General features: G+C 41.6%; 1 protein-coding gene across 1 annotated transcript; it reads left to right on the plus strand.

The window, feature by feature from the left end:
• The first annotated feature begins 3554 nt into the window (after positions 1-3554).
• On the plus strand, positions 3555-59123 carry SI (sucrase-isomaltase). The gene is made up of 47 exons (XM_026061302.1): positions 3555-3678; positions 5194-5267; positions 9627-9747; positions 9835-9944; positions 11196-11347; positions 14773-14944; positions 17115-17214; positions 17571-17683; positions 18266-18391; positions 19117-19248; positions 19420-19539; positions 21018-21131; positions 23131-23215; positions 24586-24703; positions 25703-25874; positions 26752-26868; positions 27422-27576; positions 28170-28254; positions 29370-29426; positions 30048-30172; positions 30574-30662; positions 34439-34488; positions 35553-35723; positions 36619-36768; positions 38442-38651; positions 39634-39788; positions 40082-40250; positions 41286-41382; positions 41474-41586; positions 41679-41804; positions 42162-42290; positions 42410-42517; positions 42802-42864; positions 43116-43250; positions 44643-44727; positions 45672-45810; positions 49140-49273; positions 49613-49647; positions 49744-49860; positions 51163-51311; positions 51763-51847; positions 51952-52008; positions 52724-52848; positions 53277-53365; positions 54837-54886; positions 57938-58108; positions 59061-59123. Exons 1-47 carry the CDS (start codon positions 3555-3557, stop codon positions 59121-59123), a joined length of 5436 nt encoding a protein of 1811 aa, XP_025917087.1.
• Positions 59124-72089: the final 12966 nt, after the last annotated feature.

The raw sequence follows: 72089 nt of genomic DNA on the forward strand, positions 1-72089 counted from the left end.
CCATTCCTCTTGCTGATTGTCGGAAAAGAATTGGCTCTTAATTCCCGGAAACCAGATCAGGACTCAGCAGAGGCCATGTTGTTCAGGCTTTCGATTTAATTGAGCTCCCGGTTGTCTTTGCAGTCTCTCGGTGTCCCCGAGTGCAGCATTGTCCATTCCTGCTTCTTCTAGTTCAATATCGCATCTCGACCCGAAAGCACTGCTGTTGAGATCCTTTGTAGACTAATGAAAATACACTCAGCGAGGAAACCTGCTGGTTAACCCTCTTGTGAGACCTTTTTGTTTTGTATTTTTAGCCTCTCCAGTTGCATGGAAAATGTTCATTAGGTGATTGATAACACAAGAGCGTAGCGCTGCGAGTTCAGGAAAGCACTTTAGCAAATGGTTATATTGACGGCGGTATGATTGCCGGCGCGCTCATATGCTTTGCTGCATTGAGTATTTTGCAGAATCAGCTCAGTGAAAATATAAATCTTGGAAAATAGATATGCATGAAAAAAAATCCAGGCATCCTCAACCACCGACACCTTCATAATCCCCATGAAACTGTTGTGTCTCAGGATGCAGCCATAAAGCAGTGTATTTAGCAATATTGAGAGGGGGATGTTAGTGTTACATTTCCAGAGCTTGCTTGCACGCCTATGCAAATGCCTAATGCTGTTGCAATGAAATGGAGAGGGTGAGATCATCAAATATCGGGTTTCATTTCCAAAACAGAGTCCTTGAGAGTGGTGACATTCAGCTGTATAGAGATGGATGGTCGCAGGAGAGCCACGGAGCTATATATGTATGATTGATTTTCTTTCCTTTAAGAGTTGACTGGGGAAAAAAGAACCATTCTCTTCGTGCTCAGAGAGGAGTGGGAGGTGAGATATTTGGGAAGTTGAGTAAATTTGTGAACAATTCAACAAATACAAGTGGCACTTCCCAGCCATCTCTGAATTGTTGCAACAGAACTTGTACAGACTTTTTTTTAACAGTATGGATTGAAGGTTTTCCTTCAGAAAATAAAGATTTAATTTTAAGGTTAGATTTATTATGAGGAAAATGCAAAACCCAATTACTTTTCATATTATGAGAAACAGGCCCCTGTAAAACCTCCTCCATACTAATCTTTTATATTTTTCTTATGCCTTTGACATTTATTGCTAGAATCTTATGAGATCTGCACATACTGATATTAAAATTAATAACTTATACTTAAGTCCTAAAAAAGTTGTAATCATCATGCGTTTGATTCCCTCTTACAACTATTTTAATAGCTCTGTTCCACATTTGGGAGCATTTAATGATTTCTTTGGTGGTTAAAGCGGGAAGGAGAGACAACGGACACGGAGATTCCACAAAGCTTCTGTTAACAACGATACGGAAAAAGAGCAGAATAAAAACGTTTAGCTGTGCAGTGCGGGCCAAACGAATTGCAACGGCGTTGCTGCTTTTCTCTTGCTTACAGAACCCGATGTGTGATACTGAACCAAAATATTATTTATTAACTAGCCATTCCTGGGCTGCAATAACCATAGCAACTCTATTTAGCTCAAAGTGTCTTTGCAATCCGCCTGTAATTATGGCTGTACTTGCCATTGGTAGATTAGCTAACAACCGATGCAACGAGCTGATAAGCGCACAGGATAAAGCATGGGTTTTGAAGTTGAGCCTTACAACTAGGAGCCGCGGATGAAGGACACCAAGGGGCTTTAAGGTATGTAATGTCGTTTGTTGCATCCGAATTTTACCTCGCCGCTGAGTATATGTCACACAGGAGAATTTACAGTTCTAAATCCTGGTCTTCAGAGTCTCAGTACTTGGGGAGACTTTGAGAATCAAAGAACTGAAATTTTCTGTTATGGTTGTTTTGGGGCTTGCTTTGACAACAGAAACTTTGGTAATATTCTAGTTTTCCCAGAAATGAATGTTACTCTTTAGGGATCCCGGTGAACGTGTATTCAGCGTTGGCGGGAACTCCAGGGAGGAACAGCTGGAGCATCGTTTCCCCATTGCAAAGAGCAGTGTTTAAAGTGCATGCTTTTCAGTACAACACTGCGGTTGCAGATTTTAAGCACAGTATTCCCTGGGGGAGTAACAATAGTCGTAATGTTAAAAAGGGGCTACAAATCTTGATATTAATGAGGAAATATGAATAGTATTATGTTATTTATCAAAGTTTCTTTATTAATCACCATACTGAGGAGTGCTTTTGCCTAAGTACTAGCTTTACTCCTCTGGGGTCTGTTGATTTTTTTATTATTATTGCTTTTACTCTGCAACCATTCATTCATTGACTCCTGTGGCCGTGGGATTTCGAAAAACAAAGCTTTTTCAAAGGTGTTTTTCCCTTTTTGGATTATCACCACAACATGTAAGAGTGTTTTGATATGCCAGCGTAACGTGTACAGATTCCCACTTTTTCTTATTTTAACTAAACAGCAGTAAGTTAGCTGTGTCTAAGGCTGTTTCACGAGGTTAAGTGTTCTTAACCGAATGAAAAACGCAGTTATTGCTGCCGGTATATATTGATCTGGACGCCGGAGTTTACTTTTAATTAGTTTTACCGCCGGTGCGCAGTTAAACATTAACGGTGCCGTGCTGTTCGTCGCCCGAGAGCGAGCGGCCCAAGCGGCGGAGCGGGGCGCGCTCGCCGGGACGGCCCCGCTCCCGCTCCTGCATCCCCGCGGCTGCTCCGGCAGGAGCTCCGGGCACAGACGTCCCTACCAACGGGGTACCGAAAGCCCAGGCATGCGTGCCAAGGCGTTACCGGGAGCGCTAAAAGTGGCCGTGGGGCGTATTTCTTAGGTCCGTGCCGATGGAGCGCGCCTCGCTCCGCGCTGCCTCGAAGACGAGCAGAACCGGAATGCAGAAGTTCAGCCACAATAAGGGGAAAAAACATGAGTTTCACACGGCATTTTAAGGCACCGACTTACTCTGCCTTGTCTTAGCTGTGCTTTAACCCGCTGTCAGCGCGCTACTGCTGCTGTCAGCGTGGTTACTTCTGCCCTCGCTGAACTGCGGTGCTGAACTGCGCTCGCGCCGTTTGCTCCTGCTTTGCGAATGAGTGACTCGCCCTGTCACCCGCGCCGGGCCCTTCCCAAGCGTCACGAGCGCGACGTGCTCTCAGCGTCTGCTGCAGGGTCTTGTCAAATCTCTCCTTTTTTTTTTTTTTTTTTAAATAAATCAACATCCTCCTTTATAAAACAGGAGTTAGGTTTTGTTTGTCCTGAAGAAGGAAAGAAAGCTTGCAAAAATCAAAAAAATGAGAGATTTGCTTCTTTTCAGTTTCAGTAAAATGTAAGAATCGCCATAATTAAACTTGGATGGGAAATTTTTTGTGTATGTCTAAAATAAGTTTGCAGGGAGCAAAATAAATGTCTCAGTGATTGCCCAGATGTTTAATAACGCAGTCATTTATGCTATGGGAATTATTCTGAATACGAGAATTATCATCCTTAAGGAGCTGTTTCATTTCAAAGCCTGGATTCGGGGGTATGGTTGAAAGCACAAATCATTTGTCGGGTTTCCAAAAGCGCCGGCGGTGCCCGCCGCCTCTCTGTGCCTAGATGGGGAAGAGGAAGTTCAGCAGCCTGGAAGTCACGCTCATCGTCCTCTTCTGCCTGCTGGTCGTCGTGGCCTGCGTCCTCATCGCCCTGTTAGCCACCGGGCAGCCGGGAGTCAAAACGACCCGTAAGTCCTGACGGCGCCCGCGCGCCAGCCCTCGGCTCCGGCGGCTCGCGGCGGCCCGATGAAATAGCCAGGACTCGCTCCTGCCGCTGCCGGGATCGGGCTTCGCAGCGACCTTGATGTTCAGGAGAAAAAGTGCATAAGCGTTTCTCCGCTGCCCTTTGCAAAACCGGGGGTTTTATCGCGGCTACCGGTGTCGCTATTCTATTTTTGCCATTAACCAAGGATGAGCCGTAGTCACTCCTTCTTACAGATAACGTGAATGGTGTTATCTGGTATAAACATAAGAAATAAACAGAGTGATTCATAATTCAGGGTCATAAAAAACTTCTATCCCTTCCTCCCAAGCCTGCGCTTCTCTTCGTTTCAGTCTGTTTTCGAAACGTAGAGCTGGTATGATTTCAGTATTTTTGACTATAAGGCATGGCTGAAAGAAAGAGAAGGAAGGAGGGAAAGTATTCGGAAATAGCCATATTGCATGGAAAAAAACCCTGTAGACATAAAAACTGGCAACATTTCCTGCTAATGTATTGGTATATTAGAAACCGTTTCTCTTATAGTGATGCTAATACAGAGCATCCTGCTTTACATCCCATTTTCTATGAGTAACCATTTGCATATGGAGATTGGAGCAAACAGCTCGCAGGTGAAAATGGCAGTAAAATCAAAAAAAAACCCTGTTAATACCAAACAAGCACTTTGATGTATTAGCAGAACTGCTCATGCGGGCTAAGATCTGCGTATTTGCTGCCTGTTCCAATCTCAGCACGAGTGCGAGTGTGGCTGAGCAAAAGGCGGATGTGCCTATATTGCTTAAAATGCGAACGGACGAGTGCCTGTATGTGTGTGTGTGTCTCAGCCTGCGATAGGATTTCTAAGCGTCATAGTTGTCATTCCAAAGATATGTTCCCAACTATGCGTAAAATAATTTTCCGTGTTGGGAGAAACAGCCCTCAGGTATGCTTTGGTCAGCTGAAGCTGCCAGGACGTCGCCTTAAATTTGATCCCACAAACCGGAAATATAATGGAGCATCTTGTTGGCCTTCGAGTGCTTTTATCTAATGCTCCAGTTCAAGCGCCGGTGGGTGAACAGTATTTCAGGAGAAGGGACACAGATAAGAGCAATAGCACAATACCATATAAGAAAGAGAAAGAGCTTCCAGTTTTCATTTGGCATATGTACTTTACAGGAAGTAATGTAATTTGAGTTAGAGGACTTATTTAAAAGTGGGTTCTTGCATATCTTCAAAAATAAAATTAAAAGCGTCACCCATACGCTTAAAAACTGAAAAGTGAAGCTCTCCTATCATTATCTGGAATAGTTATGTGCAGTTTTTTAAAGGTAAGAGAAATCACAGTAGCAATAGTTTAGGCTCATTTGAATTGGTATTAATGGTTACACAGTTTCAAGACTGTGAGAAACAGGCTGCAGAAATAGTTAATGACTTAAAAGATAATCAGGATATTCCTGTAATTTGGGAATACTGATGCTAACCCATGAATTTATTTCCCCAACAGAATTTACTCCACAGTGTCCAGCCATAGAGTCGTCAGAGAGGATTGACTGCATCCCGGATCAAGTAGCAACAAAGGTCTGGAAACAGAGAGGAAATTAGAAAATAGGCATTATCCCATAAAAGCCTTGTATTTAATTACAAAAACTTAACCTGTCCTTACTAGATCAGTGTTTTCTTAACCTGTTTTTGATCTGTGAATGCCTGAACACTTTGCAGTGAAGTATAGCCCCGTTATTACCCGTTTCAGCCCGTTGACAGGAGGTTTGATTTTTCCAGCCACTGTAGCAGGTTGCTGTCAAAGGTTGAAGGCCACCGCCAGAATCCAGCCCATCAATCTCTCCTTGAGACCAGTGGGAACGACATTAGGCCCACATCAGGCAGATTGAAAAAATCACTCCTTATTTTTAACAACTTTGCAGAAACATCTTTTTTGTGGGATGGCATTAACGTTTATAATAAGGCATATTTTAGAATTAGCACGTCAGGATGCACTTTACCAAGCTGCACAAGATTTTTCGACTATAATAGACATTGTCACAGTCTCCTTTCAGAAGCAATTTCAATCTCAGTCTCTTTCTTGCTCGGCTGACGTTTGGCTTCTGATGGAGTGCAGAATTTAGAAATGACCTTGCTTAAGAAGCTGTGAGTTACTTACGTTTTCCAGTGGAAAGAACTATCCTAATTTTTCAAAGCTCTCACATCAGTTCAGAACATTTGTATAGTGGTTGTTATTGAAACATTATTATCGTTATTATTTTTCATCTTTAAAAATACGTTCTCATTTTCTGATGGAAGCTGATGGGTGCCTAGCATCTTTCCTTGATTTCGGGGGGAAGTTTAGCAGGAAAAAACAGTGACTCTATCATGGTGCGTGGTGCTTACATCATTCACAGAGCTACAAAAATGATTAACCAGCTGTCTCGTTCTCTGAGCGGATCCCCCGGCTAATTGCAGAACTGGTGGTTGTTAGTGCTACAGTCGTGCTGCAGGTTGTGTTATGCTATGTAGTTTAATAAAAACCTGCAGGTGAAGATATTATTGGAGGCTGAACCTCTTCTCTTTCCTTGGAAGGAGCTGGCTCCTTCGCTGGTCCCTGAAACCTCCGAGCCTTGCCCAGCTGGAGCCCCCGGGACCAGCCCGGCTCCATGCCGTGCGAAAGCTTGGTTTTGGGGGTCTCGCCTTCCCAGCTTTGCTCCTTTCCCCCCCCCCGCCATGCAATTTTGCTTGCACGTCTGAGAAAGTGGGAACCGACCTGTGCCGGGGATACAGGAGACCGCGGTTTAGAGCGTGGCCGTGCATCACCTGCCTGGAGCGAAAACCGCTCTGGAGGAGGCAATGCTGCTCGTGCCTTCACCTTTTGCATCCCAGATTAATGGCCTGTGTGCGTCTACTGCTGCCCAGCGCCGGCTGGGAAAAACAGCGGCGGGGGCTATTCAAAAATGAGATATTTTGGCACGCTTTCATTCCGCAATGTGTTTTCAAACTCTTTTCATTTTGGTGTGGATTGGACAGTGAGGGCTAAAAAAATGATTCTTGAACCTGTTCTTTCCCTAGTGAACGCTGGGGAGCTGAATTCACGGGATTCCCGAGATCAATATTGCCTTTAATCAGTGCCCCGATGAGCTCTGCTAGCTGCATGCCTGACATAGCCCAGAATCCCACCCGTTTTGGCACTCATTCCCTTGCAGATTTTCTCCTGCAAACATTTTGGTTGTCTGTCTTTAGGCTTGTTTTTAGTACTGCCAGAGGCAGAGCTGTAAAACACCAGATACCTACTCAGGAAAGAAGATAACTCTTCTGTAGTGGTTTCCATAACAGGCTTGCAGGATAAACAACAGTTGGGAAAATTATGATTTACCTAAGCTCTTATAGTAGGTAGGTTAGCATTTGTCTTGATTTTTTTATTCATCCAAGACATCCTAAAAAAAGCCAAAAAATGAGCTTTTATAAGTAGGATTGCACAGGGTAGAAGTATGGAAAGAAAATAAATATTTATTAACCATTCACAGGATTGCCGAAGATAGAAACTCTGAGAGAAAGCAGATATTTATTAACTACTCCCTACAGTGGCAAACTACAGCGAACTTTGATTAGACAAGAGGAACATGCCAATAAGAAATGAGCCACCATGACTAGTGCTAGGGTTGTTCAGCATTGCTCTGATACCTCTGAAGCTTATTTTTTTTTTCTTTTTTTCAGCAATACTCTGCTTGCACAGGCTAGTGTGTTTGGTTTGCATAAAAGAAGTAATGTGGTTAAGCCCATAGATGAGCTATTCTTTTAACTCTGGGCGCCAAGGTCAATGTTCAGAAGCTGTCTCACAGCGTACGCTGTCATAAACTGCTTCCTTGTATCCGACACTATCTCTAATCATGCCTTGACTTTCTCTCCCCGACTTTATTGGGTATTGGTATCTATTACGCTGTTGTTATAGCCCAGAGGCTGTGGCCAGCTTTCATCTTTACTTATGTTAAATGATAGCTTTTATAGTGGCCTCTCCAGTACTCTTTGGATGAACTCTGCTCCTTCCTTGGCATTTGGTGTGAAGGGTCTCGCACCCTACGCACGTACGTCCTTCTGCAGCAAGCTTAATGCTTCATGAAACTATGCTGCTGTGGCTCGCAAGTCTGCTAGAAACAGACCTAACTAGAAAAATATCACTGCATTGTAAAGTAACTGCTGAAAAATATTCATGGAGTGTTCACTAGAAGTAGCTGGAAAACAGAAAAGTGTGTCTATGAAACTGGAGGAAGGAGATACTTCAACTATCAGGCTTTGGGATATCATCTGTTCTTCAACCTGTTGTACTCTGCATGGGATATTTAAACAGTCATTGGTCTAGGAAGAGGTAATAAGAGTGTGGGAGTAACCGTGGTGCTTTGTAGTTAGGATATTCCCCGATATATGAAGGAAAGGGAACAAAGATCTGAGTTCTGCAAGATTTAGTCATTAAAACAAAAAAAGAACTTCAGACAGAGGGGATAGGTGCTTCTTAAGCTATCTGAGATAGCTTATATCTCAGATATTAACTTATATCTTAAGTTATAAGCTATAGTAGGTCTCTTCTAGTGGAAGCTGGAAAGGTGGGGAGTGAACACAGGTGTTTCACAGCCCTATTAAGTGTACCGATTTGTGGATGATTGGGGGGAAAATGAGTCACAGGTATCTCTCCTCCAACCACGCTGCTTGTCCTGGCTCTGCTTGGAGGCTGCGGAAAGTGTGTGCACCACACCGGCCGCACTGTGCCCCACAGCCCAGGAGCGAGTGCCACCAAGGCTAAGGCCAGCGGCAGCAGAGAGCCTGGGCCAGCTCCAGCTGTAACGTGCTGCGGTATATTTAAAAATAAACATGGCACAAACGCCAAAAATATGTGACCACAGACAGACAAAGGCAAAGGCAGCTTCAAGAGCTTCTGTGAGCTGGCGGGTGCAGGCAGAGGTCCTGGAGATGTGCAGGGTGGATGAGGTCCTGGAGATGTTCAGGTTGGACTTGGGCACCTGAGGTCATTCATGGACAGAGATAGCCCTTTGCTCCCGGTGAAGCCTCTTACATCGCTGCTGCTCGTTGACCCCAGTCATGAGTTATTTCTGTAATGAGAGACAACGTGAGGACGCTTAGAGTGATATATTACCCAAATCTTTCCCTCGAATATAAAACCCACGCGAAGAATGCGTGAACAAGTTAATTTCTAACTGCAAAGCGAAGGCTCTCTGGTTTACCGGCCTGCTGAGATGTGGTATAAAGGTTAGTCCCACTACGCTGAGATATTTATTTTAAACAATAGGGTTAATTGCTTGGGGTTTTTGAAAAAAAAAAAGAAAAAAAGTTGATTTATCTCAGGTTGAGGCTGTACAGAAGTTCTCTCAGCCTTTATGATATTGAAATATCAGATTAAAATGCATATTATACCAGCTGATCAATGTAGGTGTTCCTAGGGCAGTGCAGGAAGTCATTGTTTCGTTTTTTATACACACATTATTATTTTATTACTATTGAACTATTTAAACTATGTTAAACTACTCTTCAAGCGTAACTGCCATAGTTTTTATCCACTCTGTGCTGTGTGACTTTTGGTCGGACTATACTGTATCTGTCATAGCTCAAATGATTCGATGATAGTTTTTTTTAAAAGGTGAATTTTGCCTGCAGATCTTGTGGCTTTGAGAAAGAACGAATGTCCAAAATCCTTATTTTTTCCAGCACCAATAAGCAAGTTTCTACTCTAAATCCAGAAAATAACTTTCTATTCATTCTGTGCCAACAAATTCACCTGATATTGATAGATTTTTCACAGAAGGAGTCAGTCTGGCTGTAAATATTATACGGGCTTCTGGTGKCTGGGGTAAAATACAGTTCTTGTGCCTTCTGATTGCTGTTGTGGTAGAGGGGATTTATTTGTGTAAACTCCGCTCATTTGTGCCGCTCCTGCCGCAGAACCTGTGCAACCTGCGCGGCTGCTGCTGGAGCCCCCAGAGCGACACCAGCGTGCCCTGGTGCTACTTCTCCGCGAGCCACGGCTACCGAGTGGAGGGATCCGTGCGAGCAACGCAGGCGGGTGAGCTGCCGGGGCGGCTCCGAGGCTTCGCGCGCCCCCGCGTCCCGTTCAGCACGCTAACGTTGCCCCGCGCATTTTCTCCCGAAGGGTTCCAGGCTACGCTGACGAGGCTGTCRTCGCCTTCGCTCTTCGGAAACGATATCAACACCGTCCTCCTCACCGGAGAGTATCAGACACAAAACCGCTTCCGGTTCAAGGTTAATTTTTTTCATATATTTGTTTTTAAGGTTCAGGCTATGTGCAATATTTTGGGCTGGCTGTTGTCGTGGAGAAACGCGGCATAGTGCGGTTATGATTTTGACCAGGAGAACCTTTCATCCAGCCACGCAAACYCAAATTAAGCAAAGGTGTTGACAACCATTTTTAAAGCTTTTTAGAAAGGTCTGGACTCAAAATACACGGTCAGCCTCCGGACCTTGCTGTCTTGCTTCCTGATCCGTTCATGGCACAGGGCACATCCCTTGGGATGCTGGCACAGCTTCCCRGGCCGCAGCACCGAGGGGTAAAGCTGAGCCCCTCAGTGAATGCCGAAACCCTCCTCTCTTTGTCCTCACCGCTATTGCAATGCATGGGACTAATGAGGAAAATGAAAAATGACAATTTTTTTAAATGAAAAAATTTTCCAGTACCTTTGAAAAGATGAACTTTTTTATTCTTTACCTTTTCTTCCTCATCACAGGAAAACATTTTGGGGCCAAATGTATTTATTTACTTTTTATTTATGACCTGGCCATATCTCACACTCATTTTGTCAGGAAAGCTTTAGCACTTTCAAAGCTTTCTGTTCTTTATGGAAAATTCAGCAGTCTGTGAATATACAATATCCCTGGATTCTGGGGGCGAGCTGGACTTTTTCTGCAGGAAAACTTCCTCTTTTTGTGTRTTCCTACTGAGCAAGGAAAAGGCAGGGTTGAGGATAAATAGGGAAATAGCTGAAACTGGGCAATGAAAGTGGGAAGAGAGAACTAATGAAGGCAGAAGTGGAAGACCAGGACAGGGATGGAAAGACGTGGTGGACTGGGASCAGGGCTGGAAGGGGGTTTGCCGAAAGTAGGACCACCAAGTGGGACATCTGGAAGGCAGGCTGGGTTAGTCTGTGCTCAGCCAGCATCTAGGTGTGGGGAAAGATTAAAACYGAGGAGCTCAAGGGCTGGGAAACCGCTGGGAATACGGTTGTGCAAATTCTGGATAATGCAGAACTCCATGGGAAAAATCCTCTCAGATCAAGTAATAAAGGGAATATCCTAATATATATAAAAACAAAGGGGCTGCATAGATTTACACAGCCTTAATTCTGCCATTTATTGACTTCAACCCTTTACTGCTTTAGTGCTGTTTTAACAACGACTGTTTTTGCTAAGTCAGAAATGTCTGTTTATGCTGGAAGACATAAGAATTAGTCATTAATTTCCAAAAGCCTAATACTTCTGTTGTTTTAACGTGTGCAGATCACTGATCCTAACGCACAAAGATTTGAAGTCCCCCATGAGCACGTGGGACCCTTCAGCGGTTCCGCGGCCTCCGGCTTAAAGTATAAAGTCGACGTTAAGCACAATCCCTTTGGCATCACGGTGACCAGAATAAGCAATGGAAAAGTCCTGTGAGTAACTTGGGTGCTTTTGGCGAATAACGCTGATGTGATTTGTTTTCCCTGAAAGTCCGTGTTGAACATAAACGAAACAAGCCCAAGACGGCACGCGCGTGGGGCATGTAATCTGCCTCTTTTCTTCTTCTGAGTGAGGAACGTTTTGAAAGGACTCCGTTGAGGGCCCTCAGAATAACTCCTGTGATGTGGAGAGCTCTGTGTAAGCGGTTTTAGGTCTGGCCGTGCTGGCTCTTTGTCCTCTTTCCTCTTAATACCAGGGAAAATCTTCACAGCTACTTTCTTTGATCGATTCAGGGAATCCTTATATATTGAATGCTTTCATGCCCTTCCTTTCCTTAAAATAGATGAATAGAGCAAGCCTACCTCGCAGCTCACTGCCCAGCTTTCAGACCCGTTTAAAGGGGGGAGTGTCCAAAGTAATGTGCTGGTTCAATCAGTCGAAGAATGATTCCCCGTCAGACCCCTAGCATGAGTGGGAGCGCTGTCAACTCTTCAAGTTTAATTAATGAACAGTTACTTTTGCATGGTTATTAGTATTGTTTACTTACTTAAAATCCTCTGTAGTGATTGATTTGCAATTATAGAGTGCACTATGGATGGGCTTGGTATTCAGTAGTCTGTGACTGATTAAATTGGTGTATGGAGGGGAGAATAAGCAATCTAGTTCAATAGGACCAGTTTGATGCAGGGCTCTGGAGGACTGCTTATATTGTCTTTAGACATTTATTTAATTTAATAAAAACTTTTGCATTTTCTGTCTTTAAAGGAAAAAAAAAATTACAGTTATGCTTGACTGTGACTTTGTGAGTATCTAAAAGTAAGCCAATGTTAAAATGGGATAAAAGTAGCCTGTTGGGTGCAAATCCTTGATAAATTTGTTTACACAGGATAAGTGCCCTTCCCCAACAACTAAACATCCAAAGAAAAGGGAAGCCCCTTGGATAAGGAAGAGTGAGAATCAATATTTTRTTGCAATTCATAACAAAAGTCTTAATTATCCAAATAGTTATATAGCCTACTAACTTCCATCATCATCTGTTACACTATAATCCCTCCCCAAAAGTTAGCACTCCGATAGACCAATCACCATCATCATTTGCAAGACAACATCAAAAATTGTCATAATTTCATAGAAAATATAGATTTKTTTTCCACCAAAAAAAAAGTCTCAGTACAATTTGTGAGCAGCTGGGCAAGACAGTCCTTGGAATCATTAAAACTGGGCAAAAGTACATCAGGTGAGGATTTGACCCACGAAACCTCTTTAAAGTATCAGTATTTTTTACTTGAATTTTTTAAAAAAAGAAAAGAGGTAATATGAGTGGATGATAATTGTTGAAAGCACAGACTCCCCTGTTATTGTAACTTGTTTGTGCAACGTTTGTAATTGCTAATGTACTATGTATTTACTTAGTTTAAAGACCTCTTATTCTAGTAATAATAATATATTATAGKGAGAAATACAGCCATATCACATATAATACAGTTAAAGTGTATTAATCCATCCAGAGTGATAAATTCTCATTAAAATTAATGTAGGTGTGTTTGTGTAAAGTTACGAGAAAGTTATATTACTCTCCTTTATATGACTAACATGTTATGTCTTCTGGATTGTTAAATTTGTCACAAATATTACACAAAAGGCAGATTGTAAAAAGAGGTTTAATTAAAAATGCATAAAGTGAGTAGACAAAAGCATATCACTTTGAAATGGTGCATGACATTGAAACACAGCTAGGTAGCAGTTTGCCGTCTCAAAGTCAGTCATTTTCTCTGCTTTTGGTGAAAGACTGTGTTTCTGTAGATCCCCTTAAGCTCTTAGCTTTGTAAGGCTGAAGATAACCTTCAAATCTGAGGATCAGCTTCATTCCAATTGCTTTGAGCTTTAAATCTGGTTTAACTCGTAATTACGTTCTATTTATGATTGTTTCATTTAAAAAATGATTATTGAGGGAAAATAAAACTACTTCTGGGTARGAGTCAATTTTAATGCATTTCTCAATGGGCAATGCTAAAAATCTTAGAGGAAAACAGGAAAACCGACACTGATAAGTTCAAAATTAATGAAATTAAATGTTTGGATTGATTGGAACTCTTTCTTTCTTTTTTTTTTCTCTTTCTCTCTTTCTCTAGTTTGTCATTTCATAAAGAAGAAAAGTAAATATTTCAAACTTGTTTCTATTTNATGGGCAATGCTAAAAATCTTAGAGGAAAACAGGAAAACCGACACTGATAAGTTCAAAATTAATGAAATTAAATGTTTGGATTGATTGGAATTCTTTTTTTTCCTCTCTCTCTTTCTCTGGTTTGTCATTTCATAAAGAAAAAAAGTAAATATTTCAAACTTGTTTCTATTTTGGGGGTTAAAAAAGAAAGGAAAAGAAAGAAAAGGAAAGCTCCAGGAGACAGAGTGGCGTCTGGCAAATTCGATAGGAACTGCCCACGTTTCGGCTGCGCTGTGGGCACCCTGGTTAGGCAGCCAGACCCGCGCCCAGGTCCCCCGGGTCGGGCAGGGAGCGAAGGTGCCCGGACGGGCGCCGAAGCCGCTCGGTGGCGCGGGAGACTCGGCCCTCGGCAGCGGGGCTAAACGAGGAAGAGCCAAGTAAGGAGGGCGCCCGCTCCCGCGCCGCTTTGGCTCCGCGCAAATGTCCCCGCCGGGTCTCCGGTCCTGCCCGTAGGARCAAGGAAGGAAATTAGTTTTTTTCTTAAGTATATAAAGCTCTCCTAATCCTCGGCCGGAAGATTAGGAGTTTCTCAGTAATGAAAGGGATTGGCGAAAGGTGCAAAATTAAATTAGAAAAGATGATGCTTTATTAATGAAATTGGCTTTTACTGTGTGTTTTGCTAAGAGATGTAAAGGAGAAATACTGATCTCCAGCTTCTTCTCCAGCCCAGTTTGGGCAAGCATATATAAAAAAAGGCTCCATATCTATCTTCAACACCACCAGCTTCCTGTTCCTAAGGTTAAAAACCTTAGCAGCTGCTTTATGCAAAGTTTWCTATGGGGAATGTGGTAGCCATCAGCTGGGATTGAACCATGCTAAGGATTAAATTATTGCCCTAATCCATCCTCAGGGAGGCTCTTGCCTCCCGCTCTGGTTTGCTCTCTGCAGTGCAGAGAGAAGGGCCAGCACGTGGTCATGGTTTTCCCTGGCAGGCACAAGCCGCCATTGAGCTGAAAAATCTGGTAAAAAGTGGATTATTTCTGTGTTTCTTTCCACCCAYGGAAATTTTCCATCTGCCTGGCTATTGTGCCGGGAGTTGTGGGGACACAGCCCCTAAAATAGCTTGGCCGCTTGGCTGAGATGTTTCTGCCCGCCCTCTGCCCAGCCCCGGCTCCATCGAGCCCCCCCTCTGCTCTAACAAAAAGGAGTAATTATTGCTAAAATACTTTTTTTTAATTTTTTTTTCTTGATCAGGTTCGATACCACCATTGGGCCGCTGCAGTACGCCGACCAGTAYTTGCAGCTGTCCATCAAACTGCCCAGCAGCAACATCTACGGCGTGGGAGAGCACGTGCACAAGCAGTACCGGCACGACGTCAACTGGAAAACCTGGCCCATATTCAGCAGGGACGTTGGCACCTCTGGGGTAAGGGCTCCCGTCATCACGCCTCCTTCCTTGCACATCAGTTCGGGAATCCAGACCTATTATGCAGCAGACGCGTTAATAATATCCATTGAGTTTCTCCCCGAAGACTCGTCAGGCACCGCATGTTACTGCKAAAAGCTGGATGTTAGTGATGAAAGTTCCCTGAGGAATAGCTTTTTATAAATATTTTGATTTTTTTTTTATTTTGTGTGTGTGTGTTTGTGTGACGTCTTGAAAATCGCTTGATAAACATTAATATATGAGAGTCTTCAGTTCCCACCGATACGCAAAATAAATAACAATACGTCCAAATGCATCGCTGTGTGCAAAACCCAGTACACGCATTTTCAGATAATGGCTCTGTAGCTTGGCAAATAATGGCACAATTCCATTTAACAGCTGTTTCCGTACAAGATAAAATATGTCTGTCAGCAGTTATTTGTTTCGAGCCTTTATGGCTGTCTTCTTCCAAAATGATTACCGGGGCACCCACTTGCCAATGATTACAAGAGAAGAATCTTATATGCGCGCGGAGCCTTCTTTAGGCTTTGATCCAGGCTGCTTTAACGCCGGCGCGCAGCGATGCACCGTATCGCTCCGTCCGTGCCCCGCTCCGGGGACTTGTTAGCAGAGATGCCGAGCGCAGGCGGTTTCAAACCGCTTGTGCCGAAGGTGAGGCGCTGATTGAAACGACGACGCTCATTTTCTGCTTGTTGCTTTTTCTGATTCTGCATTCCCCCACGCAACCTTTTTGGGTACGTTGGGGGTGTAAGCAATCAAATCTCATTGCTATGTTTATTAATATCTTTTCCTTTGGCTAGAAGCTTTCAAACACGGGAAATTTTCGCTAGAGCTTGTAAGCACTCAATTGAACTCATGTTACGAAAAAAAAAAAAGCATCGAAAGCCCTATGTGTCTGATGGCATGTAATCAACTTTAAGGACATTATGGAGAAAGAAACCAATGTACACTATGAATGAAGGAATGTTTGCTAATAATATTTTTGGTTTCATTTTATTGGAGTTAAACTAAACTAATTTATTTATAACTAGCTCGTGAACCTCTGATGAACACAATTTGTCCCTATTACCTCAGTTTAGTAAAGCAACAATCCGTACGCTTTATTTCAAGAGAGCGCTTAAGCGTTTTGCTGAAGTAGAAGCTATACTAGCAGGATCCCTCTATATAATTAATTAATAATTGGAAATTAGCACCCCTTTTCTGGAGGCTGCCAGAAAAGAAACTTGCTTGCCACATGGAAATTTGATAGGAGAAACTAATAACAATAACTAACTAATACCCCCTCCAGTCTGACTGCTAGAGGTGGCAACGCAGGGTGTGTTTTGGCCCAGTGAAAGGTTGTGAAGCTCAGTTTTGTTTTCAGAACCGAAATCTAAATTAGCTCACATTTGTCTCACTATAAACAAGCTCTATTGTAGAAATCATCGCATTGATTTTCCATCTCTACTAAATTTTCAGCTTATAAACCTCCTCTTTTTAATAATTAGCGTGGGGASGTTTGAAGATAGCTCTTATCTGAGTGGTTCCATTGAATGTAGACTAATTAAGTTAAACTAACAGTGAACAAAATTAAGTTAGGCTAATTTCAAATAGCTGAGGTTATGTTCYTCATTAATTTGTTCTAAGTTTTGTTTTTCAGGGAAAACAAACCACTATGACAACAGCTGTTATCATTTATAAGGTTTTTGTTGCTAATAATACGAGGAAAAAGCAATAGAAATGAGACAAAAAAAGAAACCAGACACTCTCTTATTTACATAGATTAGATGTAAAAATGATTGCCTTGTAGGAATAATAGTAACATAGATCAGATGTAAAATCTTGTACCACCTTTTAGGGCATATTGTTCACCCGATGTGCATATATATTACCCAGAAATAGCATTGCAATATATGCAGACTTGCTCTAAATTGCAATGTATCTGTTTGCTTATGTTATCTATATAATTCCAGAAACCTTTTGTTTAATGGAAAACATTCACATAAAGGAGAAAAATGCCGGGAAGTAAAAAACAAAGCTGTAGGAAAGTGTCAGTGTTTTTATTTTTGTTGATTGTTGTATTTTGAGAAGCTTCAAGTGGATRTCTTTTGAAATATCCCAGAATACAGACATTTATTAGATTTTAATCACCTTTTTCTTTTTTTTTAAGAACATGCATAACTTATATGGAGTTCAAACTTTCTTCCTGTGCTTGGAAGACAGCACTGGAGCCTCTCTTGGTGTTTTCTTAATGAACAGCAATGCCATGGGTAAGAAAGCTTTCTCTGTCGCTTCAARTATTGCAATTAAATTTCTTTTAAAATGATCGGTGGGATGGTGATCAAAACTGAGCTGATGTAGATGTCCTTTATTAAGGACATKCAAAAATTTAGTGAGAAAAGACTGTGCCTTTGGGTTTCCAGTGATTCTCTTCTCTTTGTGGGACCTATGCAAATGTGGACATTTAAGAGTCAGCTGAATACACGTCCCTCCATTGCAAGTGCAAGTCACGGTTTTGGGCTCCTTGGGCATTTCGGTGTTGTATTTTTCCCTAAGCAAGTTTTCTGATGTTCAACATCAGCATGACAGAGTTACTGTAGATTTAGCGGCTGTTCTTGTCCGGCAGAGTTTGTGGTGCAGCCTGCCCCGGCGGTGACCTACAGAACCATCGGGGGAATCCTTGATTTCTACGTCTTCTTGGGGGACACGCCGGAGCAAGTGGTGCAGGAGTACCTGAAGGTACGGCTACCTAGGGAAATGACACGCAGGATTTTTAAAAGTGCTTAGGGTTTTTTTTATTTCTTTCCCTTCTTTATACGACGATGCGGCTTCACCATGCGCTTTGTTAACGGATGGTATGACGCAGTCGTATAACTCTTGGTGTGTCCCCAAGGTGACTGCTGCCATCAGGGATRGCTAGCAGGAGTCAAGGTGGGGTGTGGATGTGGTCAGCCGGGCTTGCACTTGCCTGCTGGAGCTAACCCTTGCAGTAAGGGCAAGTTCTTGTTCGTACGGCAGTACCGTAGGGCGGGTGCAGGTTATAGAGTGCTTATGATACGTCGTAATTTATGGGAGAAAGCCAGCACAGCTATTCCCCCTATGCACTTCTTGCAGCTGGATGACGTTTTAGTGATATCTGAAAGCATGTGTAAGGTTTCGGACGGTATTGCGCTTCAGGGGCAGGGCGAATGAATGGGTGCAAAGTGGGAACATAAAGCGAAGGGGCGGTTGTAAGGACAGGACGGGAACTTTACGGGTGGCGGCGGGGCCGAGCTTCGCTGTCCCCCGACACCCGCGTTTCTCGCGGCTCTCGCCCCGCAGCTGGTGGGGCTGCCGCTGTTCCCCGCCTACTGGAGCCTGGGCTTCCAGCTCAGCCGCTGGAACTACGGCTCGCTGGACCAGGTCAAAGCCGTCGTCGAGAGGAACCGGGCCATCGGCCTGCCCTACGTAAGTGGGGCCGGGGGCCGGGGGCCGGGGCAGAGCCCGTGGGGACGCGTCGCTGCGCGGGGGCTGCCGAGACATCTCGAGAGCTTTGCTCCTCCTCGCCGGGCGCCTTTCGCGTCCGTCCGAGTCAGTGGACTTCTAATAAAGTGTGCGCGGACAGCCGCGGTTAAAAGTTTTTGTGACTTTTAATGGCAGACCAGTTGCCAGACTGAGGGAGACGCTTAACCGCAGTAGTTTCTATTTGCCCGTTTTAGCGCAACGATTTTTCAGTAATCCTTTCCAATTGTAGCCGTTTGTTTCCTGATCTGTTACCTAATCCGCTAGATTTTCTTTGTCATCGTTCTGAGGACAAGSGGATTGTGGAACTGTCGATTACTTCTTAATTTGCAGTTAAATCTTAAAACTGGATTTCAAGTTAAATTAGCCCAATGGCGTCAAATGAGAAAAAACAAACAAACTAATTTTAAGCCGGACTTTAAGAAGAAAGGTTTGGTTTTAAGGGGCTAGCTCTAGAAGCTGGGCAACTCGGTATAASTGTGACAAGTGCTGCCCATCATTTATATATGGTGCTAGCGGCACACTGTCTGCCAGGATGAAGTAGAGTCGCAACCATAAATTCCCTCCAGGATGAATGGGAACTATCAGAAGAAAAGTGTATTGGGGTGGTTAACGTAGAGAACCTTTAACTATCGTCTCTGACGTTGAGACTGAATCGCCTTTTCCTTCAGGAGGTTCAGTACACCGACATTGACTATATGGAGGAAAAGAAAGATTTTACTTACGACAAAGTGAAATTTAAAGATCTCCCCAGTTTCGCGGCTTATATGCATGACTATGGACAAAAATATATTATCATCTTGGTAAGCACTTTACTATTTCTTTTTCCATTTTAAATACTGYCATTACAATTATTTATTATTATACTTTGCATATTTTAATGTGATTATTTATTGCCTAACACTGTAGCGCTGGATAGTAATTGGTGGAGCGTATCACGGCTTCTTTCCACTCTTTGTTTTCCCTTCTTTTAGGATCCTGCCATTAGCACATCTAATCTAGTGGACGGTAGCACGTACGGAAGCTATGCCAGGGGAGAGAGCAAAAAGGTTTGGGTTAACGAATCAGACGGAGTAACACCGTTAATCGGAGAGGTAAGCACGCTTTTGTGACGACGAAACGCGGGCGCTTGGCACTGCCGTGGTTTAATCTGGGGCAAGGGGCTGGTTGTAAACTTCATTCGCTAAGCTCCTCCTTTTAGTAAAATTCTTCCAGTGAGAACTAGGCTTATAAGGGCTCACTTAGTGTATGGTATGTTTCCACTTTTCTTGACTTTTTTCTTAGAAATTTTTTACATTCAGTAAAAAGGAAAACTAYGATATTTTGAAGGCTCAAGGTCCAGTTTGTTAGCCAGCTCCTATTTATTTCCAGTAGTGACTGACGAGCCAACTTCCACCTTATGCTTTGGAAAATTTCTCTATAATAGTTTATGAATTAAGCTGAGTATTGTAACTTGTATAACTTAAAAATATTTTTGACTTAAAAGCAACTGAAAACTCCAGAGTTAATGAAGTTGTATTCTTCCTGCCTTCTTTTTGAGCGCACGTTATTGTCACTCTTGCAGTTTATCACCCGAAAGTCTTCTCCAGATCGTTATGCTAGCACTGCCCTGAACACTTAACTTGAATTTCCGAGCTCCAAACGCTTATCCGAGAGTGTAATTCAAATACGCCTGAAAGAAACTTGAGTATTTTTTTTCCTCTTGCAGACTTATTAATGTCAATATACTCTATTAGAAATGCACACAGACATTTCTCAGCAGAGATTAGGGGGTTTTGAAGCGATGTTGTTGTAAACATTATGAGACTATCTGCGTCCACTCGTAAACCCAGCTGGTTTTGGCTCTCGTAGAAAAAGGTGAGGCTACAAAGGAGTGTAGGCACCTAAGGAGGGAAAGCTGCACGCTTTCTGAATTTTTTAAGTTAGGATTTTACCTGCTTCTAAATGCCTTGCAAATCTGCCATATGTACACACGCGCACACACAGCATTTTTTTTTTTTCCCCCGTAAAACACTCCCTTTGATGTTAACGTGGGTTTTGTGGAAAAGTAAAGGTAGATACGCTTCCTAGTAGGGAAGGAAGAGCCCTTCACCCTCGCAGCTGCCGCAAGAAAGACGCTACTCCGCCACGGCGCCTTCCTCCGGACGCTCGCGTTTTAGGAGGCTTCTCACGATAATAAGCACAAAACACATTTTCTTGTTCCTCTGTTATCATCCACGCCAGTTACTGTGAATGCTAGAGAAAGCAGAGGGATGCCCATTTCCCCTGGGCTGTCACCTGGCGTAAATCTCTGCACAGCAAAGCAGGGGGAGGCCGTGAGAGGGGAGAGACTGACCCGTGTTCCAGTGCGTGAAAGTCCTCTGCAACCCGCAAGGAAGTTTTCCTCGGCTGCGCTTGGYGAAGGCAATTTCCCACCGGTTTCGCAGAGTCTTATGAAGTCAGGCCTAGGCTTCATTTCAATTGTGTTTTGGAAAAAATAAGTAGAAGCTAAAGGAACAGTAGTAACGTGTAAATATTAAMGACACCAACATAATTAGCAGTTTAATCAATTATTTTCCTTCGAATATTGCAGGTGTGGCCAGGAGTAACCGTGTTCCCGGACTTCACCAATCCCGACTGCACCAGCTGGTGGGTGGAGGAATGCAGGTTATTTCACGATACAGTGCCGTACGATGGGATCTGGATTGTAAGTAATGCAGAACTGCCGTTTTTAAAAAAAATAGGCATGGCTCGATGTTGCATTGAGTTCGAAAGGGGATGCTCGCTGCTACTAACCTGGAAATCAGTGTAGGACTTGTGTGTCTTTCGCTGTTGAATTTGCAGTCCAAATTTGGATGTGAATTTTAAATCTGAATTTGAATTTGAAACCTGCATGCATGCTGAGTAAATGCATCTTGAACAGATCCTAAATACGGGTTATAATGCACAAAATCGATACAGCTGTTCTCCAGGTAGCTCACAGAGTTTCCGGTTAGTAAATCTGCAATTGCTGCTCCAGATGAGGATTTGGAAAAATCAGGCTCTCTTAAACAGGTTCTCCCGCCAAAGGATTAATAGGGAATGTGGCGCAGTTATTTTTAGGCTTAGTTCATGGAAATCAGGTAAGATTATGGAGCATTTTGACTCACTCAGATTAGTCTCACAAAAACATGCTGTAGTAAAGCTTTTAAAGGTGGGGGCCTGAAGGAAATCTGTATTTAAACTTCTTAATCCCTGTTTAAGCACCTGAGCAGGGATTTAATTTCTTTTTCAAAGATACAGAGCACCTAAAACTCATTTTGACTCAGAAAGATTTRTAGATACTCAACTGTTCTGAGAAAAAGCTCAGATGACTATATTGAGGCATCTAAATGTGGATCCAGAAACCAAACATCAGCACCCACCCTGGAAACGCCTGTCTACATTGACATTTATTAAAGGTCCTAACGTATGTTTCTACAGCATTCTGCCTTTGCACCGAACTCATATCAGAGGCACTGGTAAATCCTAGCTTTGAAGGACTGTACAATTTTTAAGTACAATGTCTTATTTTTTTTCCTTATGCTGTGGCTGAAAGTATGGAATGTCCTTAGACTCGCAAAATCCGGATGTGTACATTCTCCTTAGGTAGAAAAGAGATTTTTAGACTATTTTTATTCTTGTGTGCTACATAATAGTTTCTGATCCCCTAAGAAACCGGTTGTTTTCATCACAACGAACTCCAGATTTACATGTGCAATTTTAAATTTGGGGAATGGTGTTAATCTCACAAAGCAAAGCACAGGTATATGCTTCAAATAGCCCAGAATATTGCTGCATTTCAGCAAATTCTGTCTGATTTATGCTGATACAATTTTGAGCCTGGGGGCAGAATTCTGTGTAACCATATTGCATAGTTTGGCCTTATTGCTCTTAACCCCTACGGTGAAATACCAGGGTAAAATGTCATTTTTTGTTTAATAAAAGTTGAAGCCAGAGAGCTCAGGAGAAAAAAAAAAAGGAACACTGGAATTTTATTTACCACTTATTTGCTAGTAGGAGCAAAAGTGCTCACTGACTTTCATACTTCCAGGATGCAAATACAACCTTGCACAGGAAGGTTGCAAACATATTTTAAGTTTATCACCTACTTCAGTTAGTTTATTCAGATTTTTCTTTTTCTTTTTGACACTTAACCATCACGGTACTTTGTGTCTGATGAGGGAATTGCAGCATGTAGCTGGCAGTTGCTAGGGTGCATCAGGGAATCCGCTGTTACCGTGATAAAGCGGACGAGAAGAGGTGCTTTAATTTGCAAGTTTCTGTTCTGTGAACAGGCGCGTTGGTGTCCTGTAGACCAATTATTTCTATCATCTGCAGCGTCACGAATGAATCCCAGCATCTCTCAGCGTTAGGGTACTTTAAAAAAGGCTGAAGATCATCTTCCTTCCTTTTTTCCTCCCCCCTGTTTTCCCTCTTCCTTCTACTTAAAAATGAATACCTTTTGGGAAAGAAAATAGGAATTTTGCCCCTCGGCTGGGGGCAAAACCCTGAACCCTGGCGGGGACGGAGCAGCTCAGCCGCTGCGTCRTATCGCTTGGCCTCGTTGGGTGCTGTAGCAATTCTAATTAATCATTCCTTAAGGATCCGAGGAATAAAACATAAGGTTCTGTCAGGAAAACGTACTTGAGGGAACTTTATTATATACTGTTTCTTGCGTTTTTCAGGATATGAATGAAGTATCCAACTTTGTTCAGGGCTCAAGGAAGGGCTGTGAGCAGAACGACTTGAACTACCCTCCCTTCACGCCCAGTAAGTCCGCCTCTAACCACAAAGCAAAATAGGAAAAAAGTTTGTGAACTGCTGTGCAGTCAGCTACAAGGATACGAAGTGATTTTAGTATAGCTCTTATGGATGGGGTCTGATCATGCCTATTGACAGAAAATACAAGTACGCCTTGACCCTGGTCAAAGGCGCGGGTTGTATAACTCATGAGAAAAAATGGCTTGTTCTTTCCCTTTCAGATTGTTACTGAATGTTATCATTGCCTTAATTATGTCTAATAATGTATTGATCTTCTTTCACCATCAATAGCTTCAGAGATGTATGCAGAGATAAAATGGAATTCAGATTTTTTATTAAGTAATAGCTTTAAGTAACCATTGCCAATAAATTGTTAGATCAAATGATTCAGAAATCTAGGGTGGTGCTATGCGTTCACCCTCCTTGCATGGGTGAGCGGTTGTTTGCGTGAGGAAATCCAGCTGGCATGAAGTTGAATTCAGTCACATTAGGGTCAAATTTGGATGTAAGAATGTAATTTCCTCTGACCTCAGACATACAGGTATGATTCGAATTAAAGAAGTTCCCATCTGTCCTAGACTGCAGCTATAGTGTCTCCAGTTCCGTATTTAAGATAAAAAATTAGAAAAGGATTACCTATTGGTTGACTGAAAGGTACAACTTTAAATAATGAAAAATAATAAAATAAAAAATAAAAATAATAAAAAGCATTTGGGAGCTCTCTCGGCGTTCACGTGCCCACCGAGGAGCTCCACGGAGGGAAGAGTCCTTCAGTGGTGACCTTGCAGCCTTGGTCTCCCACTTTACAGCAAAGCAAATAGCCAAGGCGGAGAAATTAGGGTCTGCTTGCGCCGCGTCTTCACTTCCAGGCAGATGCCCAGACTCGTGACGAAGCCGGCAGCGAGCTAAGATTTACTCAGAGTGGTGCCAGAAAGCGCTGGCATCGAAGGCAGCCTGTGGTTACCATTTAATTGCACCTAGACAAAGATATATCATGTGAGCTAATCACTTTATGCTCTGAACAAATTGCAGCACATTAGACGTCAGTGTGCTAAATTCCACTCTGCTAGAAAAGCTGCATTTCTGGACGCGGTAGCAGGAATGGGGAATTCTTCTGCTATTTATGTGCTGATTGTCATGAGGTAGAGAAAGCTCCAAAGCAGAAAACTTCTCAATTAGAGTAAAGACAAAAAAACTCAGCAACCAGCAGCAGCGTTATGTGAACGGTATTTTGTCCTTGTTCTAGTCATACTGGGCTTCATGCAAATACTGGAGATCAAAAAGGGCCTGAATTTCATGAACATGCCTGAAGCAAAAGATTGCAAATATTTGGAATCAAGATGTACTTGAAAACTGATATCTGTCTCCGTTTATTTAAGGTATTCTTGATAGGCTCATGTTCTCCAAGACGCTCTGTATGGATGCAGTGCACAAGTGGGGGAGACAGTACGACGTCCACAGCCTTTTCGGCTATTCCATGATCCTCTCAACCCAAAAGTAAGTAGTGCTCCCCAATATCCTTACAAAAAAATGCACAGCAGAGGGTACAGGTGCATTTTCAAAAACAGCAAGAGACTTCACTTGTAAAGGACCCTGATTCCTGGACGACAGGAATTATCACGCCCCTGAAAAAATCCAATCTCTCCGCAATTCCAAAATTCACTGAAGCTGGGCATCCAAAATAACCAAACAAGGCAGAAAACTCTAGTCACACAGGAATGCCTGTGACCCTATTACAAGCAAAGTTCAAAGCAGTACCAAGCTTTATTATTTAAATTTCAGCTAGTAAGGATAGTAAGTTTTTCATTAGAAAATTAATACAAAAAATATGTCTAAAAGTGTGGTGAACTGCCAGCTATGTTTTAATAATTTTGAACTAGTCGAACTACTTGAAAACCTGTGTAAATCAATTTTACTGCAAATTGAAGAACAAATAAAGCAATGATTCAGAGCTCTGCTAGCACAGTGCTAGGGACCACTATCATAACATTTAAAATGTCTTCATCTCATTTTGCGTCTCAGGTTTCGGCTAAGTTACACATCTCCCCCATTGCATGTCCTGTTTTCTGCATTGATGGAGAAGGAATAACTCACTTCTTTAGGAATAACTCTTTCCCTAGGCTGATTTTTTTGTTGTTTTTTTTTCATTTTTTTTAAAGGCATATCGTTATGCATTCTTATAGTTCAGACTGGCACAAGAGGTTAGGTGGAATGAACATAAATCTCTATTAATTCATTTAAGCCAATGCAGCTATGGCAAAATATACTAACTACAGTCCCAGGCCAAACACCGGTAGTCAAAAATGTTTAGAAAGGTTAAATAGGATTAATATTACGAACTTAGCTAAAAGACATCTGGATCACCGTAAAGGAGTCCCTGTCCCTTGGATTGTCTATTATTGTAAATTAGTCGATATAAATTTGCCTTATATAAAACCAGTGGTGTCTGAGGCTTCTTTTTTCCTTTGCATAATTCCAGCCTTGCTTCATTTTCAGAGCCATCGAAAACGTGTTTCCAGGAAAGCGGGGCTTCCTTCTCTCGCGGTCTACCTTCGCTGGGTCGGGAAAGTACACGGGACACTGGCTGGGAGACAATGCGGCCATATGGGATCACCTGAGATGGTCAATACCTGGGATGCTGGAGTTTAACCTCTTTGGGATTCCTTACGTAAGAAATAATACTCATTTGTAGCAGCCTTTCAAAACAAACGGATAAGCATCTGATTATCTAATTAAATGCTATCTATATAACCGTATTGTCTTTTTAGCTGTAAATTAATACCCTTTAAGAATCTAGTTTTCACATTTTTCTCCCCAGTAATTATTGATTTTTGGTTTAGGCCACTTTCTTACTTTGATTTCTGTGGGTGTGGGGGTGTGTGTATGGTGGGATATGCATGTGCATCAACCATACTATTTTGTGTATTCCAGGCTGCCTGTTACTACTAGTATTTTTTATTCTTCAGTGATCGATGTGGAACACTTTGGTGTTTTCCTTTGCATTTCAGATAGAATAGGAGCACCCATGTATAAATGAAAGAGTCAGGTTCCTTTTCATGATTTGCATTTGTATGACTTTTTAAGTGTTTTCCTAATATATGTTCATGAGCACCAAATAGGAGAGTAAAGGTTCAGAAGAAAGAGAGTGACAGGCAATGTTAGCTAGTAGTTAGTTAAATTTTCCATGCAACCGATACTTGAATTAACTTAATTGTATAGTGCGGATGGTGGACTGTAAAAGTGTTCACAGACCTTTGACATTATGGAAAAATAGGTATCTGCCTGGCTACTTCTGCTTCAAATAATAGCTTAGAAACTTCAGTAATTCTGGTAGAGGTTCAATCAAAGAAAAATACAGCAGGCAAATTTACTTATGGACAAGAAATTGGAAAGAAGAAAGGCAGAAATGTGTTGAATGACTCTATTACCCTGGCTAGCAATTAAGGATGAATTAGGAAATCTCTGGAAATCAATACCTGAAGATCTGTGTAGAGCTTAGAGGAGCAATATACTGTCCATCCAACACATTCTGGTTTTACTTTAAGATCGGAGCAGATATTTGCGGTTTCTTTGATGACACCACAGAAGAACTTTGCAGACGGTGGATGCAAGTAGGAGCATTTTATCCATTTTCCAGGAATCACAACGCTGAGCTATACATAGTAAGTTGTACCTTCTCTTACAAAATTTGTCTTGTGTTGCACTACCACGTTCCCTTTATCACTGTATTACTAATAATTACATAGTTGACTAGTTGGAAATTGGTAAAAACTTAGGCTCTCTTTCCAAAATCCTAGCTCTGAAAGTTTTAGCTTCAGCGGGGTTAATTGTAAGTACTTGAGAGTACGTTTTTTGAGAACAGTTTCGTGCCCATCGGTTGTGTCTGCAGCAAAGGCGAGCGCTCGCTGCTGCGTGACCCACCAGACCGATCCTTGGGAGCACCCTTTCGTGGTATCCTGAATGCACGTTAGGATGAAACCTGGGAGAAGCCTTGACCTCCCATCCTGCATGTGGGCAGGGAAGGACTTGCACCTCAAAGCAACCCACCTGGTCCGTGGCTCTGGTGGGCCAGACCTCAGGCCACCCCACGCCAGGCAGATGCCGCGCAGATGTGCATCCTTGGAGACTGCAGCCACTTTTTACATACTTGATATATATAGCACCATCCAAACTCCCTCTGCATGATGACAATAATAATCTAATATTTATTTTCAGCCTCAGGATCCAGCTGCGTTTGGGGCTGATTCAGTTTTGGTGAAAACCTCAAAGCATTACTTGAACATTCGCTATACTCTGCTGCCCTACCTGTATACGCTCTTTTACAAAGCTCATACTCAAGGAGACACAGTCACACGGCCGGTTTTGCATGAGTAAGTTTACTGATCAGGCTTCATAATTCTTTTATCAGGAAAAACAAATTCAGACTGGTTAAATGTTGTTAGGGACTATCCAAACACATATATAATTTATGACAGTGCACACTGGAATATATATACACAACTTCTAAATTCATGAAATACCATTTTGAAGTAATCAGAAGAGTAATCAGAAATCATCTGTAATTTCTGCATATATGCATATATTACTGTCAGTTACCCCAAGAGCTGCTGTGAAGCGTCTTTGTCAGTTAATGAAATTATTCCCTATCACGACATGCATTTTAGAGTTTCTGCTTCTTTGCCTGGAAACTCTTGAATAAAGCTACGTTAAAACCACGCACACACAATCACAGGCACACGCAGGCACACTTACATACATGCATAATCAATACTAACTAAACTAATGAGCCTGCGAACTTGCACTCTCAGCTGCAGGTTGCCTCAGATAAAAATAAACCTGCGCGGTTGGGCTATGACGCTTGCCAGCAGTCATTCTAGACCATCACAACCTTGAAATATTAGGATTACTCATGACAGCACAGTTAATAAAAACAACCAGTGCTGCTTCTTTCCCATTCGTCTAGGTTTTATTCCGACGAAGCAACGTGGAGCGTTGACAGGCAGTTCCTGTGGGGTCCCGGACTGCTCATCACTCCCGTGCTCGACCCGGTAGCTATCGCCGTCTCGATATTTCTCTCTCTCATAACGAATTCTCGGGGAACAGGGACACCGTGATCTTTCCTCCGTCGGGGGACTGCAGCGTAATGTCCCTAACAAGCTGCATTTCTTGGTCCCTGTTCCTGCCATTCCTTTATTCCTTTGATTAAAACGCACCTGATTTTCAGCCTCTGTTGTTCGGTCTTGTGACAATTGCGTTATTCAGCTTAAAGGCTATAGCTCCTCTACCTGCTATACATATATTTCCTCTGGAAATTGTGCTCCGTCTCCTTTTCTATGCTGAACGAGCCGAACAGCAAAAATAGGATGTTCCATTTCCCTGATGAGCCTAGTAAATTCTCCCTGGTCCTAGAGATCTTGCTCATTAGCATTAACATAGCTCTATCTCCAGTGGAAATTTTTCCCTTGATATGTCCTTCGATTATATTTATTTTTCATGACTGCATCACACTCATGACTTACAGTTGTCTTGGGGTTCCTAATAAGCCTATCTTTTTTTTCCTCTTCATTTGTTGCTTCCAGTGAGGGAGCCCACAACATATTTTTATCGCTGTCTAAATGGAAGATCTTGCACTTTGTGCTATTAAATCCCATTTCTATTTTTGCTTCCTCTAGGGAATCTAATTCTTCTGGCAGGATATTCTGATTCACTCTACTTTGTATCATCTCCAAATTTCATTCAGAAGCAGCTTCTCTCACTTCATTTCACTTTATCTCTAGTGCAGCAAGAAAAACAAATAAATCACAGCTTTTCCTGTTGCAAAATCTTGTAAATAACGATAGTTAATTCCAGTAACACATATGCTATGCAGAAACACAAAACCTTTGTTAAGCACTTGAATGGAAAGCAAGTATGTGAAACAAGCCCGTCCAGAAAATGTAAAAGTAAGGACAATTCGGTGATGTTTGTGAATATCCTCTGAGAGCGACGGGGAAGCGCTGTGACTTTGGGCTGCACACAAGGCAGAAAGCCCACAAAGAAAATAAGGATGAGGAGAAGTATCGATAATCTTCTCATTACGAATGTTATGATGATTTTTGGCATTTTCGTTTATTACATTGACCTGCCTTCAGGTGCGAAAGTTGTTTCTTTGCTCCCCTTTCAGGGCGTGGACGTGATCCAGGCGTACATCCCCGACGCAGTGTGGTACGAGTACGAGACCGTAAGTGAACGCCAAGGACAGTGCGGTGGGGTTTTCCACATGTCTCTGTGAAGACACAGGATTGTCAGCCCTGTTCAGGGGCAGATTTAGCCCCCAGGCTAAATGTAAAGGAAATGGTGAGAGACGGGGCGGGGGCGAGGGCAGGAACCACAGCCTCAAGGAGAGGTCCCAAAGAGCTGGAGCGACGCAGGCAGTGGGGAGGCAGATTGCTTGGAAACTTAAGCAAAGATCATGTTTGTAATAGTAAAAAATATAATGACTGATAATAATAATGCGTGAGAGTTTCCAACTCTCTTTCGCTAGTCTCATTTCTGCAAATAAGTTTCCCACTGCTGGGATGACCCTGTTGACGGGTGGCAAAGGCCAGTGCTCGCTCCAGATGTGCCAACATCCCTTGCTCTCTGCGTTGACGGAGCTGAAATTAAACATTGGTGGGCATCAATTCATGATATCGTATGGTATCGACCTGTGGGTGCTTTGTCTTCATGTGACCACTGGCAGGATTATAGATATTTACCTAACTTAAAAGGAAGAGTTAAGAAGAAACCCTGGCTTTAAGAGCGCACTCATCGCAGTGAGTAACGCAACGTACCTGTTCTCTGTTACCTTCCTGTTAACAAGGGGGCAAAAATCTCCTGGAGAAAACAGTGGACTGGCATGTACCTGCCAGCAGACAAACTGGGACTTCATTTGAGGGGAGGCTACGTTTTCCCTTTCCAACAGCCAGCTACCACAACAGTCGCAAGGTGAGCTTCAAGGCCGCGTGCTCTTCTGGTTAGATCAGGGCGAAACGTGACTCCAGGAATGGGCTCCAGGCTCGCACGTTGCAAATCAGTAGCAGGCTGTTGCATTTAGCATTTACACTTGAAAATTTGGGAATAACTGTGAGTCACAAATCACTTCCCCGACTGATTACATAACATGCTTAATGATTAACTACAGGTTTATTCGCACAGCATTTTCTAAACTCCCCAGGTACTTAAATCCGTTTACATGAAAATGAAAGACAATCAAGGGCTAATCTAAGATAATTCTCCAAGTCTTGCAACTCATTTGAGCTTCAGATTTTTAATATGAACATGAAAGATGCATTAAGACTGTCTAGATATTTTTATACACTTAGGACAAATAATCTTTCTTTTCACAGCCGCAAGAATCCTATGGGACTTATCATTGCCCTGGATGACAATAACAGAGCATCCGGGGACTTGTTCTGGGATGATGGAGAATCCGCAGGTGAGCAGTTATCGATGGGGAGATAAGTATGATAATCAAACTATTAATGCTTAGAGATTTTAACCTTCCTGCTGATTTAATGGAGGAAGAGTAAGCCTTTGGGAATGCTGATTTTAATCTGTAACGAGTTATTAAAACTTGTTCATATGCTATTGCTTTTTCATCACTTTTAAGTGGAAAAAGGTAACAGTTCTTAATTTGGTGAGGTTTTCTTGCTTGTCCAGGTTTCACAATAGCCTTAAATAGGTAAATTGGGTACATTAGCACACTGACTGTCGCGCTTGGTGTATATTCTTGTAGCTATCCAGACCTGTTTCAGTGGGTGCAAGAACGCACATAATCATAGTGTGACACTAAGATTTAGCAGAAGATGAAAAACCAGCCCTTTTATTAAGTATATCTGATGCCGCTTATGAACTTGCGGGAATTAGTTACATTTCTCGAGAAATCAGCAGCAATTGCATTTACTCAAAAGGTGTGGTATTGAAGCCTAAATTTTTTATGCCATCTGGTCCCCACAGCGTATCCCTGCCTGTGCACACGAGTGAGCGTGTGCAGGCGATACTCGTTACGTTGCCAATCTTGCCTTTTATTAAAGCTTGTTTCCCACCGGCATATTCRCTGTAATTATGCCAGAGCCTTTCAGCCTCACCTCTTGTGATGAGCTGGGACTGATACCGCTTCCCTCACCAGCGTTTTTCAAAACTCACACCTCTTTTCTAATGGGGCGTGTAGTATTAAGACTGTAACAATTCAGCCCAAGTAAAAAAAACTGATTTAAGGTTAAATTCCTTTTGGTTGTGAGGAAAATTAATGCCTTTGGAACGCATGCATGTCTAAGAAAAGCAGAGTTAGTTCTAGAGCAATGGAAGAGACTTGCAAACAAAAATAGTATAATTCATCATTTTAATCTTGAGATGAAGGAAACTTTGGAAAATGAAGAACCTTAAACTGGGGGATTTTCTGAAGTATATCATCTGAGGAATTAGTTGGGCATCCAGGTTCCATTAAATTAAAAGGATTTGAGGTACTTAAATACTTTAGGCTGCTTTTGGAGCCTTTGTCCTTTAATCTATATTTTTTAGAAAAGCCAGCAAGTAGTTTAAACATTTATTCTGAAATGATTTTTTTTGAAGAACTTTTATAAAACACTCAAGCTTGTATTAAAAAATGATTTAAGGACTTGTATTTGACAGATTTTATTGTTTTATTTGCAACCAACCATAACTTTAAGCGCTAAGGATTTTGGTTTATGGCGTGTGCCTGTTAGTACTATTGCATTTCAAGTAGACCCGATCTTCTCTAATTCATATCCTATCATCTCCATAGGCTGCTAGGAATCAGAAAAGTATCTAAGCTTTATTTAGCTATACTGGAATAAAATGTAGGTTAGAAAATAGGAAAAACTGCAACAGTAAAAATATACAGGAAAAAATGAAGTCAAAATAATATTAACATTGAGGTTCAGAAGGTGACAGGCATTTTCCCATGTGAACTGATCTGACCACTGTCCGTGGTTAAGTGATACCTGAATTTAGTGCATTCATACCTCTGGCTTCTGAAACACAACAACTTTTGGCTGAAAACACATTTTTCAGATAAAGAACCTTGAACAAATTGAAATGCTAATAGCATATCAAACCTTGCCACTGCCCTTGCCACTCGCCAGCTGAGGAACATGCATTTATGTGTCACCACTTTGCTGCCTCTGCCAAAGCCCTCAGCTTCCCTCGTAGGTCTCCTCGAGATGCCAAGCTCCTAGTGAGATATTTCCTGCTAGGACATTTATATCGGCTCAAAATTCTGGAGTTTGAAGGGCTTCTGCACCCTGGTGCTGCAGAACAAGACACTGGTGGTGGTCACTGGGCAGCCTGTTAGGAGGACAGCTACAGAAAATGCCAAAAAGTGAGACTATCTGTGCTCGAGAGGTAATGTGATGATACTATTAGATTTATCGGAAAGAAAAAGCTTAGAAAAATGTATGCATTCTACCTGTAGTAATCCCTTTTCTCATTTTACCTATACCAATCATATCTCAGGCAAGAACTTCCAAGCTTCTACTTTTTAAATTTTGTGAAACTTTGGGATGCTTTAAAGAAATAGAGTTGTGATTTGGCTGATTATTGCAGCAATAAATACTGAAGGCCTTGGGTGGTTGCTGATATGACAGGTATATGTGCTCCTTTGTCAAGACCTAAAATAACTAAGCCATTATTGTACTCACTTCTGTTGAGAAACAAAACAATAAAACATCTTATGATTTTATTTCCTGCTCAAAACTTACAGGTTGTAGTCTTCTCAAAGAAATAGTTTACAATTTGCTTGCAATGGCAATATTTTTCTTTTCTTACCTGGAAAAAAATAGCAGACTCTTTATGAGTCAACTTTTATGTTTCTTTTTCCAGGTGGTGAGTTTATTTCCTCTTTTATAGTTCCATGACATAATTTATTAAAGTTATACTCATTTTTGCATTAAGAAATTTGCTTAATATGTTTTAAAGGATTAATTTCACTGCATGTGCATTGACATTTAAGAAATGATGAGACGGAATAACAATAAAATAAAAATTAATACATTTTAGAAAGGGGAAATTCAATAAATTTGGAAAATATTGGAAAATTAGACTGGGGAAACAGGCCTAAGGAAAAAAGAAGTTTAAGAGAAGAAGTTTAAGGAAGAGTCCTACGTATAAGGGATAACTAATTAGAAGGAAAAAAGGAGAGAGAACCAGGGAAGGCTATCAAAAACAAAAAGAAATAGTTTTCTAAGGACATGATTAATACTAGAATAGAAAAATATTGGTTGGTCACCCGAGTAGGAAATCCAGTCACTCACTTTTCTAGGGGGGGCCTTAGGGACTAGGAAAGTCATCTGCAATCCAGTGGATGCTGTGATTTATTCCAGAGGCAGGAGCGCGCGGGTCAGCCTGGGATGGGGTGGGCGAGGGAAGCACCAGCGGCATGGGATGAGGTCCTGGATGCGGAAGCGGGTTGAGGATGGCTCCTGTGTGGAAACGAGAGCAAAAGAAGAGCTGGGAAATACAGAGCAGGCAGCTGAAGTTAGCAAAATATTGGAATAAATCACTGAAGGTTTTGTACCACCCTGGGGAAGGGGCGTTGCTGGCTAGAAAATCGGTTTGTAGGCTCGTGGCGGATGAGCGCAGAATAATCACTCGTCTTAACTTTGGTGGGTCTTAGCTAGAGCCCTCAACCCGCTTTTGACCAGGCTTGTCCCCACGCGCGGGGTGGGCTCAGCGCCCCTCGCAGCACCCCGGCGGCACGCGGCTCTGGGGCAACTTCTCCGGGATGCTACTTGTCACCGGCACCACCAAACCCCTGAAGCTGAGGCCACGCAACGGTTCTCCGCAAGGGGCGGCTTCCCGCACACGCTGCCTCTGCAAACTTTTCCTCTGCGCCCGAGGTTTAGGTGATGAATCTTAAATTCTGAGCTTTAGAAAGAAGAAAAAGAAAAAAAAGTCAGGACTTGAGAGCAAAGTAAAACCACCAATAAAACTGGATCAAATCAACTAAATATTTGAGTTGGCAGAATGTTAAATATAGAAAGACATTTTTTCCCTCGTTGAAAGATAATTAGAATTTTATATTTTTTTGCAGTTTGCACAGCATCTGTTCAGCAGAGGAGCAATCTTGATTGCAGCTTCTGAATGTAATAATGATAATAATTAGCAATTTATTGGTCTTGATAGTGACACAGTCTTGCTTTTAATGCTGTTTGGTTCTGTACTGCAAGTGTCATTTCTTTCTTCACATTTTAGGTACTGTTGAAAACAAAGTCTACATTTACTATGAGTTTATAGTTTCCAATGTAAGTACTTTTTTAAAGGATCTTATTTCATTTCCAATTTTAATCGACAATATCATCTTCTCCATCCTTAATCTCCTGTAATATTTACTGAGAAGCAAAGTATTTGACAAAGGCAAAGAAGTGTCTTTTTCAAAATATTGTCATTTAACAACTGTGATGTAAATCTTACATTTGGCTTTTCTTCTCCTAATTAATTTATTAACAAAAGAACCCCTGTTTCCTTTCACATCATAAACTCAGCAGCAATGTTTACTGAGCAAGAGAGCTGTAAAGCAACAGCGGCAGTTAAAACAGAGTAATAAAGGAGATGAACATCATGTTCATGAGTCTCAAAAAATTGAAAAATTCCTTGTATATTGTAAAAATTGACCTGAAAGTCTCCAATGAGTGAGAGGAAGATCTAGACCAGAAAATGTCTGAATCTGCTTCATRTTTTTGTTGTTGTTGTTGTTTTTGTTTTTAACTGAAGTTGCCTATATAGAGCAGSGTGAAGTCCAGATAGCTTTTCTATTCAATATTGCCTGGAGACTTTATATTATAAGGATTCCAAGTAAGAAGATACATATTTTTTGTATAATAATAATATCTGCTAGAAGTATTCTTTTCCCTTGCCATGAAATACCAGGGCAAACATTGAGGGAGAAAACATAGGGACAGGGAAAGGGAAGCATGGGAATAGAAGTGGGAAGGTCACGATTTTTATTTTCTTAAAGCATATAACTGGTAATACTCTGGATGTGAAACCTCACTTAATATYGGAGCTTGGAAGCAGTGTAGCCACTTCATCAGTTGACTGTAACTATGTTGGCTTCCTGTGAAGGAAAGTTAATGTAAATTTTCATGTGGACAGTAGTAAGAAAAAGGAGCCCGAAACACAAGTCTGAAGCATATTATAAATAAGGCAGTGAGCATTCTTCTGTCATTTAAGTGACAGCAACAAACAGGGCAATAATTAACATGGCAAGGAAAGGGTGTTGCCTTACTTTATACAACACTATTAAGAGTTAATTAGAAAAATGTTTTTTTTTTGACAATATAATGGGATTATTATATTATTTTTTCAGAATGTTCTACAAATGAATGTTATAAACAACGGTTACACTGATCCAAACAACTTGGTGTTTGAAGAAATCAAAATATTGGGGTTGCTGCAGGAACCAACGCAAGTCACTGTAACTCAGGACAACGTTGTGCAAAGTTCTTCCCACAATATCACCTACGATCCTTCAGTCAAGGTACGTAAAAATAGAAAACCTGAAGCAGAACATCTCTGGAGTTGTATCATCACCTTTATTTTATATATTGCAAAGGATAATATTCAGCACTATTGTGGATCCCACAGCATACGCGATGTATTTTATTACAGAATAAAAGTGCAGTTGCAGTCACCTCCCCTGTATAGACCGCACGTCTCAGTTTTGCTCAGCGCAACACGATGTTTTCTTAGGCACTTGTTCATGTAGCTGCATTTGACTTGCAAGGGGAGRAAGAGCTTTATGATTTTATTTGATAAAAAGAGGGTAAATAATATTTACATTTTAAATGATACTTTGAGCATTGATTGTAAAACAAAATCGAGTGTGGGTTTTTAAACCTCATTTCTTAGTTTATACTGCATTTCTCAGGGTGAATACAGAGTGGCAGCAACCTCACGGTTGTGCTAAGCAGGCAAACACGCTGCTGCAGGTGGGAAATTTTCATAAACCACACTACAAATAGTGCTTGGAACTTGCATTATACACTATCTTTAATTATTATAAACACCTGAGTTACCTGTTGTCTCAGTTACTGAATCAGCATCAAAGTATTTAAACTTTTTCTGACYACTTWCATTTAAGTTAAAGTTAAAAGGCTACGGAGGTGTGCACTTATCTTCATTCCTTGTGYCCTTCCAAGGGAGTCRTGGGATCAGCTRCATATTTTAAGTTCTTGATTTTTCAGATCTTTTGTGCAAGAATTTCAGTTCACGGMTTTGTAAAAACGAGAATACATTAAATGTCCCAAGACACTTTTCTGTGAGTTGCCGTGTGGGAAAACGTTGTCGTTCCTGAGGACCTGCATCCCTACAGACTGAAGGAAGGACTGATGGGAGGCAGGATTTAACACCTGGTTATTGTTTGATATTTACAGGTTGCTCGTATAACAGGACTTCAGCTTCAGCTGGGAAGATCATACCGGCTACAATGGAATCAAGAATCTGGCGTCAACGAAAGATATGATTGCTACCCCAGCCCCAACGCGACGAAAGAAAAGTGTGAGCAGCTCGGCTGYGTCTGGAACGTAAGCAAAAACGCTGCCTCCGAACCGAAGGAGAAAGGAGGAGTTTAGGAGTCATAGCTTTCTCTGGGATTTGTTACAGTGGAAAGGGTAGTCTGGCAGATTTGTCCATCTGCCAGACTCCTTAAAAAAAGGAGGACAGTCACCAGCCGSCCTATATTAGCCGATTTTATTTACTTCGTTGAAACTAGGGCAGTTTGGGACAGCTTAAGTTCTTCCACAGTGCATTAAAAATAGAGGGATAGTGTGTTATTTTTTGAACGACGGTAACAGATAATATCAGAGTTATAAAAAGTAGAACAGCCTTGAGATCACTGTCTTCAAACAACTCTTCTGCTTCGCTGGACCTGGGGCCTGCAAAGCTTTGCCGCTTCCTCTCACATTCATGTTCACTCAAACGCATTTTTATTAAAGCTGATTCCTCTGGATCACAGTTTGAGAAGAAATCCTTGAACCCCAGGGAAGTTTTCACCCATATATGAACTTAATTGTTTGTATCTCTGTCTACGAGCTATATCCAGATCAGCAGACCTGACATGAAGTTCTTTATGACATATTTTTATTTCTGGACGTCCTAGGGCTATAAGCACATGTCAGCAAAGAGCCCTGGAAGGCATGAACTTCAGGGGGCCCCTCCGTCCACATTGCCTTACCTCATGATTATAGAAATCTAAATGTCAAAGCTCAGAACGCGGGTTAGAAGTCCAAAATCCTCTATTAGCCACTCCTGAAACGACAATAGCTGAAACGGTTGCGGGACTTTCCTAAATTTGTTGCGCTATTAGAAATATTTTTGTGATTTTGGATATTTGGAAATGCCTCTTCATGTGAAATTAAACTGGTCAAGCTATGGACTGGATGTATTTTAAACACTTGCTCAAGCTGAAAGGTGCTTTGAATTTGGTCATAACAGATGAATAAATATTCATTAGGAATTAAGATGTGATTAGCAGGCATAGTTCCATATGAACAACTAGACAGGATTGATGGTGAGTATCCAGAGGTGGAAGGCTAACACATTAACCTGCATCAGCTCGTCTAACCTCAGAACAACTGGTTCGAGTGTTTATGCTCAATTACAGCAGGAAGCTGAAAGTAATTTTGATCTTGCTGTCAGGAGATCTTAGATAAATAGGCTGTAATTCTCAATGGATATTTTAAACCCATTTTTAAACGGGTATATTCATATTCATATGAATAAAGACATATAAAAGCTGATGAAAAGCTCTCATCCGACACTGCCTGAATATCTAATGAGTTTTGGGCACATCCTCGTGAAGGCATCCAAAAGGCCAGAGAACTATGAGATTAGGAGGGAAGAAGTTTTAGGATGCCAGCAGACCAGGCCTAAAGATTTTTGTGTGGCATTGAGCTGAAGATCACAACTATATTGAACAGAAATCAATCAATCAGCCCAGTGTGAGGATCCAGTTTCCCAGCCCGACTATTTGTATAGCCTTGACTGAGCTGTTTAATCATACCGCAGTCGGTACAGGGATCAGTGGGTTCAGTACTGCTTCTTTATTGTTCACAAATAGCGTTAAGCTTTTTTCACAAAACTTTACCTTAAATAGCTGTAAAATAGAAATTGGAAACTTTGGAATTCTTGCTGATGATTAAAGAAAACACAGCAGGCCGACACGGTTCACTGACCTGCAACGTATCTCCCCTTGCAGGAAGTCATCTCAGACGCGGATGTTCCGTCCTGCTATTACAGCGCCGACAACGCTTACGCTGTCGATCAAGTCGAATACACCGCAGGCGGTCTGGCAGCTACCCTCGTCCTCAACAGCGTCAATACCAAAGCTTACGAGAATTCAACCTTACCGATTGGTACTCTTCGCTTGGAGGTGAAATATCACGACAACAACATGCTGCAATTTAAGGTACTGTCACCCTGGAATTTCTAGGAGTTTGTTTTGCCCTACTGGTCAAAATAGTTTTATTTATGGAAATTACATAGCTTTTAGTCAATTTTGTACTATATGAATAGCAGCACTCTTGCCTAAACGGGTTTCTTCTTCCAACAAAATAGTTGTTATTGTTCTTGTTTTGGAATTTTGTACTAGCTTTTACAATGTAATTACTGAATCAAAGGTCAATGCATACAGGTAACATCAGTCACAAACTCTGGAACTAAAAACATTTTATTACTATACAGGTGCAATTATCAGTAAGTGTTATTATGATTATAATGTTATTTTTTGTGTTAATCATTCTACATACGTTATAAAAATTTTAATAAGTTATTGTTTATACTATAATTTTTTACTATGTATTTAATAATATTATAATGAATTGGATGCATTATTAAAATGATCAGGCATCAAGTCTTGAATTAACTTGTGACAACAGAGTGAATGTGAATACAGAAAACTTTAAAAAGAATCTCTGAAAGCTGGCTAAAAGATTAATCAAAAAGATGAACCATACATTTATATATATATATATATATATATATATATATATATATATATAAATCAGTATACTTAAATAATTAAACAAGCCATTCCTGAGCCAGAATAAATCCATAAGTTTTTTTTTTTCTTTTTTCCAACCCAAATATTTTGAAGGAATTAGAGAACAACTGCATATTGAAAGAAAATGCTCATCACAGCAAATTTATTCAATGATTTTCTGTATTTGTTTTAACTAAATCAGATTTCTATCATTATTGGTAAGATTTCAAACAATTCTCCGTGTCAGACTGGGAGTTTGCCAGTCTCTAGGAGCATTTCTATCAGTCTATGACAAATGCAAGAAACAGTGCTGGAACTATTATCTTCAAGTCTTGAAAACGTAACTRCTGCTAGTGTAAGCTATGTGCTTATAGATGAACACTGAAATGAATTAATTTTCCATTCGCAGATTTACGATTACCAAAACAAACGATACGAGGTTCCAGTACCGCTGAACCTCCCCAGCAGCCCCACGAGCACCGCTGAGGACCGACTCTACGAAGTGTCCGTTCACAGTAAACCCTTCGGGTTACAGATTCGGCGCAAAAGCACGGGCACAGTTATGTAAGCCCCATTCCATGGATTTTTGTCAGCTATTTACGGGTCAAACCACTTGCTTGTGAATTATGTTTAAATGCCATAAGACGAGTTTTTGCATGCTGCCCACATAACAGCTATGCCTGGCAAGCACTAGACCCTGCRCCAGCGGGGTTTGCTTGGCTATTACACACGTATGAGAATATTGACCCAGGGGAAGGACTGAAAGAGAAAAAGAGTAGCCTCAAAATGCGACTATCAGCTAAACATGGTGATGAAAAGCGGTATATGCTTGTTTTCATTTTCCTCTTTCCCTTTAGCTGGGATTCTCAGCTACCCACCTTCACCTTCAGTGACATGTTCATTCAGATTTCCACCCGCTTGGCATCGCAATATATATATGGCTTTGGTGAGACCGAACATACCATGTTTCGGCGTAACATGAGCTGGCATACCTGGGGCTTATTCACGAGAGACCAGCCTCCGACCGTAAGTGGAAACAGAGCTGGACTTGGTTTTTTCTCTATTTGGCTTCTTTTTGCTTCGTATCAGCCTGTGTTGACTGGCTATTGGGATCTGTTGTCCAAGGCAAAATGTGTCTGTGGCCCACAGCTCAGACCTCGACACCATCAATGTTTCCCTACTTAAGGATCCCACGTGACTCTTGGGGCTTTTTAGTCCTCTCTTATGAGTACAGGGGTCAATATTAGTGATCRATGAACCTAATCAACATGGGTGTTCAGCAGGAGTTTAAAGTCAGCTGGCACTGGGCACATTTATTGGCTTTGGTCATACTTATTGAGGCTTACAATTTATCCAAATTGTCCACTGTGTCTCAGTGGCAATGGTCTTCTCTAAGCCTATTTTTAATTTGTGACCATCAAGCCCAGTGTGGAGCTCAGCGCTCAAGTTGGATGTCGGATGACAAAAAAAGGCTCAGAAAAAACAGTTCATTGCTGCTTTTTTATGCTTCTCTGCCAATTATTCTGAAAGCTAGATGCGAGTCAGGAAAAYTCACAACTTTGGGATCAAATTAATACTTACGGAGGTAAATCAGCCATCTCATGTCTATGGGCATGCTTGTGTAATTTTCTACAAGATAACGTTTGCGATTTGCAGGGGATTACCAGCAAAATAGTGGTTGTTTATTACAGCTATAATTTCCAGTTTAAGTTTCGATACCTCTTTGAGTAAGTGAAAAATAACAGAATGTCACCAGCATGCCTCAGTCGCAGTGACACTGCTACTGTTTGAAGAGAAGGGAAAGCTTTGTCCGGAGGAAGCTCTTTCACATCAGCAGTTCTCAAAGGCCGTAGTGCATTTGCTTTCCTGCCCCCTTGAGCAGTCTGAACAGGACGGACCTCAAAATGTGAAGCTGAAAATGATTCTTGGTGGGAACGTTAGTATTTACCCACAGTATGACGTTGAACTTCTTGCTGTGTGTTTGGCAGTTGTCTCTGATCATTTACTAACTTTAGTAGTAGATGTAAGCAAGGGAATGCTCACGATGTACTTCTGTTGCAGTACAAGTTGAATTCCTATGGTTTTCACCCGTTTTATATGGCTCTTGAAGAAGACGGCAATGCCCACGGAGTTCTCTTGCTGAACAGCAATGCGATGGGTAAGACGCCCTTCCCCGCGCTTCCTCAGCCTGTCTCATTTTACGTTCAGCTCCGGGCGTTCATTCCCTCCCTTCGCTTGCCCCCTTTCAGACGTGACCTTCCAGCCCACTCCGGCTCTGACGTACCGCACAATCGGAGGGATCCTGGACTTCTACATGGTTTTGGGCCCAACACCGGAGCGCGTTGTTCAGGAATACACTGCGGTAGGCGTCGTGTTCTATTACAAACTGAAGCTGTCTTTTTTTGGTTTTAATTTTGTTTTCTATTTGTTACAAATATTCCTTCTTATTCCCAGCTGATCGGCCGACCGGTCATGCCACCCTACTGGTCCTTGGGATTCCAGCTGTGCCGCTACGGGTACAGGAACGACTCGGAAATCGCCGAGCTGGTGACGGCGATGAAGGCAGCCGGCATTCCCTATGTACGCGGTAGCAGCTCACGCTTGCACTGGTGCTTGAACCTCTGGCTTCAGAGTATTAACTGACATTAAAAAAGTATGCAGTTTCTGTGTACATTTACGTACATGTACATACACATGCATACAAATCCAGGACTTTTTTCTCTAGCATGTAACATTTCTAYCCTCCAAATAAATATGGTAGTGAAAGCTTCATTTCATCCTGGACTAGCTGATAGGTTGTGTGAGGATATAATAACCTTAGCTTAAAGCTACAGCTAACTGCAATTCCACATTTCAAAAATTCAGTAGCTTACTTAATTTGGCATATGTTCTATAAGCATATATTTAGAAAAAAAAATTTTTTTTTTTTAATTGCAGGATGTTCAATACTCAGATATTGATTATATGGAACGGCAATTGGACTTCACTATTGGCTCACGCTTCGCTGGATTACCGGCTCTAATTAACAAAATAAAACAAGAAGGAATGAGATTCATCCTTATCCTGGTCAGTTTTGAATTCCAGTTTTAAACTGAAATATATCATTGCTGAATGCAGAACATATTTAATAGCATTTCTGGKTTTTTTTGAGCATAAGGGTAAAATTGCATCCCCTTTAATTTTAGGATCCAGCCATCTCTGGAAAYGAAACCGATTACCCCCCCTACACAAGAGGTGTGCAGAAGGATGTCTTCATMAAATGGCCCAATACCAATGACATTATATTTTCAAAGGTAATTCATTCTTAAAATGTTGATAACAGCAGAGGCATATTCTATACAAGTAAGTAAGATGCCAGCCTAGACTTCAGTGCTACCTACAGGAGGAAAGACTTCTAATATTATATTCATTCCTGAATGTAGACGACACATTAAATAACTGCTACAAACTGAATTGTTTTCAGTTTGTGGTGTCATTGGTGTATGCAGCAGTGATGCATGGTTTTATCTGTCGGCTGTTGGTACTCATTTGATATTTAATTTGGTTTGATGATTTCAATTTTTTTTTGTCCCATTAGGTCTGGCCGTTTCTTCCCAACGTACAAATTAATGAGTCGCTGCCTGAGCAAACCCAAATAGCGGTAAATGTTGATACGGTTTGGTTATTGACACAAAYATAGAGGGGGAAGCACATTAATTAAGGAAAACAGTAGCAAACCAGTGGATACAGTGCACTCTAAAGAATCAGAYGCAGAAATTGGCTATAGCCTTTCTACCACAGATAGCAAACAAGTGCATTTTATTTATTTTTTTATTTTACAAATTCCAATATTTTAATATTGGTGTGTTTTCAGTGCTGTATCTATGTTTTACTTTCCTACTGCTCGTACAGCTCTACGGAGCACACGTCGCTTTCCCAGATTTCTTCCGCAATTCCACAGCTGAATGGTGGAAGCAGGAAATCGCAGAATGCTACAACAACCCCACCGACGCCTCCAGAAGCCTGAAGTTTGATGGCCTGTGGATCGTAAGTGTAAAAATGTGTTCCATTTCTGAGAGGTTTTGGCATCTTTTTATCATAAGATATTTTCTAAACACCTTGAAAGCCAATAAATATAATCCCTTGCAATTGTAATGCCTCTGAGGAAGTAAGCATACAGGTTAATATAGTATGAAAGGTCTACCAAAGAGTAAAATACCCTTTTTTTTGTTACTAGCACCATTTTTTCTCAATTGAAACATTTCACTTTCTATGTCTATGAAATCCTCCTTATTTACTTTTGACCTTCATAATACTTGTTTTGCAATGATGTCACTCTTCTGTTAGCTGCTAAAGTGCATGATTTTTTCACAGCACGAGACAATTTTTTTACAATTACTAATTCTGCAAGACAGAAGGAGTTAGATAAGAGGTTTAGCTTGTTACTTCAATAAAATGAACTTGCAATAGCTGCAGAAGCTCCTAAATATTAATATTTTGCTATGTAAACCCCAGAAACATCTAGACATCCAGCAAAATGTTTAATAATTTTCTGTAATGCTAACTCTGGTTTGCTATTGCAATCGGAGAGCCACAGGCACTGAGGWCAAAAGTAATAATTACAAAGCTCAGAGATTTTAGCAGTTTGTGCATCTCTATCTAGCTCCATCATCTTCTGTATTGATTTCAATTTTACGCATAGGAAAAGCTGTCCTTTCTAGTGAATATGACTGATAAAGACAGAGTTTGTAAAATTAAAGCCCAGTACCTTCAAATAATCTCCTGGGATGAGACACTCTGCTATCTAGGAAATGAGGTAGTCAGAATCTGCCTATTAAGGGAGTTTCTCATCAGAAAAATTACTTGTTAAACAGTAGTTTTACACTGACCGAGAAAGAAATGCAGTACGTAGCCCTGAAAATCAGAGTTCTCCAGTTCAGTTAATTTACTCAGTCAGCCTGCTAAAAGAGAAAATTAAATATTTAGGGCACAATCTGAAATAGCTGAAAGGAGCTAATTGACCAGATTTCCATAGAATTTATTCATCCAGCTCCCTTAGGCTCCTTGGAAAAAAAAAAAAGAACCACAGCCTTACGCTAGAGAGCAGCACCCCCAGCCCCGCGCCAGAGCTGCCAGCTTCTGCTAGCGTACGCCCTGCGCCAGGGACCCTGAAGCATCCAGACTCAGCTGAACTGAACAGCGCAACCATTAAGCCCTAGCGCTGGCTATCCTGGGAGAAAACGCTCTTCTGTCCTTTCTTCTTTTTCCCCAAGTACGAACTGTGAACGTATAAGGAGAAACGCAGACCGGCAGACTCAAGTTGCAGCTGCAAGCGTTCCCGAGGACTTTTACTGTGCTACTTTTTTTTTGCAATTTAGTATTTAAATGAGTTTTGTGTGACTGAAACAAATACAGTCAGTTTTTCCTCTGTATTTCTAGGACATGAATGAACCTGCCGCCTTTATGAATGGTGCCATTGGCGGCTGTAGAGATAACCACCTAAATTTCCCACCATATATACCTCGTAAGTCTGATCACTGCTTAAAACAGTCTTTGGTCGTTCTGGTTAATAAATCATTTCTTTCATGGTGTACGTGGCATAAATGCCTGAAGTTAAGTATAGGAATAAATAACTGAACTCCTAACTAAAACTGGCCCTTTTCGGACATTATGAGCACACTTAACTTCCATCTATTTCAGGAGCAAAAGTAACTACATGGCATTTTTTAAAAACAAAGTGATCATCTTCGGCTAGTTGCCTGCATATGGATTTTGACGCCTATCTAGATACTTGGCTTTAGGCATGGTAAAGAACGTAGCTTTCAGCGTTCTCAGACAAATAATGTAATCAATGATTAAAAATTCACAAAATATCCTTGTGCTTCCTCTCATTAGCAGTTATCTATGTGTAAAAATATAAGGCCTAATTTGAGGAATGCCCTTGAAATACTTAGCTTTCTTGGCTTGGCTTTGCTAAAGTACGGGTGCGTGGTAGTACTAACTGGTAATGCTTCATTAAAGTTTCATTAGAGTACTCCTGTTGCTTAATTCTGTCTTTAGTTACTACGAATCGTTTCTCAGGATTTGTCAGAAAGTTAATATTCAGTGATAGACCTTTTCTCCCAGTTTTCTGTTTATACAGATGATTTGGCAGTGTTTACAAAGCGCTGCAATGTTTTCTGAATTGGGATATACCCTGTTCACTCTTTGAGCCTCTTCAGTAAGAGCAGTTATAACTGATCTGTTAATGCACTTGCAGACCCAGATACCTACACAGGAATATCAGGAAAAATCCATTTCAGAAAACTTGGCATATTATTTTTATAATAATAAATAAATGGCTGTATATATGCATAAAAGAAAGTGAATGCCAAAAGAGATTATGAAAACTAGCAAAAAGTAACTCATTTAAATTATTATTGAATGTTAATTATTAAAATACAAGCATTTTCATTCCCTTTCCATTAGAYTTAGGATATCGGTCAGATGGGTTAACTGTCAAAACTCCATGCATGGAAGGGCAGCAGCATCTTCCGGACGATACCCCAGTGAGACACTACGATGTCCACAGTCTGTACGGATGGTCCCAAACAAAACCTACCCTTGAGTAAGTTGGATTTTTACGCTTGCTCGCTATTTCCAAAATACGTTGCCAATGAACACCCCATGTCCGTATTCTTGACGACCAAAACTTTCATCACGTCACTTAACTTGTGACAAATTCTCATCCTAACACCTTCAGTTCTTCAGTTGAGTCGAGAGCGGAGTTTGCTGTTAAAAGGGTAGCGGAGCGGAAGATGGTCTACCCAAGTCTGATGTTGAGGGAATTTATTTCTCACCTAGCTGGGGAGCTGTTCTTCATCTACCCGTTCGAATGGCTTCATCCGTGTAAATGCTATGTTGTGCAAGCTTAATTGCTGACCGTTTTATGAAATGAGATGGTCACAGCGCTATTTCTAACACAGTTTAATTTGGATGTAATTACTTGCCATCGACTGTTTTCTTGTCCCAACACATTCAAACACAACGTGCTGATTTTCAGCAGAGGTTTCTATTACGAGACAGCAAGCGAGGCCACCCCGGGGCAATGCTCCGCCTGGTAAACAGCATCAGTCCATCAAAAGAAAGCACTCTGCTACGCAGTTACACGACGAGAGCGAGAACAGTTCTGAACATCTTGATCGGCTGTTAAGAAAATTACTTAATGATAGTCTCAAGTAATTACTGTAATTAAAATATAAAATACTTTTTGTTTCTAGGTAGTGCTATGATACCTGTTTTATTTACAGTGTTGTCATTGTTTTAGCCTCATATCAAGTGAGGGAAAATGGATATAGTATTTAAATATAGGATACAATGCAGACATTCTTAAATTACTGTGGTTAAATTAAATTGAGCAGTGCTGAAAAAGGAAAACAGTGACTTTTTACATGCAAGTTGYGTGCTTATGCGCACAGGCCTTATGGTTTTCCCTTTAAGAACTTATTTTCGCAGTTCCAAGACAAACTTCATTATATGTTCCTTACTGAATAGTATCCTAGCCTATTTCAGATAACGTCTGATCTAATGATAACGTATCGATGTTGTTTCATTTCCAATTCAATGAGTAAGCAAGGAGCAGTATTTCTTTATAGGTCTTAACGACCTTAAAGCCCTTGGTAACTCTGATATTACCATAAGGCAAGAAAATCCCAAGGCTGCTTGAACTGCGTTGCGGCCGGCGCGGCTGCCGCGTTGGGCAGCGTGCCCCTGCGTCGCTGCCAGGCAGGGCGCTCGCGAAACCGCTGACGGCACAGGAGCCCCTGCCTGGTGCTTACGCCAGCAGCCGAATCAAAGGCCATTTGGGTCTTGTAAGTAGACAAGAATACAACGCTACGAGGAATAGTGTCACCTCTTCTGAGCATTAAGCGTGAACTTGAATGTAGGGAAATATTTTCGTCTGTTTTAAGAGGTACCATGCCAGAAAGAACTACGCTAAATTCCGCACTTCATGCAAACATTGTCACACTTGACACATGCAGAAAACCCTTCTTAGAAAAATCAGCTCCCCATTTATTCTTCCGTGCTAACCACAGGAGTAACTGTGTACCTAAAGAAATGTTGTTATAATAATTTATTCTAATTCTAAACCATCCGAGTAGGAAGAGCATGTGCAGGCAAACCTGCACGAGCACGTACCCTGCGTGTGCACAGCCACGTTTCACAGACCTTGACACCATTTCAGTTCTCTGCCACTTACTTAGAGGCGGCTTCTTCATATTGGCTTCACGTCACTCTTTGGCAACGAGGCTTTTGCGCAGACATGAAAGCCAGAACCCTTAAAAGTGAATACAGTAACTGTTTTGAGGTAAAACGGGGCTTTGGGATGTAAGCAGCTGCTATTGCCGTACGCTCAGTCCTGCAGCAGAGCGCTGGGACCCTGCGTCAGCAAAACGCTTAGGCCACGCTCATCCTTGAGCAGCTCTGCGCAGGACCTACGCTTTCTTCACACTTCAAACGTTAGTTGCAATTTCCAAAGCATTGTTTAAGAAGGGTAAACCAAGCAAAGGCTGAAAATGCTTGATAATATATTACCAAGAAATAAAAGATACTAGAAAACTTACTGTTTATCTTGGAAGAACTAATTACAGTACATTAGTCTAGTTTAATTACTATGGTAATTTAAGTGACTTGTGTATTTTTGCTGTAATTATAGTGTCACTTAAGCTGCAAATCCTGTAGAAAAAATAAATAAATAGTGCCTTATTGAAGCAGCTGTTAAAGCAATTATTGTGGAGATATCGTTAGAGAGCAGCGCAATTTAATCAGTGTAGCTTTTTAACTAGTATTTCAGTCTAGTATTTTTCTGTAATGATTCACAGTGTGTGTGCACAGTTGCAGAGGAGTTCTAGGAAATCAGCCCGGTAATGCATCTACTCCAGTCGCATAACACCGAGCAGCAACATATGCCTCCGAGAAAGGCGCCGAGCCTTCGGCTGAGCAATTAGGAAGCAGCAATTGCTCCTGCCTCCGCTTCTTCTTTTTCTTTTTTTTGGCTTAAAGACTCTTTGGTTACCTTTTTAAGTATTTTGTGGCAATGACTAAGGCTTTCCTTGAGAAAATGAACTATTTTCTTCCGTTCGCACACTTGGGTCGCTAATTTGGGGAAGAGAAATAGGGCTCTGGCGCAGTACACTGCAAAGGTGGCTGACCCCCGGTCTCAATGTCTTTCGCTTCCGAGAAAGCCAAATGAGATCAGCCCAAAGGTTAGCTAATGCCGGGACATGTCACGTCAATGGCTTTCTTCTTCGCTGTGAGGGCCTTCACCTGCTCAGAGCAAAAAATGTCTGGTTTGATATGATTACTTCTAGACAAATCCATATTGGCCATTTCATATTGATTTCATATCATCTCGTGTTCTGGTTTTTTTTTGAGATAATTAGAAATCTATGGCTTATTTTTTGTTCCAGTAACTTTTTGGCAACTAAAGTTAAGCTGACAGCTCTCATATCCTTGGTACCTCTATTTTCCCCCGTATTATCTTCTTGGTCTGAGTTTCGTTAAGACTATTTTCAACTGTTGCTGCAAATTTTCAGGTATGGCCTGGACCACATCGCATTACCCTTAAAAAAAAAAAAAAAGGTGCAAGTTGGTCTGCATTCCTATTTTCCCAAACAGTAATTAGCCTTAACTGGAAATCTCTATTTTAGCACCTCCTGTTTTATCAATTCTTACACTTAATTCTTGGTTGCTGCGTATGTGAATCACGGTGAATTGCAACACCAAACACACCTCGACTGCAGGTGTGCCTACTGGTGCTCACAGCAGCAGCACAACTGCATTTGCTATCAAAATAAAAGCCACTACGTTTGTGTTCAGAGAAGACTCCTATGTAATGATGTTTTAAACTATTTCCGTTCTCCTGTGACTGGTTTCTCGGTCGGTTTTCACCGCCAGGGCTCTGCAGAGCGTCACCAAAGAGCGTGGCATCGTCATCAGCCGGTCGACTTACCCCAGCAGTGGCCGCTGGGCAGGACACTGGCTCGGGGATAACACCGCCGCTTGGGATCAGCTCACTAAATCGATTATCGGTACGTGAAGGGAAAGGCTCTGTAACCAATTTATGCTGCGCAGTAATCTCTTCTCCTTGATCTCCTCGCTTTTAGTAGCCATGTGGTTTTAGCTGAAAGAGGCTATTCAGTTTGGCGCTCGAGTTGGCGCTGGGACTGGTCCCCTTGCAGCCGGGGTGCCGCCGCTGCCACTCGCTTCACGGCTCCCTGGTCCTTCTGCAGCAGAAACACGTGACGTATTGGAGAAACCGTGAAACTTTCTTCTCATTCGGGATTGTAATACGTATCATCTGTGCAACCATTAAGCATACTAAAGGGAAAAAAAGAAGTTGCTAATGTCGAATTATTTTTTCCTTGCAGGCATGATGGAGTTCAGTCTCTTTGGAATATCCTACGTAAGCTAATGAGTTTATACCTTATATTTACTTACCCTTACGGCATACGGGAATTTACAGTACTCCAGCTGGATTTTTTTTTTTTTGAACTTTCAGACAGGAGCAGACATCTGCGGCTTCTTCACGGACTCGGAGTACGAGCTGTGCCTTCGCTGGATGCAGCTGGGGGCGTTYTACCCCTACTCCAGGAACCACAACGAGAAGGGGACACGGGTGAGACGCGGTCTGCCAGCGCTCGGGCCCCCCGCGGCGCACGCGTAGGGAGCAGCCAGCACCCTGCACCAAAAACACACCGTCCAAGCAAAACCGAACACGTTTGGTTATGGCCGGATAAATAACTGTCTTCCTTTTCAGGCTAGCTCTCCTGCAAGCCTGCTTGGTGACAGACCACTTCGAGCAAGCATATTCTGTTTGCTTGCATGGATGCAAGCTCCTACGTATTTCCCCTATGTGCCGTTTTTACTTAAACACATGACACCCACTAGACTAAAATAGCCCCCTTCCGCGGCAAGGCGCGCTTAAAGGAGCAAGGCTGACCTTAGTGCTCGCATCCCTAATTGCTTCTAATTATACGGCAAATGAGCACACGGGGCAGTGTAATAAGGTTCTTGAGTGAGTACCCGAACCTTCTGCACTTTGCACATTTGCCACCATCAGATATTGTATTTCTTTTAAGAATAAAGGAAAATAATTACCTAAATGTAGGGCTGTGCTGGCTAAGGACTATATTATAGAAAGCTGTAAAACAAGATAACTAGGAAAAAAAAAATTTGAAACAGCACTTATACTCCAGTTAGAGCTTCAGGTCTAGCAGAGTAGAGCTATTTATATGGCATATATCTAATGGATTAAAGTCTCCTTTTAAAAAACAGTGTGCTTTATCTTGCAGCAGCACACTTTTCGATAGGACTTTTAAAGCCTTTAAAAATGCAGATTCAGGGTTATCATAGTGCTTCCAGTCTTACCCAATTTGCCAAGGTATTGTTCAATACATTTAATAAAGATTGGAAGTGCTCCCTGACATCAGTCATTAGTGCTTCGCTCTCTTTCTGCAAGTCCTGAGTGCTGCCCTGCAGAAAAGAAGGATAATAAATTATGTACACCCAACTGTGTCACGCCTTCGGGAGAGTTTGCATTAAACATTTTTTACAATACTCCCCCTAGGTTTTTCTCACCTTCCTCCTTTCTAGTTCCCCTGCTTAGAGCTGACAGTGACACCTACTGTTTTCACTGTCACTCAGTTGTTAATTAAGCAATAAATAAAGGTGCTCTTGGAGGACGTGGAGTTTGCAAGAGCCTACAGAGATTTCCTCAGCAATGTTCTGCTATGTCGATTTTGATGCACATTTGACAATCGCTGCTACTAACAGAGTATATGATTTTATCAGCGAAACACAAAATGAAAAAAAAAGATGCTAACTTATTATAAATATTAGCAAATTCTTTGACCCTTTTTTTCCAGCTCTTCAAAACAAAATAATCCAGTTGGAATAACAACAGTGTCCTCTCTTTCAGAGGCAAGACCCTGTTTCCTGGAACTCAACATTTGAACAGGTTTCCAGGCATGTACTGAATATCAGATATACCCTGTTACCCTACTTCTACACACTCATGTATGAAGCCCATGCCCACGGAAGCACCGTGATCCGCCCTGTCCTCCACGAGTAAGTGTGATTCCTTGCTTCTCCGTTCCTCATGAATTTCCACTAAATCTTCATAAAATTTCCATAATTAGGAAAATTATAAAAATTATATTCATAAAGTTTTCCATTACTTATACCAATTTGCATGAGATGATTCAGCATATGAGCTTTCACTACCAAGCCACACTTTCACAGCACTAGTTCTCCATCTCATACTACGCCAAACTGAGCACTCGTTATCTAGGATTAATATATAAATTCTAAAGCTCATCTTTAGCCTCTTTGGAGGTAAGCAACAACAAAGCGCTATCTGGTGCGGGAGATATGCAGAATCAAAAAGCAAATGTTGCAAAAGTAGCAGAAATAAAAATGAGGAAATAGTAGATTCAGTTTCTGACAAAAAGTCTCAAGTAAGGACCAGTTTGGAAAAGGTTACTACCCAATGTCTAATAACGTTTTTGTTACCTTGCAGGTTTGTGGAAGACAGAACAACGTGGGAAATATATAAACAGTTTCTCTGGGGACCTGCACTGCTCATCAGCCCTGTACTGGAGCAAGTAAGTCTTTAAATGCTTAAGTGTATATGAAAATATTAGAAGTCACTTTTGCTAAACACCACTTTTTGCTTTAATATACCTAAAACGTCTATGTTTAATTCCAGAATGCTGTAACCGTGAATGCTTACTTTCCCAATGCCCGCTGGTATGATTACCACACAGTAAGTTATCTAAAAAATTATGTACTATACGCGTTCTTCCTAACGCTGCCTAGACGCCAGCAGGGTGGGCCGGGAGCGGTGGCGAAGCGAGAACCCACTTTCCCTGTTTTACAAAGAGGCGCAGTATGAGCTGCTCGCGATGCAGCAATCGCATCTTCTTAGCTGCTTTCTTACAAAAGTCATCGGTTCCTTTTAATGTAATAATGTTTAACGTGGCCACAGTGATGGTAAATTAAAAGGTGGAATAACGCCTTTAATTCCAAGTGCTTCCATTGACTTTTTTCACCCTCGAATGTTATGCATAATATCTTTGCTAAGAATGCTGGAGTGGAGAACGACGAAACACTTTTAGCTGCATCAGCCTTTCCCAGAAACTACGAAAAGACCTGGAAGAAGGAATAACAGGCATCAAAAGTCACTTAATTTATCACTAGTTAGTATTTCACCTGGCTGATCCCTTTGGTTCAGCCACTCGCAGCTAGGGTCAGGTCATTCTTTTACAGAGGCAGAATTTCACATTTTATCTTAAAAGTATTAGGTAGTTACTCCTGAATCAAAAAAAGGATTTGCAATAACATCTTTTTATAAAAGAATTAATTAGGCTTGCAGAAAATAGTGAATATATTTATAACTCGATGAGCATGTCATTCTAAAAAGTGTAAAATGAGGGCAATTCAATAGAAGACTATCTTTTGTTTTATTTTTTCATAATTAGGATGAACTTACTGGCTTCAGGGGAGAATTCAGAACGTTATCAGCTCCTTTGGAACACATCAACCTTCATATCCGAGGAGGTTACGTCCTCGCTTGGCAAAGGCCTGCTAATACAACTTTTTACAGGTATGATAAGATTAACTGAAAAATTAAAATTCAGTTTTTCTTTTTTTCTTTCTTTCTTTTTTTTTAAGGTAGATCTTTAATTCCTGGTATGGAGAATAAACTGCATATTAATTAGACAGTGACAGCATTGTTCTGGATTCCTAGGTTCAACCTGTGAAAAATATAATTTTCTGGTTTAACGTACACCATGCTCAGAAGTATCTCCCATTTTATATAAATTAGCAATCGTGAGAAAAGCTATGCATATGATAGCACCWTAGCTTTCCTTCTTATGGACCCCGTTAAATTTAATATTATGGACTCAGGAAGACTAGTGTCAGAGATAAATTGAGTTGCAAACAATATTTGTAAAACAAATTGTAATATCTGAGCAAGATAAAATGCAGTTGCCTGAGGAAGTTAAGGAAAAATTAATCTGTTTTTTATAGCCGAAAAAACCCAATGGGACTTACTGTTGCTTTGAACGACAGTCAGCTTGCACACGGACAGCTTTATTGGGATGATGGGGTTCGCATTAGTAAGTATCATGGATGTTTCTTGCTTTCATAAAAAACCTTCTTGCTGTGATGGTGGCTAAGCCCTGGTCCAGGTTGCCCAGAGAGATCATGGAGTGTCCATTCTTGGAGATATTCAACACCCAGGACATGGTCTGGGGCGCCCTGCTCTAGGTGACCTCGCTTGAAYGGGGGGGTTGGACCAGGCAATCTCCAGAGGCCCYTTCTGACCCCAGCGATTCTGCGATTCTGTGTTTTTTTCCAAAGAGCTTCAATCCGCTTCTTCTGGATTCAACTGCTGTTCTTGTGAGGGTTCTCCAAGCCCTGCAGCTATCCTATAGTCAGTGGTGGCACGTATACATTGACACTCAAAAGAAACAGTCCAATTATAAAACCTTCAGGTTAAAACAAAGAAAATAAGACTAGGAGCTGGTAAGAAATGAGACAAATTACAGTAGTTCATGAAAGACAAATAATGCTAAATAGCTAATTAAGGAACTGTCCTATTGCTCCAGTTTTTGCGCTTTCTTATAATAACACATTTGTCAATGTGGAAACTCCAGACTATAAGAAACCACATTACTTAGCCACCACTTTGAAAAACAAGTGATGGTTGTTGCTTCTCCTTCAGAAGTCCCCTTTAAGCTTTAACTAATTTGCTCAGCATTAATAAATTTAAATTGTCTTCAGATAAGACATACTTAGATGTCTCTTRTCCTTTATATCCAGAGCGTATTATCCTTGTAATGACTATAAACTGCCACCTGAGATTACTAGAAGTAATGCATGAAATTGTGTTATTTAGCATAATGACGTGTAGGGAAGCTTCCAGGATGCCATTAGCGTATTTTGAGGTGCTTCACATACATCATGGCCTGTTATCACTGGAATTTAGAAATGACGGCTATGTTTATGGCAGTTCAATGATAAATGAAATTAGCATAGATTACAAGGTGCTCTTCACCAGGATCTCCGTGATCTGTTTTCTACAGTGCAGAAAGGCAAGAGCCTACAATGCCGCTGGTTATCAGCACTACTTGGAGTTCATTTAGGACCGAATAATGGGATTGGTAAAATATACAACAGTGATTTCAAAGCATCATCATCATCTATCATGATAATGTGTAATTGGCTGATGAATAGAGCTGGACGGGGGAAATCACTCCCATGCCTTCTTCAGCGAGAAACATTTTTCTCCGGCTGGTCTTAGCATCCTTGATCTTCCTAATGCTGTTTGCTCGCCTTCTTTTGTAGCTTGCCTCTAAACCTTCCTTAGAGCCTTTGTTCCCACACGAACAGCGYGCAGTCCAACAGGACTGCGTGTCGTGGCTGAAAGCAGGGCTTATGAAAATACAGACCTGTGCTCTGTTTGTATACAGACATACTGTATGCATGTATACGGTATATCAACACAACTCGTGGACTGAAATTTTAAAAATATATTAACTGACGTGGATAGCAAATACATTTTACTTTATTCTTTCTTTTTAACAGATGCTTATGAAGATGGTGCATATCTGCTAACATCATTTACTGCTAATCAGGTATGCAATGTTAACTCTGTTTTTGAATAATCACTTTGGATGATTATTGTTATATTTTTAACCACAGGTATTTTCATTTTGGATTTTTTAATGTTTAGAAATCCCACCATAACATTAATTCTTGGTAATAGGCATTTATCCAGGCGCGTGAAGACTGTTGTGGGTCTATAACTTGATTTAAAAATTTCTTTGGGATTGCAATCACATATATTAGCATATACTAGAARAACAAACTCATTTTGCATTATTCATATTGGTATATACCAGGGCAACTTAATTTACTTCAGTGGGGTTCTTCCATAACCATGCATGTTCACATTAAGTGGCTGGCCCAGACCAAAACCTCCAAGGCAGATGTTGGTCCAGATTCTCTGTGTGGGTGTAGGCCTCTAATACGACAGTAGGTCTATAGCTTAACGGCCGACTGATAAGAATCGTAGACATTTACATTTGTAATTTTTTCTGGTATATATGAAGAAACTGAGGAGTGTTTTGTGCTCAAGATTGAATACAATGTAACTAATAAGACTGCATTAAGAACAAATTTAAAAATGATTCCGAAAATATCTACTTTAGCCTATTGTTAAATATGGTATATATTTATGGTATTATTTCTGATATAATTCTGAAAATACAAGTTTATTTCATAAATGATTTTTATAAAATGAAAGCACGTATCAATGCAGAAATCAGATAAATATAAGACTAATGGTATTATTTTGCCAGCTGCATATTCAGTGTCACTTTTGCAGATAATTTGCTAGCATCTATTTAAATGAATACATTCTAGATCATCAGCTCATGCATATTTTAAAGCTATGCAGTTAAACACATATATATGTCACAAAGTTTACTGCTTCAGACTAGAAAAATATATTAAATATATCTGGCCTGCGACTACAGCCACAGCTAGATCCAGGAGAGCTCTTTTAAATTCCCAAAGAAAAGCGAGCAAGCTGTCTTCGCAGCCGCGCTGCCCGCCCCGGGAGCGCAGAGGTAGGCGAGAAGAGCCGCGCCGGGAGAGCCAGCCCTGGCTGAGCGAGGAGGAAGCTCGGGGGAACGTGCAGGACGACTGCTTTTGACCCTGGCTTGCAGCCGCAGGCAGCTAACATCCGGCAAAGATGCCCCCCTTTTCTCAAGGAGGGGCTCTTAAAATTCTTCTTTTAAAATGCAGAAGCTTAAGCAAAGAGTAGTTAGTCAGCTACCGAGCTTTGCACGGGAATACCCACGCGGGCGCTCTGCCAGGCCCCGTCCTCCTCGCCGCTCTCCAGCGTGCTCTTCTCCCCACGCCACCGCTCGGAAAAGAAAAGCTCACGGGGCCAAAATAAGAGGCACTTGGGTTCGTAGCTCATTTGCCCCTGTTCACTGCAGTGCTTGTTTATTTTATTTTCAATTAAAAACAAAAATACTAGTTTTGGGAGGAGGAAGGAGAATACGTGGTCACTGGCAAACGCAGAAGAAAGCACTTTCTAAAACTACAAGGAGGAGGGAACTGTACCTGCTCCTGGAGAGTCCTACTCACACGCTCGCATCGATTATAAACTAAGTTTAGGATTACGGGTTATAAACCTGAATTCCTGTTCTTCAGGCAGTCTAGAACATGTACATTGAAGTCAATGAACAGCAGTGTTTATTACAAGTGTTGGCATTTCTAAGATGTCACTTTTTAATTTTTAGTAGGACCAGTTGAATATTCAGAATTAAATTAGACTGTAATTATATGGACTATCAATTTAAAAGAGATGCTTTTTATATGGCAATAGAAAATAAACTTTGTTTCTTTAGTTTTCCAGGGTGCCATAATGTGTTATCTCCTTTCTTCTTTTTTAATTTTGTCTTTGTCAAATAATTGGATTGCTGAGGAATATTTTGCTAATATTCACTATTAGCAGTTGCAAGGAGATTACAAAATAAATACACATTTTTCTGCTCTTACAGAAAGCTGGTAAGGAAAAGCCTAATTAAAGAGGTCCTGAATCAACCAATAATGAAAAATGCGCACACTAAAATAAATACCCTCTCTACTAGTGCATTAAATATGCATAATTATATCGTATCACATTTCCACAGAAGCCCATATGGGATCTGAACCAGCAAACACCCTCTCGGGGCACCTGGCATGACATTGTCCTTCTGGAGACCTAGTAGAATTGGGTACAACCAGTTCGACCCCAAATCACAACTGCTCATCCAGGAAATGCTTCTCCCAGTTCACACTTATATTTGGTTAGGTCTGAAAGGCAGAGGTTTGCAGTCCCGCCTAAATTTTTCTGCATCAGTAAAAGACAATTAGACAAAAATTGAGTAAAAAGACACCTGACCAGCTCGGAAATGCAAGCCTAAGGCACTGTTATCTCGTGTCTGCTGACACACAGCCCTCTTCCCTTCCCTGCCCCTTCCCTCCCGGGGCCCAACAGCCCTGGGAGACACTTCTCCACTAGGGAATCAGTGACCCTCCTACAGGGCTCGAGCACGAGCAGAGGAATCTGTCCCCTGGATCCGGCCGCTCTGGAAGCAACGCAGAATGAGGGTCCGTTCAGAAAAACTGGAGGTTTGCAGAATTATGGAAACCTGTCTGTTAATCCTTTCCTATGCTGCAAAATTCACAACAGATAAATGTGGGCAGGGACTCAGCACCCTGCCCGCAGCAGAGGAGTCTGCACAGAAATGAGAGGGGACCTGCGAGGGCAAGGCTAGATATACGAGGGTGTGTGTGCGCGCGTGTATATATATATACACACACACACACATATATATGCATATATGTATATATATTTGTTCCCCCGGGAAGCGATGGAGGCCACGCATCACCCAAGCGTCAGGCAAAGACATGGCAGAGCCCAGGATCCAGCCAGATTACCAACRGAAAGGGAATCAAAGCCTTCAGCATTTGTCAAATAAATAACAACACACAGATAATTAAAATAAATTAGAATGAGTGGAAAAAAGTGTAACGCTCAAACGGGCTGAAAAAAGCTTACTCTGCCGTGTAGCAGCCTAATGACAATCTCTGACCACTTCTTTTCTTCTCTTCTCTTCTTGTCCTTTCAGAACGTTTTGGAGATCAGCGTCGTGCACCACGGTTACGCTGACCCAAACAACTTAATGTTTACTGACGTCAAAATCCTGGGAGTGAGCACAAGCGTTCAGCAGGTGACGGTCATGCAGAAGGGGGAAGCGATTGCCTCCGGGCACAACGTGAACTACAACGGCACGCAGCAGGTGAGCGGGCTCCACGGCCCCTGGGCACCAGCGAGCAGCCAGACACGTGAGCTACGGGCAGCTAACGCTTCTAGCGAACATTGCTTAACGTGCAGGAGCAGCGTGCAGCACGCGCAGCCCAGCGTTTCAGCGTAGGAATGACTGTGGAGGAACCCAGACCTTCCCTGACTGTGAAAAATCGGAGGATTTTGCTTCTTGTTTGGTTTTCACTCCTTCTAATAGCTCACTCGCAACCAGTGGGATGTGAGGGAAGGAAAAGCCACTACAAGTGTTTTCCGAGTCTCTACATGACCCTGGTGTTGTCAGTCTTGTCTGACAACTGTTTCGCTTCCCAGCCCCAGTTGCCGATCACCATTTCACCATTCCTCCTCCTGCCGTGTCAGGTTTGGGCTGTAGGCAATTCCACACGGGCTTCCTACATGTAGCCGTCAGATCTGAGGTCTTCTGCGCTTACTGGCAGAGCGTCTGCTAAGGTCGGGGCGCCAGCATCTCGATCCACGTGGTCCGTGCTCGTCCCGCGCGTYGCTTTGCGCTCCGCCACGTTGTGGGTCCTGAGGCAGGTAGTGCTGTCGGCTTTCCGGCAGTGAGGCAGCCCCATCTCACCTACTTCTGGTATCTTATGACCCCTTCTACAAAAGTCAGTTTTCCAAATGCGCAATTGAATTAAAATGTTTTCCACAATTTATTATTATTATTTCTTTTGAATAAAAGGAACCTCACTTCTAAAAGGGCCTCTGAATGCAAGGGGAGGGAAGGGACCAGAGCCTCATGATCTGAAATCCCAAATCTATGTCACTTAAGTTCATAGAGATACCACCACCAGGGAAAGAGGAATAAATTCTTGTGATCTAAAATGAGAATCCACTATATTTGATATCGAGTGCAGAAAAGCAGTGTATCCTGAAAGGGCGGAGGTACTCACTGCTTGTTTGTTTGTTTGTTTTTTCCAAAGGTCCTGTTAATCACCGATCTTACACTTGAATTAGGCAAAGACTACACGCTGCAATGGAGCTAAGAGGTCTGCGGAGTAACACCAGCCACATCTCTGAATTTTCTCATTGTTTTTAAAACCATCCTTCAATTTTCATACTGCCTCTTTGACATCCTAAAGTACTTTGTACTATAAAAACGTTAGCTATAGTCAGTTTATATTAAGGTATTTTGTGTAAAAAAAGGCACGTTTCAGTATGGTTCAAGGCTAACTGCAATCTCTCCATGGAATGCAGAATTTGTGCCTTAAACATTATGACACTTCAGTATGACTTCATCTTTCAAAACTTAAAACTGAACGTAAAAGGCTGTGTTTTCCCTAAGTAGAAGTTCTGGCTGCCTTCATGCTCATTAAATTTTATAAAAAAGTTACAGTTGGCATTAACTGCATGTGTTTGGGGCCATAATTCTACCCGTATTTAGCTTCCATCTTAATTTTAATTGTGCCATACAAGCTGCTACTACTACTGAGAAGTATTTAAGGGAGACAAATGGAAATGTTTTCAGATAACTGATTTAGCATGAAATGTTGTTGTTGTTGTTGATCTATACAACACTAAGGTACCTGCAAAAGTCACTTGAAGTTTTTTGTATGACCTTAGGCAGGCATTTGTGTTCTCCAATGTTTTGATCTGAAGTTGTAAAATTAAACTTGAAGGTTCAAGGTTAACTAATAAATGTTTTAATTTCACTGAAGAAAATACTGTTGTATGTTTACTATAATAGTATCATGTTAAAGATTTTTTTGTATCCCAAGAGAGCAGCATATGATCCAAACAGATTGGTAAAGCATATTTTCAATTAAATTTGATGGGAATAAACTCCTGTCAGAAGTAGTAGTAATCTCTAGTGACTGTGCTTAAAAACCATTTAAATGCTTCCTCTCTGCTTTAAAACTTTATAGTAAAACAGTTAAGTAGCCAACATCTCATAGATGGATCACTGTAATTATAGGGTAGAATTTATTAAAACTTCACAATAAAGTAGGGAAATTGGAAAGCCAGAAAAAATTGATCATTTAGGATAAAATTCACCATGCTGACAAATATTTTTCTCCAAAGGAACACAAGACACTTTTTCCTTTTGTGCTAGTGATGGCTGACTGTGTTAAGTGAGCTGAGTGCAAGTGTCACATCGCTGCAGAGACGGGACGTGCAGATTACTGAGCTGTTTGACCCTTCCTTATGTTATGTCCTATCCCTTTGCGCCCACCTGACTGAGGTATGAAATATTTGGCACAGTCGAAGGCTTCCAAGAGCTTATTTTCATCTTTTTTTTTAATTAGTAATTTTATTTGGGGGACCTCATCATCCCATTTTCCTGGCTTTGTGAGGTCTTGTCACAAAGCTCAGTGTGTCAGCTGAACTCGACACATTTCAACAGGCATCAGCCACATAGGAAGGTTTTTACTGAATCCCCAGTATAATAATTCATGAAGAACTCATTCAGGCTGTAAGAAATCACAGCTTCAAGCATGCATCAGCTGCCCTGGGGAGATGCTTCCCTCTGTGTCTCTTCCAAAGGGCCCAGGAAAGGAGCATCCCTTCCTGTAGTTTGTACAAGCACATGGAGTTGAGCAGAGCGTCCACAGCTTCCTCCTTAAATATTTATGCAGCATCACTGTCCTTAACTGGAGACAAAGGAAGCTGCATACTGAACTCGCTGACATTTTTCTCAGGTTGAGTAATATCTCTTCATGCAGTTCTTCTCTTTGGGTCAGATCCTGACATGTGCTGTGTAACATCTCACTCTGCAGGATGTCCCATTAAAGTTCAATGAGCCTTGTTGAGTAGTGAGATAGTTTTCAACAGAATTAAATGAGCAGCAAAAAACATACTACATGTGTTCAGGATATGATTTTGTGAGAGTCTTACTTCAACCAAATCGAAGACATCTGTCTCTGGACCATGCAAGAGCACTTCTGCTCCTGGTGAAGGCTGTTTCTCTGCTCCATGCCATCATTTTCTCCCTCTTCCATTTCAGTCACAGAATAATCCAAAAAATGACCAGATTTCAAATCCACAGCAAAAAATACATCTTTTTTCAATACCCAAAGATTCTTCTTTCACACTATAGAACTCCTGTTACATGATGTCTTGGTCCGAGTTCTTAAGTTTGGCCAAGCTGAGACCAGTGTGGGTTCAGAGTCAGGACAAGGAGAAGGTGGCCTTGTGCTAGCTTTGTGGCTCCAAGTTCCCAAGGGGAAGTCTTTAGCGTTTCTTGTTATCTTGTCCTCCCTATAGCAGGGCTAATAAGCCATGCAGACAACACTGTATTTGTTTATACTTCTCTCTGAAAGGCTGCACAAACTGCTGCTTTACCAAAGCTGCGCTGTCAAACAGAACTTCTGTGACGACTTGTATCCATGCACAGATAATGTTGGTAGAGTTAGTATTTCTGAGGTTGCTGTTGTGGTTTGGTATGAGAACAAAAATTGAACAAATTTGCAACAGGTYGTCTCTCCATGCCAGAGAGCATTTCTAAGCACATGCCTCGAGTGGACCACCTCGCGTGGAGGTGCATGACTGGGGTGAAAAGCGACCACTTCCATTTTTAAACTGTAGGATTTAAAAACTAGTCACCAACTTCTTTATGCAGTTTAAACAGAAACGTGTTTCTTTTCACCRGGAAAAATTAATGTTCTTAGCCCCAAATTATCGACTTCCGAATGATTACATACTCAAGACTGAATACAGAGAGATCACCAAAGGTCTATCAAGTCTATGTCCTGTCTCTGTCTCAACCAAGGCACGACTATCAGAACAGAACAAGCACATATAATCCTTTCCTCAAATGTTTCCACTTCCCATACATTTTCAGCTTAGGGGTTCATGGTCTGCATTTATATTCTGGATTTTGAAATAAAATTTGATTTTTCTATGAATTTGTTCACTCTTCCTTTTTAATTGGTTTAAACTTAGCATGCAGAGCATCCTGTGGCAGGAAGTTCAGCAACACAACTACTCGTCACAAAGCAGCTGGAGACCTACCTCCTCCTCTTCCATTTGGAACTGGCTCCTTCCTGGTTTCCTTTGGTGTCACTTAGTTCTCATGTTGAGCAGAAGTCTGATCTATTAATGCTATCTGTACTTGGTTTTAAGCGTAAGAAAAATAATCTGCCTTGCTTTCATTGTGCTTTTTCTTCATTAGTCAAGAAGAAATAGTGAAAGAGAGTCAAAGAGTACTTAATCAAATGCTACCTGGCTGAAGCTTCTCTTTCCAAATGTCAGGGAAGCACAGCAGTTCAGGGCCACCTCAGTGTGGGTCCCCATTAGTAGCAACGCGCCAGTCACAGTTCATTTGCGAGAGATGAACCCTGAACAACAGTAGCTGATAAACAGGAACTGTTTGAGCAGAAGAGCCATAAATCTTCTCTACCTCAGCAAGGTGAGCATGTTGGCATTAACAAGCCATCATACTATCTAGTAAAGTGATGCAGTACTGGCTAAGACTCGTATAAAACTAACAGTCTCTAAACCAGTTAATAAAAAATAATAATTTTCCTATCTTTTCTCCCAGCATTACAAATTTTGACTACAACTAGCATTCTCTGGATAGTTTGACTTTCTAACCTTTAGAAAAAATATCTATTTTAGATAAAATAGCATAGCAATGCCCAGAGATTGGACATAATTCAACAGTCCATTGCACCAGTTCCCACTGCAGAAATTCTCACCGAAGGCACAGCATTTTCCAGGAGAGATATTAAGTTTTGCTTTCAATATCCTTTTCCTAAACTTTATTAGCTGCTGTCCTGGGCACACTTAAAAAATAAGTTGCGAGAAATCAGTACTTGCTAGAAGTCATAAATTTGTTTGGTATACTGAAATTTTCTGCTTATTCCTAGTATTAAAATACCAGAGTTACACTATGAATAGCATATGAGGACTAAATTTTAATTACCAAGAGAGACATAGTGATTGCCAAAAAAACCCCCAACAGATGGCTGGAAATTAGGAGGGTATATTTAAATTACTGCTCCACCTGCACCCCATTCTCAGACTGCCACTGAGCTTTGTCAGAAACAGGCTATTGGGCTGCAAGGCTCTCTGATCTGACCCAATAACCTATTTTACATTATTATGTGCATTGCTTGCATGGATGGACAGAAGGAAAGCTCATTTATTAATGAGACATTTTGCATTTTTAATTACTTAAAAACTCAGAATCTTTTAACTGTACATGTAAACTCTATTTTCAGCAGATTTCTTGGTGTCATACACACAGCTGAAATTGGCCTTTAATGGACAGAAGGAGAGATATTTAATTTCAGCCTTAATAATCTGGGTTCCTCTTACTGAGACTTTTTTTCCCTAGTCCTAGAGGGACTTGTCCCCAGAGAGACTGCACCAGCAAACAACCAGATTCAAAGAGGGCCTTATGAGTATAGTTACTATGAGTTTTCAAAAAATGCACAAGTTTTCACTCATCCCAGGGCCAATCCAGAGCTCACCGACATTGATGAGATTCTTCCTGATGGCTTCAGTTGGCTCTGGACTGACTCCTGAAACATTAGGTCTGTTTTTTAATACTTGTGCCTCATACCTCTGGCATGGGTCCCAGCATGGGTAAGCTTCATTTACCAGAGCAGAAATGGTCTTCGAATCCGTTGCTGCAGACCAAAAGCACAGCTTGGAGATTAAATCAAGGTCCAGTAACAGCTTAATGGACTTTATAAAACTGTCTCTTAGTTGTGTGCTTGGAAGAATGTAGCTGCTCTACACCAAATAAAAACTTTGGATGCAAAGAACTTGGAAAACTGCTTGTGCACAATTACGGTATAGCAGTTATCTATATAATTTTGGTAGTTATCTAGTAGTACATGCATAAACCATGAATTCAGAATGGTAAATAGGAAATGTGGACATACAAGCCAGTCTGCCAAAGTGGAAGTAAGATTAAAAAAAAAAAAAGAAAAAGCCAATGAATTCCATCACTGTATTTCCCCGTTCAGCCTCTGTTCAGCCTTTTTTGTTACACATCTGGTGCTTGCTCTTAGTAGGTACTAAGCATTACATAGGTGCCCGTATATAAAGCCTGGGGATTTCTCATGTTGAGTATAAGACCTTGTCTCCCTTTTCCCTGGTTTAGCATTTTGTTTTAGGTTCCCCTCCAGCAGATGTTCATGCATGTAAGCAACTTTGATCATCTGAAGCATAATCATTTCCTAACTATGTTCACAGTTTCAGCAAACATCGTTAAATGCCTGTCGACATGGGATTGAAGCTACGCAGCTACACAGAAAGGTTGCCTCCGTCAGTGAATTTTTTCATTACCTCTTCCTTTTACAGTTAGAGTGTTTTCTAAAAAAGCTGTGTTCTTTCTTCCTCACATGTATTCTCTTATATTTATGTATTTCATATTACTCTCCGTGCACATTAAAGGTGGATGTGGAAACATTATACCCATTCAGCCTCTCTCTAATGGCTAATGGTCAGAGTCCTGAACCAATGATAGCCAGACAGCATGGGGACAGCTTGCAAAATCCATTACTGGCACAAGACAATTTAATGGCATGCACGTCTGAATACAGCAGAAAGAGCAAGAAAAAGAATTAGCAAAGTACAGCAATTGCACTTAAAAGTTAATGGTGGGTCTGCAGAACTCTCTAGATTTAGCTACTTTTCATGTTTTGAATAACATATGTCTGAAACATAAATAAATGTGAGCGCTACTGCTGTAAGAGAGCAGCGGAGATGGAGAAAATGCCCAATGAGCACCTCTCCAGAGGACAGCTTTCCAGGTACTACCTGATGATCGCTATTAAGAAAATCACATACCTCTTCATTCGTGTGACGAATGGCTCGTGCTGCAGCTATTCACCACCACCCGTGAAGGTGCCATACAAGTCTGAGCTGTGCTCCAGAGCCCCGCATTAGCCCGACAGCAAGGCCACAGGCCAGCCCGAGATGGGATTGATTGAGGTCAGGTCTATAACTCTACCACAAATCTAGAGGAAATCACATTCCCAATGACACGTACTATGACCTTCAGTACCTCGTGCTGCTGAAGCATTTCATATCCAATTATTATTAATTCATCAGCCAGTAAGGGAATCACTGTTTGCCCTTGTTTACCGAATCCACATAGCAGATCAGAAAGAGAAAGCGGTCTAAGTAAAAATGGCAAATTCTCCGAGAAAATCCTGCCAGACGAAAGGAAGGCGTGATTGGAATCGATACGTTGCAGCGCGCGCAGCAGCGCTGGAGCAATCCTGCGAAGGAGGAAAAGTGTGGAAGCGACGCAGTCACTCAAGTGACATTTCCACATTTCCGACCCAGTAACATTCCAGGCTCTGCCACGGAAGTATAGCATGCACGCTCCCTCCGGTATTAAATGTCAACTTGGAGATTTAACATCTTTGTTGATAAAATGCAATATAGCAGCATTGCTTTCTTTATAAGGAAGAGCGAAGAGATTCTTTCTAATGGCTTAGCAATGATTTGGATTAGAAAAATCTTTTTTTTCCCCCCCCAGCTATTGATGTTTCTGAAGTATAACGCGAAAGCCGAGGCAAAGAAGGCTTCCCAGCTCAGCAGAGGCAGCAGCAGGTTCTCCTGCGCGGCCCGGGCGGGCTGGCGAGTCCTACACTCGGCGCGGGCTGCAAGGCAGGAGGGCACGCGTTCCAAACACGGACCCTCGTCTTCTCGGCAGGGCTGTTCGAGAGGTGCTGCACTTGCCTGCCTTCCCTTTCCCATTCTCCTCACAATAAAATACCCGTATTATTTCTAATCCTCTTCCCAGTCCCCACCTCTGTCCACCCCCTCCAAACCCCCCTACCTGCACAGCACGGCCTAAAGGAAAGCAAATCTGCCCCTGCAAGAGCATAAGAGTATTTTCTTAATGAAGGACGGGCGACTGGCTCGCAAGGCCAAGCTGGGGTCTTTGCCCTGATTCCCACCTGGCCCCGAGCCCCCCCTGCGAAAGCTCTGCAGCAGGTCTTAAAGAAAGGGAACGTGGAGAAACCGAAACGTGGCCTGGCCCTTCGCTGCCTTTCCTACCTCGTTCTAAAAGCAGCAAGCAGACCAGACCTCTGCAGTCTCCTCCGTGATTTATGTTAGGGGTTTATCTTTTTATTTTAAATACGGTTACATGGCTCTAGTAATGTGTAGTACTCAGACCTAATTACCTTTTGAATGCACTGAAAGTGGAGGAATCCGCGGCTTGTTTAATAATACAGCACATGAAACGCAAGCCTGGCTGCAGCTTGGAGCCTGCTCCCCACATGCCATAATGTGACGGGAATATCAAGGTGACGCTTCTGTAAATTACACGCTTGCAAGATTAGTAGCTACAGGCCACTGTCGGAGGAGAGCCCTGCAATAATCCAACGGGGAATTACCTTAAGCAGATTCAGGTTCAAAACCTGTGGAATCAGTAGCAAAATACTGGTGTTTGCAGGACGCTTTTGGGTCAGAACACAGGTTTCCGAGCTGCAGAGTCAATTCCTGCAGTATCACACCTGATATTTTACTATCTGGGAAAATGACAGAAGCTACAGATTTCAGTTACAGCCTTGGCTTAGCCTTGCTTATGTAGCCTTGCTACATAAATATTGGATTTTATAAATATTTCTGTTGTCATTGCCTAAAAATTGTTGCTTCAAATGTAGTTCAGTAAGACTGTGCTTGCACTGCTGGACGCTCCTGTGCCTTGCCTTTCGGAGGACTTCCCTCTGCGATCGCCGTTCCTTCCGTCTTGTGTTGCACCCAAGGGCTATTTGCAGTGATGTATTCGATGGGAGAGGAGAGCTCACCGGGAGGAGGGTGTCCGCGAGCAGAGGAGCTCTGCCAAACGGGAGCAAGGATCACTGTGCTAAAGAGACATTGATGCTCCTGGAATTACTATTCCATTAATGTAGAAGACAAAAGCAGGTCACACTTGGCTGTGCTTGTTCTAATGAAACTACCACGCACACGCAGTTAATTGGATTTGCTTGCGGATTCTGTAACTAACAGCTGGATGGCAACATCTGGCAGCGCAGCGGGAGCATGTTCTGTCGTGTGCAAAGCGAGCAACGTTTTACCGTTCAGGATAGCACTGGTGCAGAGGTTTTCAGATCTCTTCACTACTCCGGCACGAGGAATTCATCTCCAACTCCCTTTCAGGGAAGGGCAGTTCTTTCTTTCCACTTTCTTACATTTTACAGATCTCGACATGGTGAGAAAACTAGCTTCTTCGTACATTTTAAAGCTTCTCCCAACGCCAGTGGTAGATAGTATTTTAAGAATAGCATTTTCATTCTATTTTTATAAAAATTCAAGGTTTTTTGGACCTATCAGTTGAGAAACTTTTGGGGGCTTGTTCAGCTACAAAAGGAAGTTTTGTTAACCAGCTGTTCCAGTACTCTTTGTACCTTGCTCATTTTGCTGAAAATACTAATCTCATAGTGTTTGCAGAATTAAGTCATGTTGGACAGTGTTTTCACTACTATTATACCTTTGCAATATGAAACGTTAGAAAGGATTCTGATGGAATGCCACACTTCAAATTATCTGGCATAGAAAGGTCAAGTGTTTAAATATATTCAGTATATATTATATATATGGAATTCATAAGTGTTTCTTTATATACACACATTGTATGTATATATATATATGTATATTAATGTATTCTTTAACTTAGTAATATTTTAGATTTTACTATGTAACATGAGTTTCTATTTTACTTATTATATGGCTATTCTCAAATTCAGACCCTTGTTTGGTTGAATTTTTATTGCACGAGGCATTATGCACATTACAATAATTATGTAATAAGCAATTTAGAAATGCTCTCTGACCAGTGGTTCCTTTTTAATAATCTCATGAGACCTTTCAGGTGGATATAGTGCTCCATTTACTCCCACTGCTATAAAGCCTGTACTCAGGGTCAGGCCATAAAGCAGCTGATACTAATATGTTCCAGTTATTTTTAAAATTGAAGCAATTTGCATTGAGCACTCTAGGTGCAGAAAAGGCAAATAGACGTGACATTCATATGGGATGGCCAAAAAGTATTTGTTAAAAACAGGGAGAGTGTAAGACTGCTAGTTCCTGGACCGGGGCTAACTAACCCAGGTCTCCTCCCGGGGAAAGGAGGCTCAGTATGTGCAAGCCTCCCTCCGGCCAGGCTCTGTTTTGCTGGGCTCCCGCTCCACGGGGGGATGGAGGAAAGCCCAGGGTCTGGGCTAGGTTAGCTCCACCAGGCTCACGTCTTCCCCTGCGCAGCCCTGGAAGAGCTGGGCTGGAGGAGCTAAGGAGCTGGCTGTACAACAGAAAATATTCAACCGCTCAGCAGACTTGCACATGCAAACCTAGGGCTGGCCACGGGAGGGGGGATTAAATCAGGTGGGTGTTGGAGTGTACGTCTCACCCTTCTGATTGCTCCTATCTGTGACCTACTCCTATGCAAGGCATCAGGAGGACTCTTCAAGTCGCTTTTAAACAGTGAGTTAAGAAAATAACCTCAAATCCGGTTTTGGTATTTGGAAAAATGTCTAGGACTGAGGACCACAATCTTATGTTTTGAATCTGGAAGAGTTGTTACCTAAAAATTACAAAACTTTGATTGCTTATTTTCATAAATAGTAATATAATGTGGAGTAACAGACTGTGACTCATGATTGTAATGCTTGATATTAAATCAGCAAATAGTCACATATTTTATATGACTGTACAGAGTCATGCAATCTTTTCAGAGGAGGTAGAAGGTGTCATTAATTTTCACAGGAATTTGTTAAAAATAGCCAGTAGAATGAAATATGCTATATTAATGAAAGCAAAAGTAAAATGACACAAAAAGCTTGAGCCCAGCTTTCTCTGACAGACTGTGACTCATGATTGCAATATTTGCTATTAAATCAGCAAACAGAATGAGAAAAGAGTTGGGCTCAAGCTTTTTTTTTTCTGTGAAAATAGCTACCATTTCTTAACAGTATTTACAGTAGGTCAGATATACATTTACTGAATATTATCATTAATGACACCTTTTACCTCCTCTGAAGAGACTGCAGTATTTACAGTAGGTCAGATATACATTACTGAAGTTAATCACAGTTAGGAAGAGCAGCAGATTTTTCTCCTATCTTAATGCCACTAAATAACATTGCTTTGGCTAATGGAACTATAACAATGCTTGCAAATCCTAGGAGAAACAGTAACCYGCATTAAAATGATCCTCTAGGTACTCCCAACGAGTTTGGAAACCGCCTTGACTCACACTTTTTGCCATTTCTGTGCCTTGCCCTTGTGCTACAGAAAGGGGTGCACGCCTGTTGCACTCCCATTTTTTTCCGCCTCTTGGCTTAAGACAGGTTCTTGTTGTTGGCTTCAGCCTGCAGCAGACTGAATTCCTCCAAGCCTTTCACTAGGGCTGTGGAGCTAGACATATTCTCTGTTGCCCACCAACAATTAATTAGTTTAAAAAAAAGAATGCAAACCATGGACCACCGTAAGTACCTTCCTGCCTGGGAATACTGCCAGAACGGGACAAGTCCACACAGTCCGCCTCAGGCCTGGGACCCCAGTACCTACGGATCTCCTCAAGTATCCCTCCACAGAACCAGGTAGTTCACAGCTTTCCAGAGCTGGAATCAGACAAGGATATACATCATTACAAAATAAAGATTAAAGTAAGTTTAAATGGTGCACTGGCTTACATAAAAGCTTCTTGGGTGAGATTTTCATCCCTGAAATGGCCCTTACCATCTTGAGTAGTTCCAAGAAATCTCAGGTGCATCTTTCTCCAGAAGGGACAACTTGCTGCTGTGCTCCTGCCACTGTTTGGCTGGCTTTGCCCAGAGACTTGAATCAGGTCATGAATCCAGGGTCAGCTGTACTCCCTCTTAGGAACTGTAAACCCATTTCACACGTAGAGCCACACCACTGGGGGGAAGGTGGTTTTGGAAACAGCCTCATCTGGTTACAACATTCGTGCCACCACAGGGCTGCCCCCCAGTCGTCCGGCTCGGCCTCTTTCCAATGGTTCAGCCGTGCAGCCCTGTTCTAGCAGGGGATCTTTCCCTTCTCCGCCTCCCTGTGCCATCCCAGCTCCATCCTGCTCTTCCTCTCCTTCTGACCACCCTTCCTCCTAATTCCTCATTACTCACCGTAGCCCTGCTGCCTACCCCACCCCTAGCCCTATTCTCTGGCTCATAGCCATCACTACCCTCCCAACCCCGAGTTTCTGCAGACACTTAGAAATCAAAACACATACAGCGAGTTTGCATATGCCTCATATTTAGGTACGTTTATAGGTCACTCCCATCCTCTGGTTGGCAGAAGTACTGAAGTCCGAAGGCTAAAACATAGTTAAATACTCTCTTACATCAGGCCTTAAGTCAATCAAAGCTTTTTCTGATGTTCCAAAATTATGTATTTTCCTTATATTAAAAAATGAATGGAAACAAAATTTCCTGTACTGAATATATGAACTCTCAGATTAATTTGTTGCTACCCAGCATTCACTGAATTATTTTCTGTTGAAGCAAGCAGTGACTCTTAGGAAGCATGTTTTGTTATTTTTCATAACAGGCAGCTTCCTCTACAAGTTTTCATCTGATTCCTTTAATGAAATACCTCTCACAATTGAGCTAATCTCTCTCTCAACTCCTCCTTTTCTCATTTTCACTGCCAGCCTTTGCCTTCTTCTGTTCACTCTGTGCTATCAGTCTTCAGAAAATGCTTTTAAGGGTTCTACCCATTCCATCTCTAACTTTAGAAAGCGAAATATTTTCATGACACCTCTACACACTGTAATTTTAAATGGATCTAATCAGTTCTGCCCTCTACTTTTTATAACTAGAAACATTTTTCAAATGAAAATTGAGATATCCCATCCTTCACTGATAGCCTAATCTCTCACTCTTTTTCCACATAACATTTCAAGCAGTTAGAAAAGTTTGCCTGACTTTGAGAACTTACCCACGGCACAAAAGCCTTTTCAAAGTGTTTTAATTGAAGCTAAACATCTATTTAGGTTACAATGTCCTATCTTTGACTTGAATAGAGTAATTCCTTTTCTTGTGTTTAACCTTTGATCAGCTACCTACCTTTGAACTTTCGGATAACTACCCCTTCTTGTTATCCTTGTCCCATTTTTCTTGTAACTCTTGCATAACTTCACCTTATAAAACACAATGGAATTCTTCATAGGTGAGATAACCTTTTCTTTTCTTTTTTCACAAAGACGGTTTCATTCCCTTTGTTTGTTCTTTTGTTATTAAATATAGCCACTACATATGGATCTGGAATATAACACTGTGTAACTTTTGTACAGTTTTAAATTAAAATCAGCATAAAGAAAAATATATATAACCCCTGAATCTAGTTTTGATATTCCAGATTACTTACAAAAAGTCAGTTTGTCTGTTATGGACTTTGAGCATGCCCAGCCTACCCCATGGACTGCAGTCAGCTTGCCTGGATAGTTCATTGGGCCTGCTGACTAAATTCATCAGGTCTTTTTTGAAGGTCCAAATGGACTCCAAGGCACTTTATTTCCAGGCAATTTGCACAAGTACAATAAACATAATTATCCCATGTCACCAAGCAGCATTTCCTCTTTCAGGTGTAAGATTGAGTCCCTACACAATAGATGAACACAACACAGTCCTTTTATTCCTTCTGGGAAACGCGTTATCTGGGACATGGAGGTGACTGCTGCTGCTAAAACAGTCCATTTCACTAGCTGGCTGCTTCCTCTGTGCTCTTGGGTCTCCCTGGGACAAAGAATAGCTAGAAACAGGCTGTACAAACTCCTCTAATGAGCAGCTGGCTTCAGCAAACTCTTCTTCCCAAGGTGCAGACTGGGACTTGCTCAAAGGCATTCGATCATGAACGGGGGTAGACTTGATGCCCCCAGGAAGCATCAGGCTTATAGTGAATGAACATTAATCATAATGCACATACACACAATACATCTGGCCGCATGGCAGGGGAGCCTCCTCCAGCTACCAGATCACTGATTAAAGTTGGTGGCCTTTTCTACCACATATGGCCGGAACAATGCT

The sequence above is a fragment of the Apteryx rowi genome, unplaced genomic scaffold, assembly GCF_003343035.1.
Source record: "Apteryx rowi isolate R43461 unplaced genomic scaffold, aptRow1 scaffold_10, whole genome shotgun sequence".
NCBI lineage: Eukaryota > Metazoa > Chordata > Aves > Apterygiformes > Apterygidae > Apteryx > Apteryx rowi.